The sequence below is a fragment of the Papilio machaon genome, chromosome 17 (genome assembly GCF_912999745.1).
Source record: "Papilio machaon chromosome 17, ilPapMach1.1, whole genome shotgun sequence".
NCBI lineage: Eukaryota > Metazoa > Arthropoda > Insecta > Lepidoptera > Papilionidae > Papilio > Papilio machaon.
The window spans coordinates 7672613-7744701 of NC_060002.1; the positions used below are offsets into that span (position 1 = coordinate 7672613).

Below are 72089 nucleotides of genomic sequence, written 5' to 3' on the forward strand. Positions count from 1 at the left end.
TTAAACGTGCTCTTTCAATTCCAGGTAAGGAAAACTTCACAAAATATTACCATCAATATTTATTCACTATAGAAAATATAAAACTAAAGATTAAAAAAATTAAAAATTTGAAATTCAGTTTAATACACGCAACTGTTGAAATATGAATTACATGTTGTGTTAATTACACTGTGTAATTATATGTTGTTCAACATTTACACGACAGAGTTATTTAGCGCGCGGCGTGACGGCGCGTAATTACTATCTGCGGTCGTTATAACTATTGATTAGTGAAAGGCTTACAATCGATGTGCTTGCAGCATGCACTTAATGCCCTAAATACCAACCTCTAGTTCTGAATTTGAAAATAAAAATCCACTAAGCCTTTCCATCCTTATTTCCTTTTAAGCATAAAATATTAATATAGTTAACAACATAAAAGGCCTATGATTATTTCTGATAACAAAAGGCACTGCGAGTCCCAAAAGACAAATTATAAGGACGAGTTTACAACGTGATGGCAGCGGCTCACAGGCGAGTAAGCTTCATTGAGGTGTGACGAAAAATCACAGCATTATGTTGGCTCCATGTTGCTGTAACATTACACAATTGTACAAATAAAGGCATACTTAGTAATTTGCACAAAAACCTCCCGATGTAGCACGTGATCGCTAAAGGAGACTCTTATTATATTAAAGTCATCAAACTCACATGATTAATCACTTTAGTGTATTGTTTAACAGTATCCTGTACAGATGTATATTGTTCTACTACTATTCCAAAGAAGCTTAAGATATTAGCTAGATCTTTTATCAAAGCATCTATTAATATTTAAACGAAAGCTTGCCCGCATCCTCGAGGTAATTTCTTGCTACGCCTATTTATCGATGTCATTGCAAAATATATCGCTGTTTTTGTGCAATGGACGAAAAGAGTCATGTCTTTGCAAGATTTTAATTTTAAAATTTCTCAAACAAATCAGAAGATATCTCAACCTCTGTCTCCCAATTAGGATTGGAGAAAGAGCGTATACCTTCCTTGAAGGCCGGCAACGCATCTGCGATTCCTCTGGCGTTGCGGATGTCCATGGGCGTCGGATCAAATAACTTTAGACGGTCCATTGCTCGTTTGCCCCCTTCTCCAATAAAAAAAAAAAACTGGCAGGCGGCCGGCCATAATATTTAAGTCAAAACATTATAGTTTAAAAAACCTCTGTTCGCTGACCCCATGTGAGTGATTTTTTCACTTTTTGTTTCTTTAAAAATAATTTAAATACTTAATGAATGTGAAATTATTTCGAAAGTTAACGCAGTCGTATTTCCTCATTTCCGTAATGTAATTCCAAATTTTGTTAACTTTAAATTGGAAATAAGTCCAAACAAGGTAATTAAAACTGTACCGGACCGCGCGCGCTGTCAGTACCATCTCACACAGACGGACCGCTTGTTTAAATATAATATTATTATCTATTTTTCATCTGTTTGCACATTTGTCTATGGTATTTTCAATTTTATACTATAAATATATTTAGATAAAGAATACCATGAAAAAGTCGCGCAATAATACTGGGCACTACTGCAATGCTCTTGTTTCTTACTTTGAATGTAAAACATTACAATGTAAGTAGTCAAGTCCGTTTCGTAGTGAAACGTTTTATAAATCTCCAAAAAATTTTTAATTTTTGCTTTCAATTTTGCAAAATGTAACTGTTAAAGAAAAAAATTATAATTTTACCTAAGATAAAATATTCCAAATCCAACGACAAAAATGTCAGAACACATCGCAGGCACTACGTCAGGCTAACAGAATGTATAAGGCGTTTTGAGTATCGATGCTCACACATGTGCTCAACCCAATGGGTACTTTACCAAAAAAAATTTCAGCAATCATCATCAGCTCACCGAGGGGCTCGAAGCCCACCCTAAGTTAGGGGTGACTAGGCCATAGTCAACCACGCTGGTCCAGGGCGGGTTGGTATTTCAGCGTTTCAGCATTCCTACTGTAAAATACAATCCAATGTAAACAACATTTCAAAATAGACAGGGAATTTTCTTATTTATTCCGTCATTTCGATATTAAATTCTACGACAGAATGAAAAGAGGCACGAGCTATCATGATATTTTCTAGCAATCGAGATGTAGCGAACAATACTACACGTACGAAATTATCAAATACATTTTTCATCCCCTATTCATATATTACAGTAAATTTCTTTAAATATACGCAAGTCTGGAGAACTTACAAGTAAATGTTTTGTGCCGAGTACGTGCAAATTATATACTTTTATTGTATTATCTACTGTTTGTTGAGATGCTCAGTTTGAAGTAAAAGGTTGCTGAATTATTTATCGACTTCTTTTTATAAGTTTTTCGCGTTTAATGTTCGGAAATATTATAAAACTTTACACGTCTATGTTTTCATGTTTTATTAAATTTAAACATGAAAAGAAATTCTTAGTTCGAATTATTCATTTAATTAAAATAGTATTTATATAGTTTTTAAAAAATTTTGGACATGTTCGACAAAATATGATAAATTCCCAAACTAATTAAAAAAACTTTTTTTTTTATTTGAAATGATGCCAAAATTCAGCGGCCTTTAAAATCAATTTTTTAAATGTGTATACTTTGTTACACTACATTTTTCTTCGTATCGCCTGTGTGTATTTCTTAACAGAGTTTACAAGCTATCTTATTAATTATTTTTATCTAAAACTGTTGAACGAGCACACGAACACACGAACACACGAGCACACATGCAATGTTTTACTTTCCTTTGAGATATAACACCTTTAGGATTTATCTCTCCTCAATGACTAAAAATAAAACTATTAAACAAAAGAAATGAACAACATAAGTATTGACAGTTATTATACTTATTTTGTTAAGAACTCTTAATAAATGCTGGTCATAAAATAATCTGAACAGGTCAGCGAATATGAAAGTCAAGTGAAATGTCTTTGACTGACTACAAAAAAACACAGCTGGAGTTTACTAACCATGAGTTTCAAAATAACCTAAAATAAAATTGTCAATTCCTATTGAAGTTTGTTGATATGTCTCACAAGAAGTCTTTGTTCCGCGCGACAGGGAACCTGAAATTTGAACGCAATCGTTTGGCCAAAATACAAAGCAATTAAAGCTTCCTATTGACTAGAAGCTCATATTCTATAGTGTGATACAATGAAATCAATATTAGTTTAATTTGAAAATATACATATCAATGCTATTGCTAACTTTCTATTTTTGGCTACAATTACAAATAAACCGCACCACAAGACAGGTTTATGCCATAAATCCTATATGATAGCCCTATTTTTAGTAAAATAACAAAATAAAAAAACATAATACATTAATGATGCAATTATTATTTTTCCTCCAAAAGACAAAGGCATATTGTGTAGCTGCACTTCACAGCTTTGCTGGAGGCTCGCCGCTCCTAGTAATGATGCATCTCATTAGATAGATCACAAGTGCTGGCTCAGGCTCATTAACTCGGTACATACAAAAGTACTTTTGATATAAGGAAAAGCTTTTTTAATTTATTTCCTTATTGCAAATATAACATATGATTTAACAGTAGTAGTAACAGTGCGGTGGAGCCAGCAACAACATTTATTACACGAATTAGTCGGCTCACCCGGTGAAATACCACGACCACACAGGAGACAGGTGTGAAGTGGAAATAATTCCGCGTTTCGACTGGAGAGTGTAGTGCTGGAGGCCTAATTGTAACCTCCTTCCCCTTCCCACCCTTTTCTTATAAGGGAAGGATGGAAAGTGGAAAGGAATTTGGAGGAGGAGGAGGAGGAAACGTTTGGAAAGGGAAATATTACCATTCTATGCGTCCCATCCTACATTGATTAAAGGTAGGCAACATTTGGAATTACGCTTGTCCATTCCGTGCCGCTTTCACGTTTTACAACTTATACTCGTACCATAAAACATCATTTGTGTCTTCTTACATAATCGTTGGTAAAACAAAATATTTTAAAAGTGAATCATAACATCCTGACCGACAGGCCCTAATGGATGGAGCCATCTAATGGTTGCAATTTAAAATAGAGCTTTAATTTTTTTTATTTAAACTAAATAAAATCTGATTATACATGAAGTACTTTTTTATTTAAAACATACTCAAAAACATTAAAAAATTGTTTTAGTGGTGTAAAAATGTAATGGATAATGAGATTAGAACTCGTTTTTCACTGTTTATAACCCTTATGGTATTCAGGGGAAGAATCTAATCTTACCTGTCTAAATCAGTTGAGTTGTTTAGAGTAAAGGTGATCACAACGTAACTAGTATACATACATAAAAACTTTCATACGTGTGTATCTTTAAAAATTATAGAGGGAAAATAGTTTGCAAACCAACTGTATACATTCAAAATGAATTTAACCTTCTGCAGCGTTTGATGTAGAATGAGCATAGAAATAGAACAAACGTCGATTCTAACGCGATAAAAATAGGAGTCGAATTTGAAATATTTGATAACAAAGAGCACTAACAGACCCACGCTTCGCTTTGTGACCAACGGGGCGGCGGGGGCGGCGGGGGCGGCGGGGGGACATTCCTAGTGCTCTGGTGATATTGCGACTGTCCCATACAATGCCACTACAATGCTACTGCCACTGCCACTGCACGCTCGACGACCTCACTCGACAAAAGCTGACGTCGCCAAACTTTGCCTCTAATTGCGTCGAGCTTCAAAATCGTTTGAAGCTCTAGTCATCTCGCCGATTGTTGACTTTAACACGTTTCATTCTATCTACCAACTAGTGCCCACTCGCCTACATAGGAGAATTGCTTTCAATATTTGCATCTCCTTACATCTTCACGAGCCATACTCATGGTTCTCGGCACTAATTCATGCATACTTCATTTTATTTCTACAGCAAGTCACAGGCGTTTCTATACTAGGCTATTCATATAAATGTGTTGTATTTTCCATTGTTATTAGAAAAGTTCCAAGAAAGCGCTCAGTTCACGCACCATGTTTTGTCCAGTTCAGGAGCCGACATTTATTTACACAAACGCGACGTTTTCCAGGGATGGCTACTTAATTTATTACTGCTTTTGTTAGATACAGAAAATGTTAACGCTGTTGCGGACTTTAGAAGCAGCTTTATTTGGAATACATTAATTTCACATTTAGCTCCTTACGTTTCATGTTTCCTCCCGTTTTTACGTCTCTTGCAAAATACAAAGACACATGCTCGAGAGCGTGTTTCTGTTTCTGTCCACTAACATTATATTCCTGTTGTCTAATCTTATCTCCTCTTTGCGCCAACACAATAATCAAAATATTATTTTTCACTTGTATTTTTTTATTTTAAAGTGGTAAACGAGCGAGCGGCCACCTGATTTGGCGAAATTGCGACATATGCTGCCTGTAGACATCCGCAATTGCAGATGCTTTGCGTACTTTTAATTGATGGAGGAAAAACAAAAGAACAAAGGCAACAGGTGTCGTTGTTGCTGGCGTCTTCCTCAGTTAAATCTCCTCTTTTATCTCCTCAACAACATTTACATCAACATTACTGTTCACAAGTGTAATTACCATAGACAAATGTTAGAATATCTTATAGTAAAGAAATCCAATTTTGATAATGATTTGATTTATGGTATTTCTCCGTTTCATTGTAATAGTTCCGCGTCTTAATTGAAGCTCGGCATAAAATTCTTTCGTATTCATCGTTGAAATTCCTCCGTTTATTTTGTGACTTCATTTAATTTCATTGTTCGGTGCGAAAGGAATTTGAATGACGGAATTATTCCAGCCTTAATTGGTTTCAACCGTTTTATTCAGCTCGGCCTTTTGTGTTTGGAAATAAAGAGTTTCATGTTCTACATTTAACTACACTTTTTTTTTAAATACCATATTTCGTTTGAGCCAGAAGTTTTTGTCCGATTGTTCCAATTTCATGTGTGTTCCGTACAGCCGGCTCAGATTATTGTATATTGTATTAATCAAACAACATGAAACGTGACGTTGTAGTTTTTCATACTGTGGGCCTATTATGAATATTTGTGACAATCGCCATCGTAACGTCATTGACAACATTTGTGTTAAAATTTGTGCAGCGCTCCCTATCGGGTATAAAGTGCACTAAAAAATCTCATTACTTTTGTCATAATTGATGATGACGATACGAAGGGAATTGTCACAAATATTGGCGCTAGGCCCTAGGCTAGGGCTTAGGCATTCGCCACATAGATGTTTAAAAGATTTATTAGAAACAATAAAAGGAGTGATTTTTCTTCTTCATATATTGTATATAATCTTGTTCGCATTTATTAAATTGTATCTTTTTATATTAAATTCATAGTGTAAATATCAGTTCATAGTGAAAATTTATTCAGTCCATTCCTACCACAGTCATTGGTCTCGGGGTTGCATCAACTCTCTCTTCCTCTCTCCTCCTCCTACTGTATTCATTCATTTTCTTTTTTCATATAATCTTAGAATTGGGAGCTTACAGTAATAATTGTAATGGACTAGAAATCATTTGTAACAATTCTTTTTGCTCAATTGTACAACAAAACACATCACAAAAGTATATAAATTCCTATATCTAAAACAAAAATTCTTTTACTATTCCTATGAAAAAGTGCAACATTTTTCAAATTGTCTGGAATGCGATATGCTTTGAAAAATCGCGGAGAATTTGTCATTTCACCTTTACCATTCAATACATTGTACAAGTGTTGTCTAAATATGGTTCATTTTGTCTGATTGTGAAGGTTCAAAATCGTGTGGCAAATGTTAGGGATAGAATACATCGCAGTATGCGGCGAGCGAACAAAATGAATATATTAGGCGTTTGAATATCGTTGCCGACATATGTTAGCTATCGAATGCAAACTACAAAAGATTTTGCATCAAATATATTCCTAGCATTTTATTTTCACCAAATAAATATTTAGATACACATTATTTTACATTTCTCACAAAACTTCTTTTTTATAAAGAACAGCAGAATTGTATTTATAAATTCTGCTGTTCTTACTTTAATTTACAAATAAATGTGATGAAATTCAATGAAATATTTTATTGTATTCGTACTTAATTTGAGGTTTCTCAGAGATAATGTCGTATTGAAGCCGCGCCGCCGCCGCCGAAGCCTCAACACTCGCGGGCGACATTCCTTGTATTGTTTGACTTTCATTATGTTCAAGTGAATAGATATTGTGTATTGGTTTGTGTTCAGAGATCTCCTATGAATAACTTGTTACCGCGCCACGAGTTTGGGACAAAGGAACCTAATATAATGAAGGTCAAGCGGACCTTACCACTAATTTATTACTTAGAACTAATAGCCTAAGTTAAACAATGCGAAGTCATTGCCTATTAAACTTCTGGATTAAATTGTAGAAGAGTTTTTTATCGAAGTAATGATTGCTTTGAATATATTATGAGTAGATGTTCTTTTAATGCACCTTTGAGAAGTTCGAACATTATAAAATTTGAGTTATAAAAGTAGATAATAAAAATTTAATCTACCGAAAGTGGATAAAATTTTAGTAAAAAGCTCTAAGAGAAATGTTTTTAAGCCAAGAATCAAATGTATGAGAGGAAAGGCGGCCAGCGCGCGCTCGCATTTCACCTTAATATTGGCGCGCCGGCGCCGCACCGCGCACTTACTTAGCACTTACATTCCCCCTTTCACTAAGCGAAAAGACGCACGACTGATAATTTATACGAAAGTTGTAGCAGCGTCAATGAAAATGGTATATTCGGTGATTTCATACTCAATTCTGTGAACGTTTTACGCTCATAGTTCAATTAGGTCAAAAACAACTCATACATTGTTTGTTACTATGAATTGTTTTTGACATATACATATACATTGTTCATAAAAATAGCAATCTCCTGCGGAAAACCGCGCATCTAGCCGCGCTAGTGGAAGAGGTTACTATTATGATTGGTATTAGCATAAAGCAAGTGCATAATATCCGGGCAGGTTTTGGCACTCGCCGCGTCGCGCTCCCGGCTTCGTAGTATGGTAACTATAGCCTCGCGCTGGCCGCGGTATGACAAACCACCACTCTTTAAATAACAATGGCAAAATATCACACCTTCAACGAATTTCCTCTACTATAGATTCACTTAACTTATTAATATTGTACAGTGCTACTATTTCACATAGATTTTAAGCAGGACTAAGGACGTTTGTCCACCGCACGCCCGTCGTCCGAACGTCGTCATCCCGGCCGACGATATTTGGCGTAGATCGGCACTACCGGTAGAACGGCGCCGAGATTATGATGGAACGATGTGCATGCAATACAAAACACGTGTGTACATGTCCACCTCGCCGGCGCCGTCACATCTTACGACGTATGTAGCGAAAATATAACACCGAGATCGTTGCTGTGGACTTATGACCACCGTCACGTCATTTTGATCTCGGTGAGAAATAAGCTCGTGACGGTGCCGGTGTCGTTGTTGGTGGACAAACGGTCTTTTGCCGTTTGAGCAACTAAATCAACAAAATCTTGCGCCATTTGAACACAATATTGAATGTTCGAAAAATGTGTTTTCTTTGATGTGTTTTAAAAATAAAATATTGCTAAGAACTTGGTATAAGAATTAGCAAGTCATAGTACATCACAAATGGCAGGAGCACTCCGACACGCGACGTTGATTGATAACACATGCGTTGCGCTGGTACCGTGGTGTTATCTCGCCGCACGCAACACCGCGCACAAAGGAGAGTGTGTCCCCGACATACACTGATATCTGATTGATGCTTGTCCTTACATATTTGATAGAGTGACAACAAATTAAGATAGAATCAGTTACTCCTTTGCAAACTATGAATACGAAAGTGTATTTCTATTTGATCCTATCTTTACAACTTAAAAAAAACAACAGCAAAATCTGCTGACGTAGTGTAATGTTGTACAAATGAAGTACTTTTAAATGAAAAGTTAGGTACCAAATATATTTTTTTTATTTTTTTTTTTTATTTTTATTTTATTAAGGTACTGAACAGCCATAATACAGAGAAGAAATAAAATAACATAATACACAAAAAGGCTTAAGAAGTACCATTAATTAATTACAAACTAATATAACTAACATAAGACAAATCTTAAAGTATTAAGTATTCTAAAACATGCGACGCAGCGCAACGCAATAAAAGAAACACAACATAGATGCAATGAACAACGCAATAAAAAATACACAATATTGACATAGACTTTAACATAACAAGTTATCAAAATTATGCTTACATCTTAACACTTTTCAGAATATTACGTACTTTAAATTTGTAGACCGCAAGTTTAAGTAAAAATATGTCAACCTCGGATAGAAATTTATTATAGAAATTACAGGTGCGGAGAAAAAAGGTGGACCTGAAGTGGTTTGTTCGAGAGAATGTGATGTGAAATGTGTCTCTGGATCTTGTATTGAAATATGGAACTTTAAAGGAAATTTGTTCAAGAAGAGGGGGACAGTCGATATATTTGTTAATAATTTTGTAAAGAAACATTGAATCGAGATAATTTCTTCTAGTTTTTAGTGATTCTAGATTTATATTTGAGTTGCTATTGAGTTCCAATCCGGTTATTATCCGAGATCTATAGTTTAAATGTCTTAGGAATATGTTTTGTATTTTTTCTATCCTAGCTGAGTGTACTTCATACCGTGGATTCCAGACCACACTAGCGAACTCCAAAATGCTACGGACATATGAGCAATATAGAATTTTAAGTGTTTCCAATTTTTTAAAAGGTTTTCCTAAACGCAAGATTAAGCCTAGTTTTTTATAAGCAATAGGAACTACAGAGTCTATGTGACTATTATATGTTAATTTAGAATCTAACGTGACTCCTAAGTCCCGGATACAATTGACACGAGATATGATGTTGTTACCAATACAGTAGTCATAGGTTAAAGGGTTGCGTTTGCGTGTGAAAGAGATTATATTACATTTTTCACTGTTAAGGAATAATTGATTTGAATTACAGTATTGGCTGAAAGTTACTAAATCGTTTTGTAATATGTAGCAATCTTCTACTGATTTGATAATTTTGAAAATTTTAGTGTCATCAGCATAAAGTAAATGAGATGAATCGCTAAAACATGAACCAATATCATTTATGTAAAGGGTAAAAAGGAAAGGGCCAAGGTGAGAGCCTTGAGGAATGCCAGAAGGAACAGGTAGAAATTTCGAACGGTAACCTTTTATAACTACTGCTTGACTTCGGTTTCTTATATATGACTCAATCCATCTTAGCAGGTCTCCGTGTATACCGAACATCTTTAGTTTTTGTAATAGTATTGAGTGATTTATTTTATCAAATGCTTTAGAGAAGTCAGTATACACAGCATCCACCTGGTGGCCATCATCGAGGGCTTTGGCAATAAAGCTGGTGTAAAGCACGAGATTAGTGTCAACGCTACGGCCACGGTAGAATCCATGCTGCTGCGTTGAAATATGATTGCAGAATTGAGTAGTTAATTCAGTAGTGATAATTTTTTCAAAGAGCTTTGCGAAGATACAAAGTTTAGAAATTGGTCTATAATGCTTGACAATTTGTTTGTTCCCACCTTTATGTATTGGAGTGATTAAGGCCATTTTCCAGGTGTTGGGAAAACATCCCTCTGAGAGGGATTTCCTGAAAATAATAGCGAGAGGAGTAGCTAATTCCTTTGCTAGTTTAGAAACTAAAATAGGATGGATATTATCGTAACCGGAACCTTTATTGATATCTACTGTCTTCAACAGCTTATGAACCGTGTTATCAGATATGCTAATGGAGTTGATATTCAAAGGAGAGGAAACGCCAGCGTCAGTCAGGTTTGGGATGTTGTCGTCTCGGCTAGCTACAAAAACCGAATTAAAATATTCATTAAATAAATTGGATATTTCTTCGGGGTCAGATGAACTACGGTCGTCATATGTCATATGTACAGGAATGTTGTTAGGGGAGAATTTAGATTTTATAAAAGACCAAAAATATTTAGGAGAATTGGTTATTTTATCTTCTACAAATGAGATGTAATTGCGATAACATTCTGATTCTAGTGACTTTACCCTTTTGCGTAAGAACTTAAATTCTTCTAAATCTAAATAATTCTTGTAAAGCTTCCACTTCCTATGGATCCTTGACTTTTCGCGCATAAGTTTTAAAAGAGGTCGAGAATACCATTGTGGATATTTATTATTATTATTATACGGTTTTTTAGGTACAAATGATTCTATTAACTCATACAATACACAATAAAAATAGGAAACTGCATCATCCGTATTTAAATTCTGAAGATCATGAGCCCAATCAATGTCTTTTAAGCCCTTTCTTAATCCTTCAAAATCAGCAGAGTGATATAAGTATTTAAAACGATCAATGTCCTTTATATGAATAGGGTTGGAAAGGTTTAGTTCTATTTCTAAAGACTTATGATGGGGGTCCTCCGGGGTGAGGGGCGAGGTGCACGCAGAGACACTAACATCGTGGTCGCTCAAGACGAGGTCGAGGATGCGCCCGTTAGAGTTATGACAACCGTTATATTGTGACATATGGCAAAGATTCATAAAATCACTCAGAAGTGCAACTTTATTACAATTGTTAACATTGATTAAACTAATTTGTGAATACTCGTTTATAGACCAAGATATATCTGAAATAGAACTTTGATTTGGCAAGTATTATTTGGCAGAATGCTATTAATCCGTATAGACTTGATACATCGGAAAATCCTTGAATTACTATTCAATTACTGTGACAATCTTTAACAGTATATTCGCGTAAAGTTAATTGTGTCCAATGTTTATTTGACGAAGGCTCTTGACTTTGTCAATTCCAACAAAGTTGTAAAGTTAGATGTGGCAGAGACGGTAGAACGACAAACAGCGCTTGCCAAAGCGCTCTCACTTCCGACCGTCCTTTGTCCACAAACTGACACAGCTTTCTTCTGTCTGTGTATAAGTGTTTGGCAAATTAAATAACGTTATTATAATAATAATAATAATAATAATAATTCATTTATTGCAAATTATTCATTTATTCATGACTTAGTTACAGAATTGCCGAGTTTTTTGTTTTAAGTATCTTTAGGAAAGGTTAAGTGGTACACGTCAAAATTCCATCGTCAAAAAAACATTTAATCGCTATTTTGTGACATGAAATGTGTACTAAAGTTAGTTTGTTTATATTCCTGTGATAGGAGCAGCAGGCCGCGAGTTTGAAGAGGAACTACTCCGAATGTTTGTGCAGCAATTAGCGAGGGACGCAGGCTGGGGCGGGAGCTGGGGCGGGAGCTGGGGCGGGAGCGGAGGCGGGCGCTTTAAGTTCCGCATAAGTCTAGTGTTGACTGTAGCTAATGCCGGCTGCGAGCCGCGCATCAGCAAGGTAGCTGATTGTTTGACTTGCGACATACGGGCTCGTCTCTCACCATCTTATCTGTTTTCTTATGAGGGCTCATGTGTTTGTTCAATTTGTTCGCAGATTAATATTTTTAAACTAAATTTTAACTATTGAAAAGTTTCGTACTAAACTTTTGGTAAACTATGTTCAACGTTTGCTACAAATGTCTAAAATGTTTTACAATATTATGACATACTTTAGTATTTTAAAACACGCTTTGAGCTGTTAATCTAAATATTTTTGTTCGTACAATACGAGTATGATGTCAAACCTATTCTTGTTGTTTCGACACGTTAAAGGAATTAGATACATTTGAGCAGAACAACAGCTTTCTCCATTCAATTACTTTTAGGTTAGTTATGATACAACGAAATTGTTCAAACAAGGTAATAACGTTTAAGATTTTTTTTAAGTATTTTATATCCGATACCCTTACATCTATATATATATAAAAGAAAGTTGTGTTAGTTACACCATTTATAACTCAGGAACGGCTGAATCGATTTGACTGAAAATTGGTGGGCTATTAGGTAGCTTAGAACCAGGAAACGGACTGTTCGGTACAGTTGCACTGTAGTTCGCTACTTTTGAATTTGGCGGTTTTAATTGTTAGAGAAGGTAGGTCGACTCATTTTTATTCTCCCGCACAAGCGGGTAGTTGAAAATCCCTCTCCGCTACGGACGGGCGCGGGGCCTGCGGGGGGCTTGTGCGGGGAAGGAGTGAGTAGACAGAGCGCATCGTGGCAGCATAGAAAGTGGTCGGCAGTTGGATAGCACATCGGACGTGTCTTATATTTAGCGTACAGGGTCGCTAAGTTTACGGTTCCGCGTTCGGTTCGGTAAAGGACGCGTCTATAGGGCACTTACGGGAAGCGGTGCATCGGGTGCATCAGGAGTGCAGCATTGCTGGCGCCTTTAGACTGTATGACAGTGACTTACTTGACTCGACTGACACCGACAGAGTGACCAGGCACCTGCAGGCGGTGAACGGGGCATCGAGTAGGTGAGTGCCACTTCATATATTTACATTATTTACGCCAGGCCTTGTGATACGTAGTCTAAGGCAGGTTGTGCCGCGGGACCCGAACCCGTCGTGTACGGCACAATTCGATGGTAGCAGAGCGTGGTTAGGTTAACACGTAGGTTATAACCGCGTGGTTATATTCGGGTTACGTGTTTTTCGGGTACGTATTTTCATTGCTTGGCGAAATATTGTAACGTCCTTCTCGCGCGGAATATAACGGAATATAACGGAATACAACGGAATACAGAATATTATAACATATTACGTCGTACAATATTAGGTTTGTAATCGGGTCGTTTACGTTAAATTTTTAATTGTACGATTGCTACGTAATATTTAATTATACGGCGGCTTTTAGGGTTCCGTTTATTGATTTCGTATAGTTTAGATTATTTCATTTAGGGTTCTTTCATAATAGTTTTATATTTGAGTAATTTCACGGGTTTTTCTAGTATATTTAAATTAGGGCTTTTTTACGTAACGGTTTTTTTGTAGTTTATGTTACGGTGCATAATATAATTTGGTGATTTTTTAATTTGTTTTTTTTTATATTACGGTTAATAATTTAATTTAGTATTTTTTTTCGTTTGGTAGTTTTTATGTTACCGTCGATAATTTAAGTTGGTCGGTTTTCATTACGGTTGTTTTTTTTTTTGTTTTGTTTTTTTTATTATGTAATTCTTTGTAACGGGTTTCATACATTTGGTTAAGGCGAGAATTATCCACCCACCATTTAGATTTTTCTTTATCGACTATTTGTAGTAAGCAGTTTCTGGAAGCGTCGATAATTTTCTACCTTCAATTTTATTTATTAATAAAATTTTGAACTTTATTAATTATGGCCGGCAAATATACCGCTAGGATATCAGGCGTGCTGAGATGGCTCGGCTCAGCGGTTTTGAATATTTCTAGGCCGGACCGTGCGCAGGCCCTTATGGCTAGATACCAGGTTTTAGACGATCAAATGGCGGATCTATATGCGGCGTACCGTGGCATTCTAGAGTTAGGTTTAGAAGCGGATGCCATGGCGAAGATTAATGCTGACATCGATCAGGCCGACGACCTGGCTGATCAAATTATTCAGGCTGTAGGTTGCCTTAAGGGGTCAAGCGCTGCTGACGCGCGCGTTACTGCGGAGTCGGAGGCGTCACCAGCGCTCATGAGTAGATTGCCGCTGCTCGATTTGCCACAATTTAACGGTGACTTGGATCAGTGGGTCGCATTTAATAATTTATTTGAAAGCATTGTTCACAGTCGTAGGGATTTGACCCCTGCTCAGAAGCTTGCCTATTTGTTGGCGTTGTTAACGGGAGAGGCCAAGGGCCTTGTCCAACATTTAGGTCTTGTTGACGGTAATTATGAAATCGCCCGGGACTTACTCAATCGTAGGTATCAGAATGTTCGGCGATTAGCGGATAGTCACGTTGCTGCTATCCTAGGCCTACCTAGGATTTCGGTTACGCAGTCGTTGCGCACACGACTTCTAAATCCTTTGTTAATAGCGGTCAACGGTCTCAAGGGTTTGGATTTACCTGTGTCCACGTGGTCGTTTTTATTATTACATATAATTCTTTCCAAATTACCTCACGAATTACGAAATAGGTTCGAATTAGAATACGGTGGTGATTCCGCCACTCACCTCCCCACGTTCGACGAGTTAATTTTGTACTTAGAAGATGAGTGTCGTCGATCGGAGAATGTTCCCCCTCCCCCTTCGGGGCCTCCCGTAGTTGCTCCTAGAGCGAGGCCCGCGGGTAACGAACACCGTCCACCGGTTTGGGCGCATAGTAGGCCACGGATGTTTAACGCAGCGGTACGACAGGCACAGGACATTCACTGCAATTATTGTCGGGATACAGGACACGGTGTTACGGGTTGCCCCAAGTTCCGGGAACTACGTTGGCAAGCTCGACGCGGTATTGCTCGCCAACGGTTTTGGTGTTATTGCTGCTTGGGGAACCACCTTGTCTCGCACTGCCAGTCAACTCGTGCGTGCGGCCAGTGTGGAGGTAGGCATCATCTCCTGCTGTGCGGAAACCGCAACGGCTCGCACTCGCCAACCACTCGGGGACTTGTAACTTCCCCTGTTCGTAGTAAAAATGCGGGGGAACAGTGGTCTGGAACTATGCAGCGGACATCAGGTCGCCGTGATGTTAGGTCTCCACCACGGCTTAGGGCACACCACGGACGGCAACGTGTTCAGGGTTCACCAGTGAGCACGGGCGGGGGGCCGCGTGATTCTTGTAGCGCCCCTCAAGCTGCGGCAAAGGAGCCTGGTGCGGCCGGCGCTCGCTCGCCACTCCACTTCTTGGACTGGCCTCGGTTGGAGCGTCGCCGACCGTGTCGATCGGATCATCAGGTGATAAGTGATCAGGATCGCCCTTCCTCCACACCACATATAAACAAATCTTCACAGGAACGATAAGTCGTTCCACTTTTCCATCGCAATGCATCTCCTCGCTTAGTACGGTTTCACTGTCCACCGCTCAGGTTCGCCTCGGTTCTCTTCGGAGTAAATAGGTAACCACGCGCGCGGTTTTGGACTCGGGTTCATAGGGATGCATTGTTTAAATACGGTCGGTGGATCATTTACGGTCGCGGATCGACCGGGTACGGATTACGGATTTATTCGCGGAACAGGTAAAGCGAATTGGATGGTCACATAGATTTTATTAGGCCACTTGGTGGTTAAGCGAGCAGTGGCAACTCTCCCCCAGCTCGTTTAATTTTGGGTTTCGAATTACGGTTTTAGACGCAGCCAGATATCGTCTGGCTGGGGCGGGGGACTGTTCGGTACAGTTGCACTGTAGTTCGCTACTTTTGAATTTGGCGGTTTTAATTGTTAGAGAAGGTAGGTCGACTCATTTTTATTCTCCCGCACAAGCGGGTAGTTGAAAATCCCTCTCCGCTACGGACGGGCGCGGGGCCTGCGGGGGGCTTGTGCGGGGAAGGAGTGAGTAGACAGAGCGCATCGTGGCAGCATAGAAAGTGGTCGGCAGTTGGATAGCACATCGGACGTGTCTTATATTTAGCGTACAGGGTCGCTAAGTTTACGGTTCCGCGTTCGGTTCGGTAAAGGACGCGTCTATAGGGCGCTTACGGGAAGCGGTGCATCGGGTGCATCAGGAGTGCAGCATTGCTGGCGCCTTTAGACTGTATGACAGTGACTTACTTGACTCGACTGACACCGACAGAGTGACCAGGCACCTGCAGGCGGTGAACGGGGCATCGAGTAGGTGAGTGCCACTTCATATATTTACATTATTTACGCCAGGCCTTGTGATACGTAGTCTAAGGCAGGTTGTGCCGCGGGACCCGAACCCGTCGTGTACGGCACACGGACATAGGATAATTTTTACCCCGTTTTCTATTTTTTTTTATTCCGCGCGGACGGAGTCGCGGGTAAAAGCTAGTATAATATAAACGGGGAAATATACACGAAGGTTAGTTAGAGTCTTAATAGAGCGGTCACTTACATCCATCACAAGTGGCGGTGCGTTAAGATAACGTGGATATAAATGGAGACCGCTTTGTACTGACTCAACACCCGAGTCACGACACGTGAGGTAGTTACAACGAAATCATATACAGACCTGACATTAGAAACATTTTTTACAAATATTTTATGCAACAAACCATTTAAACGTAATGGCCAGTATCACAGACGTCAGCAGCAAATGTCACTTCTCATTGGGACGTGTCAAACTATACGTGTTACGTAGTGGTGACAAGTCGTGAATTTAGTCCAAGGTCCTTCTTCTTCCTCTTCATTCTTGAAGGTTGACTGGGAACTTTTATAATTTATTCCGGTCTCATTTAATTCTAAATAATAAATATTAATTTAATTGTAAATATATAATCTATAAACTTCGTATTTTAATGGTTGTAAAACAAATGAAGCGCCAGTAGGTAACAATGGTTAAGGGTACGGATTAACAATCTAACGGTCGTGGGATTCTAGCCTCTTAACTAAGTATTGTCGTGAACCATATTATTCTAGATCAAGCTTAGCTGTAATTGTTAAAAGATAATGAATGAAAATGCGCCATCAAATTAATCAAATATCAGGCTAATATTTGTGAGGGAAATAAACGTTCGGGTAAACTTTGGACCGAATAATTCGTCTGTTATAACTATTGAAACTGTTCCTTAGAACAAATTAAAGTGGACCTGCGACAACTTGAGCGAATAATTTCCTCGGGAAGAAACTTCCTTTATAAAACTTTGGAGCTGCGGCTTTGCGATCGCTAAGGACACCTCTTACCAATTATTGAATCACTGTTATTAATTTAGCATTTCATCATTATTTACTGCTTCGAAGGAAAAGGAGGTCATGAAATTATATTTACTAATGATTATTTCTGATAACTTCCTTCGAATATCATTATCTATAAGAAAATTTGAAATATTGATTATTATGTCATGTACGTGTATGTACCTATTTCTTGGCAAAATTTCGCAACTTATTCATAATATCCGACCAGATCAATACGTATGTATTACTATACGATGCGCATATATTTGTTTGTTACTCATTTTATTGTGAGGAAGCGGCGGTAGAGGCGGTCGACAAGGTCACATAAATCGCGACCGTGTCAGCTCTCGGGCCTACTTTATGTTGGGCTAATCTCCCGCAGCGGAGAGTTACGGCACTGCTGGCTTACAGGCGCATAGTTACAGTCGCAAATGGTTAACTAGAAATACTAACACATAGTAAAGGAAAAATTTGAGAATATAAAGGTAATTCGTGTTATAAAGACGTTTTAATTTCCCATTAAATATATAGAAAAGGTGTCTTTAAAGCTAGAGTTCCCAATGTATGTTGTAGGAGTTACATTTCCAGCAATGTTAATGTCGTAAGCACAACAATGCTGGAGGAATCTGTGAAGTATCAAAGCGAAGCTCCACTCCGCTGAGACGGCAATTTATTCCCGGCACGTAGTGGACTCGAAGCGGTTCGAAATAAACTGATAAAATGCAAAAAACTAAAGCGGAGGCGGACAAACGTTCTGAGTGATCCTCTTACATCTCGTTACAAACATTTTTAAATTGCTTATAGTGGATGATTTGCACGAGGAAACTGTTTAACTGGATAATTCAAATATATTTGATATGTGAAATTTCCAAAATACACTTTTTATATTCATGAAATTCGTCTTAAAATATCGTCTTAAGATTATTCAGTTCACAGTTGGAATCATCACGTATTTCAACGAGATCAGTAATCATTTTGTTTACATAATTAGTTCATAATTAGTTAAATAACTTATTTTTTGATTCATAGAAATGTTAATAAAGTTCAAGAAGTGAGTTGTGCGCGATGTCTGCACGCGTGCGCAGCGCTGCGGTCGCGGCGTCATGCGGGACTACTGCACATAATATTAAAGTTTTATTTCCCCGGAGCAGGTGAACCACGACCGACGACTTACGAGGAAATGTTTATACTTACTGCAAACCTAATGGAATTTTTGAACTGAAAGACTAGCTTATATCACATCTTAATTGTACTTCATGTATTTAAGTCGCACTTATTTATTTCACTTGTATTATAGTCGTTGTTAAAAAAATACATCATGTTCCAGAGCAAAAGAGAGAGCGATTTTTAAATGTCGATCTCTGGAACAAATTTAAACCAGTGGTATGTTCAATAAACGAAGCTTGTTAACTCCAGAATTCAGTGGTCATCGGTTTATCTTATAATTGAATATTGTTTGAAGTTTTGTGTACTCTTTCATAATTTACTTGGGGTTCCACTAAGAGCGGTGACGGTTCCCAGCGCTCCCAACGGTCGCCGGTCTCTTTCACTATTGTTTATTGTTTACACACCAGCATATATTTTATTTACTATTTTGATTTATTGCAAACGAGTACAATTTCCTTAAGAGTTATTGAAACGTTTCTTTTACATCATGATTTTCCTTTCTTCGAACTGTTTGTCAATATACATATTCTAACTATTTGTTAACTTATATAGGAACGGCTAAAACACTCACGTATATATATCCGGTGACGGCACCGACTAGTTTCGAGCCCATCGAGGCCCTTCATCAGGGTAAGTGAGCGACTTGCCGCGCCCGCGAAATAATACCAGTCCCACTCACCCCGATGAAGGGCCCCCTATGGGCTAGAAACTAGTCGGTGCCGACACCGGATATATATAAATGAGTGTTTTAGCCGTTCCTATATAAGTTAATGATAATGTCTCACGAAAGTGAATATTTTTTCTAACTATTTGGTTGTCTATTAACTCAGTAAATGCTTTCGTCAGATATTTAAATATGTTTTATTTGAATCAATTAAAATTAGATATTGTTGTGTATGCGTTTGCACAGCGCATGTTTCTGAACTGGCGGCTACGCCCGCCGTCAATGTGACAACATTTTGAATAAACAGTCTGCGCTAAGCAAGCAATCGTTTCATTACTCCAAATACGTAACAGTGGCGACGAGTGAGCGAAATACCCACTTTTGAAAAAAAAAAAAACCCAAAATGTTAGTAACACATTTTGGTGTTTTATCGTGCTTTGATCATAGTGAGCAAATGTGGAAGACGTATAAAAATCGCATAACGCAGTGGTTTATCGCGAACGACGTGAATCATTTTACCGATGCGACGGGAGTTAAACGACGAGCTATACTGCTTAGTGCGCTCTCCGAGGGGACATACAAGTTGGCAGCAGACCTAGCACTACCCAAAGAACTCAACGAGGTGCCCTACGAAGATATTCTAGGACTCCTAGATGCATATTTCACTCCGAAACGCGTCGGCTTCGGCGAGCGGTACAATTTTTACGCTGCAGTTCAGCAACCCGCGGAGTCGTTTTTACAATGGGCGGCTCGTCTAAGGGGTCTCACGGCTAATTGTGGCTTCAGCAACCTAGAAGAAGTTCTCCGAGACCGCTTCATCATGGGGATGCTGCCGGGGCTCGAGAAAGAAGAAATCTTTGGCAAGGATCTGAGTGGCCTGACCCTGGCTAGAGTGGTGGAGCTGGCCGAGAACATACGATGCGCGCGAGCGGGAGCCGCCTGCGCAGCCGCTGCGACCAGCGTCGTCGTCGCCGCGCCTACAGAAGTATTGTGTAAAACAGGACAGCCGAATAAAAGTGAACTAAGCGTGAGTGAGAATAGGTCGGAAAAAGTACAATGTGCCGTGTGTGGATATTTTAACCACAGGACGTCAGAGTGTCGTTTTGTTAATTATACGTGCAAAAAGTGTAAACAAACAGGGCACCTCCGACGTATGTGCAAGAAGGTGAACCTGGTGACGTCAGCCGTGACGAGGGGAACGGACGAGAACGATGACGATGGTGAGTTGTATCATATCCGTTCTTTTAGGGGCGAACCTATGGTGGAGTGCGTTAGGTTAAACGGGGTAACTTTAAAATTTGAAATTGACAGCGGGTCCGCTGTAACGGTCATCTCCGATATTACATGGAGACGGCATTTTCATAAGGTGTCTTTATCTCCGTCAAATAAAAAGTTAATGGGGTACACGGGCGAAAGAATACATTGTTTAGGTGTTATGCGCGATTCAAAAATGTTATTCGGTGGGGTTAACCGCGCTATAGACGTATATGTAGTACGTGGTGGTGGCCCGGCACTTCTCGGCAGGGATTTTATCTCAAAATTTAATTTAGAACTAGCGCCGGTGAAATATTGTGATTCATCGCTTTCAATAGAACAGCTTCAGGCTCGTTTTTCCAAAACGTTCGCGGACACTTTAGGTTCTTTCAAGAAATATAAAATAACATTATTTTTGAAAGAAAATTCGAAGCCAATTTTCTTTAAGGCGCGACCTATTGCATTCGCTCTAAGGGAAAAAGTTACCGATGAGCGAAATAGGTTAGTCGATCTAGGTGTCCTAAAACCGGTCGACTATTCCGAGTATGCGTCCCCTATAGTGCCAGTTTTAAAAAGAAACGGCTCCGTGAGAATATGCGCCGACTACTCGGTTAGTATCAACAAACAGTTAGTAGTCGAGCAATTTCCCCTACCGACGGTGCATGAGCTGTTTTCGAAGCTACACGGCGGCGAACAGTTTACAAAACTGGACTTGTCGAGCGCATATAATCAGCTGTGTCTCGATGAGGAGTCACAGAAGTTGACGTGCATAAACACGCACCGGGGGCTGTATCAGTATACGCGACTCGTATTCGGTTTGTCCTCGGCCCCGGCGATATTCCAGCGCGCCATGGAAACCGTGTTGGCGGGTTTAGACGGGGTGTTGTGTCTCCTCGATGATATCTTAATTACAGGTAGTAATAGGGAGGAACACTTGACGCGTCTTAGTAGCGTATTGCAGAGGCTCGAGGAAGCGGGGCTAACATTACAAAAAGAAAAGTGCGAATTTTTTAAAGACGAAATTAATTATTTAGGCTACGTGATAAATAAGAACGGTCTTAAAAAATCACCGGAAAAAATTAAAGCGATAATAGATGCACCTAGACCAAGTAATGTTAGTCAGTTACAATCATTTTTAGGGCTGGCTAATTACTATAGGAATTTTGTACCCGGTGCATCAATGATGTTAAGTCCATTGTACGAGCTACTGAAAAAGAATACTAAATGGAAGTGGACGAAGATTCACTCGGATGCCTTCTTAGCTATAAAGAAATGTCTAGCGTCGGATTCGGTTTTGGCTCATTTTAACCAAAAGGCCAAACTTATCTTAACGGTCGACGCGTCCCCCACCGGCCTCGGGGCAATATTGTCGCAAGTGGGGGACGACGGCGTCGAGAGACCTGTCTCTTTTGCGTCGCGCACGCTAACGCCCGCTGAACATAGGTATTCACAAATACAGAAAGAGGCGACGGCGATCATATTCGGAGTGCGTCGGTTTCACCAATACTTGTATGGTCGAGCGGATCCATTTGTCTTACGAACCGACCACAAACCGCTAATTACTATCTTTGGTCCGCATAAGGGTATCCCGGAAGTGTCGGCAAATAGGCTGCAACGTTATGCAATGTTTTTAAGCGCATATAACTATGTAATAGAATATGTTCGCAGCGCCGATAATACCGCAGATTATCTGTCGCGCGCGAGTCTGCCGGGGGCGGGGGAGCGCGGCGCGAGAACCACAGAGGCGGGGCGCGCGTCGTGCGCAGACGCCGCCGCGGCGCTGTGCGATAGGGCCGCATACGTCTGTTTCGTCGTGGACGGAACGTTGCCTATGACCGTCAGCGAATTACGTCACGAAACAGCTAAAGATGTTATTTTGTCCCGTGTCATGAATCATGTTTTAAACGGCTGGCCGAACAAAGTAGTCGATTTAAAGTTGAAGCCGTATTTTTTGTGTCGAAATCAATTATCGGTAGAAAACGGCTGCTTAATGAGAGGGCACAAGGTTATTATTCCAAGCTCACTACGTAAAAGAGTAATGGACGAATTACATACGTCCCATTTAGGTGTAGTAAAAACCAAGGCCGATGCGAGGTCGAGATTTTGGTTCCCGGGCGTCGATGAAGCGATTGAAAACTTTATCGGGTCGTGCGAGGTGTGCACCCGGCTGAGACCGTCACCGCCGCGGGCGAAGCTGGTGCCGTGGAGGTTCCCTCCTCAGCCATTTTACAGAGTGCACATCGACTTTTTAGGACCCTTGAACGGTCGTACGTATTTGGTCGTCGTAGACTCGTACACCAAATGGGTCGAGGTATACGACATGAATGCGAACACAACGTCGTGTGCAGTAGTTGAGCGGTTGTACGAGTACATTGCGCGTTATGGGTTACCGAAGACGATAGTGAGCGACAACGGGCCCTCCTTTGCCTCGCAAGAATTTTCAAGGTTTTGCGCAGGCAATGGGATCAGTCATCTTACTACACCGGCGTACCATCCGGCTAGCAACGGCCAGGCAGAAAGTTCGGTAAAGGTTGTAAAAAAGGGTATTAGAAGCAGCATCATGTCTAGTCGTACAGCGAAGGAATGTAAGTTACGTCTCCTAAAGTTCTTGTTCGATTATCGGAACTCGATTCATTCCACCACAGGTTTCTCCCCGGCTGAACTTGTATACGGATGTAAACTCAGGTCGAGGTTGGATTTAATTAATCCCAAAGAGCCGTCGTCCTCGTTCAGCGCCCTTGCCGATGTTGTGCATGATAGGCAGCAGGCACAGATCGTAGCCCATGGTGGGAAAAATAAAATTTCCTTTTCCCCAGGTGAACAGGTATTTTATAAAAAGTTTAGTGGTAATAATAAATTCACCTGGCATAAAGGTACGGTGTTACGGCGACTGGGAAAAGTGTTATATGTTATATAGGATAATGCTACTTTAGTTACCACTAAAAAACACAAAAATCAATTGTGGTTATGCAAAGCCGACGTTACTGCTACTAATGTAAACTCGCGGGATGTTGACGATGATAATGATGATGAAATTGTAGTGAGTATCCCAACATCGCCAACATCCTCCGGACAGCCAGGAGTCGCACAGGGCATTAGTGATGGAGAACAGCCTGAGGGGGAAGGTGAGGAGGCGTGCTCGCCGCCGCACACACCGCTTATCAACCATCCTAATGTCACAGTAGCTAGGGGTGTTAGGCGCCCTGCGCAGTCCGAAGAGGATGATTGTTTAGGCTAGCTTAGAAATTAAATTTGTTATATGTGTCATAAGCTCTGCATGTCAGTATTGTGTAATTGTATTGTTATTTTCTTGTTAATTTGTTGTTGTTTATTTGTTTATTGTTTATTCTTTATTTTGATTTTTAATTATTTATAAGGTCACATCTAAAGGGGGAGGGATGTTGTGTATGCGTTTGCACAGCGCATGTTTCTGAACTGGCGGCTACGCCCGCCGTCAATGTGACAACATTTTGAATAAACAGTCTGCGCTAAGCAAGCAATCGTTTCATTACTCCAAATACGTAACAGATATAGTTTATATTCTGTATGCTACAAAACGGATCAAATTCAATATAAACGAAAGAGAAAGTCCTTCATTTCATCAATCTTCAAACGTATCATAAGGTTGGCTTACATTTGTTGTAGCCCAATAAATATTTATAAGGTAAAGTTGAAGGGTGGCAGGTCGCACGGGCACTAAACAAGCACTCGACGTGTCGACATCAGTAAATGATATATGTACACTGTATCTAATACATATCATGTTACTTTATTTACAAACTCCATGTTTACATTTACACAAAACAACACAAATGGTCTTATAAAAACGAAATAGAATTTTACCAGAATTGAACTTACATTTTCTTACTATGCCGTCAGTTTTTATTTTATCCAGCATAAGCTGTCTGCAAAGTGTTTGTCGAACTAAAACAAAGTGTGCCGACAATTCATGATAATAATCAAAATCATTAACTATCTGAATATTTCTGATTCTAATCAGAAGCGTACTTCTATACAAACTGTGATTGTGTAGAACTTGCAGTAGTTTGTAAACTTTTCAAATGTAACTAGTATTGCTACAGTAGCTGCAATTGTAAGTAAACAGTAAGGAAACAGGAACGCAAACATGGAATCCTCAGGGTGCATTAGCAGTAATGCAGTTAGGACGGGGGGCGGGCACGTGTGAGCCGCAAATTGCCTACGTGACGCTCCCGTACTACCCAATACCACAAATACAATTGCTTACCTTCTGATCAAGCTTATACTTACACTTATGTTATTACAAACCTTAATATTTGAGTAAAAAAAGACCGAACTCATCTTCACAAAGGAAGAAATATAAAATTTGGTAAAACGATTTAGTTTACAGCATTCCTGAGGTGCTCTATAATAATACCAGTACTTCATTAAGATACCTCAGTATAATCTCACTTATATCGTAGCCTTTACCTTTATGTATGATGTTTTATATGTATGAATAAAATTCACATTAAACATAAATTAAACCAGTTATTATTGTAACTGTCAATATTTGTATGTGTAGCGACGTTTCATGAAAATAATAGGTGGTACAAAGCAGAGTCGAGCCGAGCTGAGCTGTCGTACCGAAAGTGAAGCGAATGTCCATTGCGGGAGTGGAACATAAGTAATTTGATTTACCTTCACCCCCCGCCTTTGTCCAGACTAACTTTGTTTATCCACCTCTATGTGCGACTCTTCAAACAAATTGAAATGTGTTCGCGCGGCTGCCTTTCACAATATTCCTCAACCTGAGCAAATTTACTAGAATTATTTTCAAGGGAATCGCCCAGTTTTTGACTGGTCAATTTTAAATCTATATCTAATCGAAACCATCATGGTCAATATTTACGAAGTAATAATAAAAAACATTTGAATGCCTATATAGGTTCCTAAGTCTCTTTGGATGCATATGATGTAATAAGTCTTTCTAGGTACATCTGATAATGGCCTGGTAAAACTATTACCAATTCTAATAGGTTCACTCAGTGCTATTTGCAGTATAGTTTTATTGTCAGTGCGTTATTCTGCACAGAGGCGGTAGAGGGCGCAGCTGCTCGGACGCGATGTCAACCTTTGTACCGGAGAAATCTATTTCACGCCGACTGCACCGTCTCAAGCGTTCACTTCTCGTCATCTCTCGTTTGCATGTACTGTCGATGGTTCAACTCAAGTGTTGCGAGAATGTATTAAAGGTACCAGGAATACATATGTTTGCACCACATGGAGTGTTATAATCACAATAACACTTCGCTAGCCTAACATTATTAAAATTAGGTGCAGATAAATTTTCGAAGAACGTAATTCATTTATTCAAGTCAAAGTTGATGTTATTTCATATCTCCAAAGGCGGGCACAGTTAATCGAAAAGTTAACTTCGTTAATCGTTAATTCGTTAATTAAAAAATTAACTTCGTTAATCGTTAAAGCGTTAAATTCTCGAAAATTTAACGCATGTTAAAGTTAATCGTTAACAGTTAACCATACCAAAATTATACATACTAATTTCACACTTATGTGGCGACACTTGTTTAAAATAGTAATTTGACTATACATATACATTTATAGAATGTACACATTAGTATTAGAGATAAGTATGAATGCATTATAGTATATTTCATTACGAATGCGGAAAGCCTGACATTGCAGAGTTCCGACAAATCTCTACCCGAGCCGCGGCACAGCCGAAGGTTTTGACAGTTGGAACAAGTTGTAATGACAGTTTCGCACGTGTACTAAACAACTATTTTTGATACAGTAGCGAAAAAATGAAGCAATTTAATAAAATAATAAAAACACAATAAACTAAACTAACTAAAATGTTTGGAAAAAGGCGCCAACAGTAAAATAAAAAAAAAACCACCCAGTAGATTATTTTTATTGATATGAAATGAAAATGAAATTTAATGAGATGAAAACTAACCTATTTCATTGAATCAAATCATTAAATCTGATATTGTAACAAATTAGGAGATTCTTTTTAGAAATATTTGCATGAATCCTAAAAACTTCAATGATTTTTTTTGTAAAAACTTCGTGGTTGGTTTTTCTTTTTAACAGACATTATTATGACAGTTGGGAAAGATAACGCACGAGTTTGGAAAAGCTAAAGAAAAAGCACCGAAATTCTTTTTATTTTGAAGCATTCGAACCTTCTTTTTATTTTATCCAGTTGGTCACGTCTTTCCCGGACGCTCTGATGCATCACACTTGCACGCGAACTTCACATATATCAATTATCAACTCTTTCGTTCACCATTCGAGTCGCCGACAGTCGCCCAACATAGCTGAACATACCAGCGTGGCGTGACACATAATTTAAACAAAATTACAGCACGTCACCAAGTTTCTAATTTAACGATTAACGGACTTTTATTAACGGAAGTTGAGTTTAACGGAAGTTAACAAAAGCGTTAACACTTTTTGAAGTTAACTTAAAAGTTAATCCGTTAAGCAAAATGTTAACTTCGTTAATTAACGATTAACGGATTAACGAGTTAACGCCCAGCTCTGCATATCTCTTTGATGTTCATAATATCATCGACAAACCTATTAAGTTTAATTTGTTAAAACTTAAGCTTTTTGTATCTCTAGACATAGTCTGTCTCAGACAGATTAAAAAAACCTAATCTCTGCGAAATTTTAATTTTTGGCTTCAAATAATCAATCTATTTAAAACAAAACACAATATAGATATTTAAAATAACATATTTCATAAATAAGATTTTTTTTACTGCGACAAAGAAGATGATAAAAACTCGATATATAAAGATGAAAAGACAATATTATGTTTCTTTAAACGTAGTTGAGTCTAGTGAATCGATTACTCTACATGTCGGTTGGCGACTGTAGCGTCGCGATACAAGTTAACGCCCCTGAGCACGAGGCCGCGCGCGGGCTGCGCGCGCTCCCCCGCCGTGGGCACGTCGTGCGCGTCCGCGTACTGCACGAGCAGCATGCGGCGCGCGCGCGCAGACAGATTGGCCGGACTGCCGTGCACCAGCAGGTAACTGAAGATCACCACGTCCCCGCGGCGCGCCATCACAGGGGTCGACTTCTCTATGGGAAATTTGCTCTGAAACGCGAAAACTCTTATAATAAACACAGCTGCAGACGAATTGAACATCCTCCTTTTGGATTTGGGTTAAAAATAAATTGATATAGTCTGTTTGTTAGAAAGATGTTGAATGTGTCAATGCAATAAAGTCATAGTCACAAAAACTATAGTCTTTTATAATTAAAAAAATACATATGTAATTTATTTGGAAATCATAATATGAATTAAAACACTTTGTAGAAGATTTATGAATAAAAATGTTTGTTTCTTATCAAACTTCTCGATTGCTTGTCTTCAGGGTGTTTACTGTAAAAATAATGCGTACGTCTAACCTGGTCAACATAATGGAAGTGCGAGTTATCACGCACGCCCACGTCTTCCAGCGGTCCCAGCTTGTGCGAGCCCGGGAACACGCACAGCCCTCCGTTCTCCGGCGACGCGTCGTCCAAGTGGATGAACGCTGCCACCATGGAGTCGTTCTTGTACGGGAAGTAATGGTAGTCCTGACAGGCAATGATAAAATAACGTCTGCCAAAGAGTTCCAAAGAAATGTATCAATAACTGCCATGTATAATACTAACCTGGTGCATTGGATATGAGGCCCCCTTTTCCGGCGGCTTGTAATGAGCTTTAGTGTGATGAAGAACGATGTTCTTTGTCTCCATGACGTCCTCTAGCGCGTCCAACAACTTATCGTGGTAGAGCAGTTTGCCAAACACCGCGTGATGCATCTGCAAATTGTGTATACCCTTCACCTGCAACATAAAAAAACAATTTAATGTACCCTAAAAAGACGATAGACCTATGAGGCATAAACTTAACATTCGATTGGTATCAGAGTAAACTCAAACTTCAAGTTTATCAATAACATAACCTAGCAAACATTTGTGTTTAGTTTAAGTTGAGAAAACATAACATTATAATTTTAAGTCCAAGTAAACACAGAAACATCTTTGATATAACTCAACATTCTACTACTGACCGTGTATGGACTGTCACTTTTCCTATTTGTCTCGTCGCTGCCGACCCACGAGCTCTCGGTCTTGGCCTCGTTCTTCCGGCGGAACAGGTCGTCGTACTCTGTAGACAGCTCCTCCAACTCCTGGGCGGTGAAGGGGTTTCGGATGAGGATGTAGCCGTTATCCTTGTAGAACTGCTTTTCTTCAGCCGTCAGTATGCCCATCTTGCTAATTCTGATGATATTTGTATATTCATTGATCAGTAAATTAAAATATGTTTCATTTATGACTCATATAATTAAAGAAACACTTTGTAAGTATATAACAATATCCACTTTATTAAGTCGAAGTAGAAAATTGAAAAAGTTGATTCAATTTAAAATCAGTCTACATGTTGTCATAAATGTGTCAAGATCAAGTGTTATTGGATTGAGAGTAAACTTGATATGTTTTGACACGTGAATGTGATGAAGTTACTGCTTGTACTTGTACTTACCAGATTCTAACAATCTCACATCAAAACTAAATCAGTAATGCTGCTGCAGACACTTGATCGTTATATTTATACAAACATACATTAACTAATTTATTGTTTAAATTTGGTTTTAATGTAATCACAGTTTGTTTTACTTGACGGAGTGATTAGTTTGTGCGCTATCATTGTTATTGATGTTCTCTGACACGTTACATAAGTGTTATAAATTGACTGATTGATAAAGATTTATATAACAAGAAAATATTTACGATCTCTGCTCAGATGTGATCAGATCCAGCTTGTCTTTTCAACCCTGTTGTAGATATATACTTTTATATTGTCTACGGTCGAGTGTATCTTAATGCTTCTTTATTTATTTATATTTAAAATATTATGAAAAGTGATGCTTTTTTAACATTTTATTTTTGTATTTAAATATCTGCCGCCCTTTACTTGTTCCAGTAACGTCGCAGCCGGCATTGCTTTGAATTTTAAATCACCACAAAATAATTCAACCGCGTTACAAGTGGCCATTATTTTAAATATATTTCTTTTACATCGGTGTCGTGGACTTTTGATAATGTGTAGTTAAGATAAAAAGATTTTTGTGTTCATGAAGAATTACAGAATAAATAAAGTATTTTCATAACGCTTTACAATTACGTTATTCCGAAACGCCTTACATCGGCAAAAATGAGATAAATTCATACGAAGAACGTCCTAAATCACTTAAAGCCGTTGTTACAAATAACGACAGTTATAGCAGTTATAAGTTCATTAATAACTGAACGCTCTAATAACGTTAAATAAATTAACGTATTATCGTAATCTATTGTATTTCGCGTTCACTTCAGAGCGACAAGAAGCAGCAACGAGCAGCGCAATAACTTACGCAAATTGCTTACATTTCTCAAGTTATTGTATTTACTAATTACCTTATTATTTATTTGGATAGATGTTTACCTCATTATAGCAACAAATATTAATAAAAATACTGCAACTAACACAACAAAGAAATCAAAAGCGGAAGCCGAGTGCGTAAAGTTATTTTTAACAGAAATAAAAACTAAGTATTTCCGGCATTCCTAAATATTTAAAAAGCGTTCTTTACATTGCTTTGAAGTAATAAAATATTTTTGAAATAAAACAAAGTTTCTTTTCTCAAGGAATGTTAAAAGAGGATTACAGAGATGCGGGATTCAGGGGGCGGAGACTCGACGCCGATGGTACAAGGTGACATGAGAGGTGCTGGGAAAGTGTTACTTTCACTTAAGAAGCTTATCCATACCGCCAGGTACTACAACATCCATAATACACGATTGCAGTGAAGCGATTGTAGTCAGAAGAACACATTTCACAACATCTATAACATAATAAAATTAAAACAACTAAACATTTAAATGTTAAGATAAACTGTAATATAAATCTCGCTAATCAACGTCAATCTCTTCCTGATCTATCTGATCAAGAGATTAGATCTAAACAAGTGATTGTTGCCATGTTTTTGTTTTATGTCTACAGAAATAATACGACCTCTCGGTGCCTTATTGTTACTAAATTTCCCAAGAAGTGCTTAAATAATCCCGGATTAACATCCTTCCAGCAAACAGGTAAGAAAATAAGCTTGCTTTTTATTTCTACTAAGAAATTCTCCTATTTAATATTGTTAATAACCTCTCGGCATCCACCTGTCGGCAACAAATTGTTTATCAACTTAATAAAGCTGCTAAAGATTTCCTCCAAGTTGTTACCATAAGGAAAAATTATAAATCAGATCATTGTTTTGGAGATTCTTTTAAAAAATATACTTTGTTATTTTCACATGTTTTTGAGGGGAAACTTTTGCAGAAAGCTTCCCTTAATACGGACGTTTGGTGCGCTCGCTGTGCGGGCACTCGATCGGTGAAAATTACTACAGCTACCCGTTACCCGTACGTAATATCTATAGTAATATTATAAAAAGGAACTATGTATTCGGTAGTTTATTTGTTTGCATTGAATATTCTCCGAAATTACCCTAACCGATTCCATAAAAGGACATTCCGGGTGACATAGGCTTTTTTGTTACTAGACTCTTTTTAATTCCGAGTGGATGAAGTCGCGGGCAACTGCTAGTATTACATATACAGATATTATTGGTATAAAGTATTAAATATACCAATAATAGTTGGAGTCTGCGGGACGAAAGAGGATGCGGGGGGGGGGGGACAACAGACAGAAATGTAAACATTTTATTCGACACAATCATCGAATAAGTCAAAGTATCAAACCACGACGTGATTACAGTGTCGTGACGTCACGTGTCACGGTTTTTCGAGAAATAAATCTTTTTTTTTATTTTGGTAATCCGTTTTACGAATAGAGGTCTCTAATGAGCAGTGTCTCTCAAAAATACGGGAAGAAAAAGTTCCATCGCGAAGGATGTTAATCCGGGATTACAGCTCGCGAGGCCTCGCGCACATAATGAGGTGTAAATTTAAGAAGCGCTTAAAGCCGGCGTTCTGTGCGACTGTAGCGCTGTACCTACAGCGCTTAAAGCGACGTATTACCTGAACGTAAGCAGATTTACTTTCGTACTCATTGTTGTAACGCGCTTGAATATTTTATACGATAGATGTCGCCGCTTACAAAGTTCACACACACTCCCGCACCCGCGCCGCGCCGCACCTCGTGTCGGAATTTCTTGAATTTGTACAACACACGAACTACACAAGAAGCTATTATTAAACTGTGTTATCTCTCAGTACTACTTTTGCTTACTATAATCATTTATTATGCATATATGAAATTTATAAAGCTGAAAGCTTGGAATAACCCGATTTTACTCCTAAATTCATTTCTTAGAAGCATTAACGTATTGTAAAAAGGAACAGGTTTATAAAGCAGACTTAAGATACACATTTTATATATGTTTACAAATGAAATATCAAAATAATTTCTTGTAACCGTCCCAAATAAGCTCAAAGCTCGTGCTAAGACAACCACCACTAAAAATTCAGCGGTCCGAAACCTTGACCATTTGATTATTGTCGCTTGGTTATATAATATGTGACATGAAGTAGAAGTTGTTATGCTCATACAGAAATATATCGGGGGGCGATGTTATCTACTTAAATTAGATAAGCCAATAGACACAAATTTATTTACCATTTGATATTTTTTTATCAACCTCGATGTCTCATAAAAAAATTTCAGTATATTCACTAAACATAAACTGAGAGAAAAAAAACTGTCAGTGTATTCAGTAATTATATTCTCACTAATGTTTACCTCAAACATAACTGTATCAACTCTCGAAGAAATCGAGAAAGAGAGCAAACAGCCGACACAACAGTAAACAACAATCTCCCTAATAAATAGTGCAAACCGCGCAACATTACATAACTCACTTTTATTCACTCGAATAACCAAATGCCTCGTATCGAGCATAAATCAAAATCTATGCACATAAAACAACTAGTGTTTGCAAAAAAAGTAAAATAAAAAACATTCAAATTTAACCTTTATTCCTTAGGTCACATGATCTCTACACTCGTGAGCCGATGGCAAAGCTATTCTTGTATATCTTAAGAATTTGTTCAGAGAATAAGATGATCCGCAATTCACTTTGTGTAATGGGGTCAGCGGGGTCTCCGGTCGGTGGGGGCTCGCGCCTGATCATGAATAAATGACACGCTTTAGAAGGAATCAATTGCCCGAGCGTCAGCAAATCTCTTTGAACTTCATTCTATGGTGAAATTATAAAGCGCTTTATTCTTTTAAAAGCATGCAAGCTTCATGCAACTCGTCTCATTACTCTCGGGGCAAGACAATTCAGTTGTAACAAAGTAGATATCAAGCTTTTTTACCCACAGTATAATTGTTAAATTTTCAAAAAAGGAGGCGGAAGTGCTTTAAGCTGACTTTACCAACGTCCCTGTTGACCTCCAACGTTTTGGCTTGGCAAATGGTACGAACATTATCATACAATTAACGTTATTAACTGACTGACTGATGTTGTTAATTAACTGGTGTTATTTAAGCAGTATAAGTATTCAGTGTACAGTGCACAATACAAGGGCGCAACGCCGCGGCCGGTGTTGACTTAAATTGCATTTAATACGATAGCTAGAATTGTCTCTCGCGTGGAAAACAATATCCTAACGAAATTGCAGAGAAGATAAATAACATAATGATATTGTGTTATTTCAAACCATATTATAATTTAAATAACATTATATTATAGTAAAAACTAAATTTCTCTACAAAGTTATGTCGTACAAAATTCATAATAAACAACTATATTATGAAGTTTTAGGCCTTTGTATTATCGCAAGGTATCTAATGCTGGACTAAAAATCGTCTTCATCGCGGTGCACGCTTGGAGACTAGATTAACCATAAATATATGTATATTATCATCAATATAACTTACATATAGTACTCCACTACTACGTCAATAAAAAGGTACTCTTATATGTAAAGAAACCTGTTGCATATCTTAGATAACATTATGACAATCCATCGTTATAGTCTACCTGCGCATATCTGCGAAGAAACTCAAAGAAATGTGTAAAGTAAACCGACCCGCACTGGGCCAGCGTGGTTCACTATGGTCTAGTCATCCCTTACTTAGGGTAGGCTTCGAAGCCCCTCAGTGGGGACGTATAGTGAGCTGATGATGATGATCGTAATAGTCTGATTCTGATTAGTAATTGCCTGGACTTCTCAGTGAACAAATAAGATAATATTGTTTTGACTTGAGGATGTTTTATATAATTAATATGTTGCCGTCTGACGAGCTCTCCTCATACTTTATGCTACGTCACAATACTGTGACTGGGATATTTCAACGTCTACAATCACACCGGATAAACCTACGCACTGAACAATAAAGGAAACTATTCAAATGAATTGTTATAAGTTAACTTATTGTTGCATAAAAGTCACTTATTTTTAAAGCGATTTATAAGTTCAATATTAAGTTTCAATAAGAATACTTAAAACGAGAAATCAACGTAAGAAAATTCATATTTTAAATATTTTTATTGTGTTTCCTTTTTTGTTTAAATTTATTTTGAATTCCGTTGAATGTTCATCTGTAAAAACATAATGAGGTAGTGTGCGGTGTGAGGGGCGGCCGTTCATAAAGACATCACTCGAGTGACAAATGACGCTGGCTGCCTCAACGTCACTCTAATTATGTTGTCCCATTTTTCTAGACTTTAACGAAGTGGAGCTCAAATAATCTATTCATATAATTATGATATTTACTTCTTAAATCGGTTAAAAACACTATAATTATGTGATATCATATGGAAAGCAAAAGTTTAAGCAAACTTCACCTACATAACTGTACAAAGCCACTAGTTTACAAAGATTAGTTATGACGGGATCTAGTTACCTATGCTATACAGACCTTGCGTGACAAGTGACAGGAACTAGAAAAATAAACAGCGACGCAAAAACAAAAGGGACATTCTTATTTACATTTAGGAATCTATTAGAGTAAAAGGGTTCTTGTATCATACATTAATCAATACGAAACCTCTCTGATATTATGTACACTATTAAATAAGTCAACAGTGTAAAATTACTCTTATCTATTTTTTGTTTAGGTTCAATATTCTTTACCGCAATCGTATCAAGATATGGATGGATATAATTTTTTATACGGCAGATATCGTTCCTTGTGATTTTATTTTTTTATAAGATGTTGCGCGCTGAAATATGATACAATATATGATCAAACATTAAATATGATGGAAACTATTAAAGTATACTTTCAACTTCAATTCACAAGAAATTATTTACTACTTAGAACTACAATACTTGTCCGCAGCAACGTGAGTTCACCTCACATTGTATCCCTACAAAACAAGGCCAGATTATATATTAGTTTTAATACAAAAATAGAAAAATTGCGAAGTAAAAGGTTAGCGTAGTATGGGCGTGTTATGAGGAGGGAAGAATCGCATGTGGCAAAGAGAACGTTAAGTATAAGTGCCTAGGAAGAAATGGATGGATTGCGTGAAAGGTGACATGATCAAGAAGGGGGTGACAATGGAGATGACGGCAGACAGATTGATTTGGAATACGGAAACCTGGTGCACCGACGCTACGTATAAGTGGGACAAGGTCAAGGAAATGATGGTGATGACAAAAATAAAAACATCTCCAGCGATGTTTGAAATTAATATTATCATTATAAGCTACGTAATATAAACATAACTTTGATAAATGAATCATAAATTAACAGTGCCTGTAATAAATTTAAATAAAGACATAGGAAACATTGTTACTCGTAGATTATATAACAATTTTATTTATTACTTGTTTTAAATGTAATTCTAAATATAGTATAGTATTCTAATATAGTATACATAAATATCAACTCGACTTAGTTGCAATCTAACAGCGGATGTAAAAATACGTACATTGAATGTTACACTTGTCAATTTATATTTACACATAGCTTCAGTTGCTGCAATCGCATTCACAATGCACTTCTGCTCTCCATTCCCGTTTCCCGCACACAACTCCGCAACATGCTGTACTACTGTTACTGCTCTACGCGCAAGCTACGCTACGACCGTTACGCTACGTCAACAGTGATAGACCACATAGTGCTTAGACTATTTATTATTTAAAAAAAATACAATGTTTTAATGTTACTGCAAATAATAATATTTTATAGATATTACACATGCACTTTACATGTCTTCGCATACAGCAACTTTTTTATTTCTAAAATTCTAAAGCAATCCGATGCTATTCGTATGATAGGATTATTCGTTTTTTTATATGGAAAGTCAATCAATTTTTGAAAATAGTTCTCGAAACTTTTGGGTTGCGGGAAAATTGTTCTATTTTATTTCTACACTGCCAATGTGAAAATGGTCAGTTCTTACAATGTTTGCGTATTTTGCTAGCGTTACAAAGAAGATGTGAAGCTTTTATGATATTGATATTTTAATTGTATCCCATAATCTACCTAAACTGTTGAACCTTAACTAATTCATTCCTAGGCCTAATTTAAATCATGTTCTATACGGTCTACTATAGAGACACAACCAAATACTTTGTAGAAACTGCTAAAATTACGGTAGTGTGTAATTTAAGAGTTAAATTTTTAATTAAATTCATAAAACTTTTCTATTTTCTCATTTGAAATAAAACTTCTAAGCCTTTCGTCTCGCTCGCCGTAAGTACTTTAATGTGTCAAAGTGACGTATACAGATGGCGGCCATTGCAGCCGCTCCCCGCCACCCGCGAGCCCAGCTACATGCACCCTGCACACTGGTCCGCTCTCGTTAAATATTAACACGCTGGTTCAAGACCTACCCAATATTTAAGAGGATCAACATTTATTTTCGCAAAACTAACATCAACGTTCGTGATTGGTGTCATACGATGCCGTCAAAGTGTATATCCGATCACAGAATTAAAGAAAAATTGTACAGAAAATTTGTTACATATTCAACATTGTTCATTTTTCTCGTTATTACATTGTTTACATTGTAATAATTGAGATTATGAAGTTATTGTTTGTCAGTTTATTGAGATCCTACACGTGCATTACTGTCACTTAGTCAATTAGCACCAACATTGCTGTGTCTATGTCGCAGAGAGACCGACGCTAAAGGACTGTCTCCCATCCTAACTGCATTACTGCTTATTTACTCAACGTAAATATTTCACACTTCAAACAATGAAAGCAAACTTTGTATGTATCGTAGAACGTTAATTATATCCAAGTATATAAAAAAATAATAATTTATTCTGGTCGCAGAATTAAATTAAAACAAAATAACAAGTGAAATATTTTCTTTCTAGTGTCGCCACCCATTGTAACGATCATAGCTATGAATGCCTGATCGATACCCTAACTTGGATTTGCTTCAGCGAAGAATCTTTTGTAATTTGTCTTCGGCGGCAAATAGTCGGTTTAAACATTTTGATTCATCGCTGAATTCAAATTCAACTAAGACAAATGGCGCGAGCGAGACCGCGAGCGCACTCACTCAGACGTCAATAATATTGAGGACACGGACACACTTACAATAGTTCTTCCTACTTTTTCTAGCTTACATAGGCTTTGACTTTAACTCGAAAACAAACAGGACGTATGCCTTTTCATTTTTTTTAATTAAACGGAACATTTACAAACATCACCAGTCTTCAGGCGACTTTTACGTCAATGTAATATTCTAAAAGTATATAATTAAGGATTCACAAAACGTTGGAGGAGAAAAAAACAAAAGGTGCAGAGTTGGTGGCGCGGCGCGGCGGCTGCAGCCATGACGCGCTTTGTGTCGCCAAGCACTGCGCACACTTCACCGCGCAACACTTCATAATAATTATTATTACATTTCAGAGGTAACGTTCCCTGCGTACAATACCACTGCTCCTGCCAAGTTGAGGTGCACCTTTTGTACTATTTAAGTATACTTTTGTATACATTTATGCAGAATATCATTTGAAATGCAGTTGTATGAAAACATAAGTTTTTTCTAGCGGTGTCGAGCTTGTACAGAGACAATTCTCACTACTTATTTCATACCTCAATTAATGAACTTATCCTTCATTTGTTCATTTCCTTTTGTAACCTCTCGGATAATCTTACTGATATTATAAATGCGAATGTTTGGATGGATATTTGTTACAAGGTATCTCCGGAACGGCTAAATGGATCTCGATGAAATTTGGTATAGATTAGAACACAGTGTGGAAGAACACATAGGCTACTAATATAAGAGTACTAATAAGTTTTTTTTAAACCCATGTGGACGAAGTTGCGGGCGACATAATATATACACCAACATATTTTCACTTTGTAATACCGTAACCACCACTTTTTCAACTTCTAATAAAAGCGGTCAATCATGAATCACTTCTCGTGAATCTAGGCAATAATAAATAAACGTGAAAAAGTACAACCAAGAAAATGTTAATCTTTGCTTAGATCGCATACATTATTTTATGCGAGCAACAAATATGATATACAACAGGATTGAGAGAAATGGGATACACTATCGCTAACACTTATCATGTCACTGCTCACTGTACGAGCCTCGGGCCTTCGTATTAGTGGAACAGAAAATATTTGCGGAAAAATATTTATGTATTGTCATAAATCGGATCGTACAATCAAATGAATCGCCGAGCGGGAAACAATAAACCTGCCGCGAGTCGCGATTTGTTACTCGCGACGACACCACGAGACACGACAGTCATATTCATGAATTTCTCGTACGCGTATGTAGTAAAAATCACATCGCATGTAATGTTTCTACTTTTTTCACATGAGTTTATCAAAGATTGGGTAGAGTAAGTTACAGTTATAGTCACTACAATGCTTTATATAACGAGAACATAGGCATAAAGAAAGGACAACTTCAGAAAACTCCTTTCATTCTCAACATGATAAAAAATTTAACATATTTAACAAAACAAAATTATTTTATAAACTTAGCAAAGTAAAAATAAATTAAGCTTAATAATTCTATAGAGGTAATAAATTAAGCGATGGTAAATTACTCCCGTCAAAATTATTCGAGTATAAATCATAAAAAAATTTCGTAAAGTCCATTTGTCAAGGCGATGTGACAGCGCTGGCTGCGTCGCTTCGGTCACAGTTATTATCTGTGGCCGGTGACAGTGGCGCCGCGGATTAATGCGAGATGACAGCTGACGCCCGCCTAATTGACGCGCTCGAGTATACAAAGCACTTTAGCAAAAAATGCTAAAAAATAATTCAAATTGTATAATAACAAAATAATAACGTGTGGTAAATTCAACTATATCAATAAATTTCAGTTAATAAAGAAACTTACAATGTTGAACCTGTTTTGATAATCTGATATAGTAAAATTTTAATGCAGCTGGAACATAGGCTATCGCCGAAATATGTTCTCGTTGGGAAAATGGCCTACGAAAAAAATCTTTTAGCCTCTAACCGACAAAAGTCCTATTCACATACCCAGTTGCCCGATAAAAAAACAAGGATTCAACGAATTAACATAAATTGAGTCAGTATTCCATTGATAGCGTTATTTAAACCTTGTTAGCTTTAGTTAAACAGAGCCAGGAGCTCGTTAAATTGCATCGGAAATTAACTTAAGCGCGGAAGTTCCGGAAATAATAATGGAATCAGAAGCCGGATCACAGCGCGCTCGATTTCGTACCGATGCCGCGCATAAGGATATACACAGACCATACCAGAGTATATGTCACTTTAAGATATTTTTTTATATCGCTTCTAAGCTAGCAATATTATAATATAGATATACTAGCTGTCGCCCGCGACTTCGTCCGCGCGGATAAAAAATCTTAATTAGTAGCCTATGTGTTTTTCAACTATGTTCCACACCTTTGCCAAATTTCATTAAGATCCGTTGAGCCGTTATGGAGATACCTTCAAAGAAATATTCATCCATCTATCCATCCCCATTTTTTTGACTTGGCACTGGCTAATCGATTTCCCGTTATAAATAAATCAGTGAACTGAACAGGTATTGTTACATTTTGTGAAGCGTTCACAACAAACGAGCCTTTCACTAATGTTATAATATATTAAATAACATGTTTTCTCAACATCAAATACTTCATAAATATTAAAGCAAGGGTATGTTCTATTATGAAGGAACAAAGTGAGGCATAATGTTTAACCTCGCAGAGGATAAGAGGTTGTAGATAAGTAGCGCTCGTCCGCTGCGGATTGGACGAGCGCGGGGCGGCGCGGTGCGGTGCGGGGAACGTTTTACTTTTATCAATAAAATAATCCGATTAAACAGGCAAACCTTTGAATTATAAATGGATCCGGTCTTGTACATGTAATGACGATTAGTAATCTGCTGTCTCCATACATTGTCTCTCTCTCTCTCTCTCTCTTTGTTCTCTATACGTACTTTATTATTCAAGGCACTAAGACGGAAATCAACAAAAACTGGTCACTATTTTGACGCCATTTATTAAAACAATGACTAAATGTTTATACTCATGAAACATTAAACGTTGAAAATATTTATTGATGAAAACTTTATTGTGAAGTCTAGCTAATTACTATTTATATGCGGAGAGGAACCAAGACGACAGAATGTTTCACGACACGGACTTCTTCTCTAAAAAGCTTAAGGTCTTCATAACTTTACTATTACGAGTCGCAGAATTTTTAATAGCATGGAATAGTTTTTCTATAGTTTGAAATATGTCAGCACATCTTTTGCCAGGAGCCACCATTCAGCACTGTCCTTTTTACGGCCCCACTCCGTGCTGACCGCAAAACATTTATGGCCCTCCACATAAACGACGAAGGTAAAGCCCCCCCCTCGTCTCAGGTAACGCTCGCCGCATACTTTATAATAAAATAAAGCTCTCAATTTTTGCGAAAGAATCCATAAAACATGACATTATAGGTGGCGCGAGCCCCGGGATCAATTCCTGATATTAAATGCGTTTTGGAGCAGTAAAAGTTTTATGTCCGCGGAACAGGTGAGCGCCGGATATGAAGAGATGTTTACGACGCCGCCGCCAGGGGGCTCTGCTCACCTCGAGCTTTGATTAACAGCTCCTTCGATAATTTTAAAAGCAAAACTTAGCTTATTAAATAACGTTACACAAAGATTTAATCGCTAAGCCTTACGACTAGATTAGCGGAATCTAATTGAATAATTCATCCAAAAAAAACGCTTCTCAAAAAAGACAGATATTAAAGTAAAATAATATGAAATGATGTGGCGAGGTCGGTATACGATATGCAGTAATTAGACGCATCAATCAAACTTAGTCTCTCTGCGGGGAATGATAACACGTAAAAAAATTAAACGCCGGGGACTGAAGCCGCTTACGTCCTCCGCCCTGACAGACTAAATTATTGGCCTGATGATAGCTTTTGAGTTTTCACTTTAGATCCGCAAATACATGTAAAAAATATGGTAAGTTTAAATAAAATAATATGAAACTCAGAATATTACGCAAGTGTACAAAGTCAACGCAGATCGCGCGGAATGCTGGACTGCGGACCTTAAAATATTACCGTCGTTCCATATTAGTTTTGGCTGCCCCCAGATTTCCCTATAAGCAATCACTTTAACTGTAATAATTTTTCACACAAAAGCACCGGCGTTAGGGTTGGGCGCGGTTGGGCGACCGCCCAGGACACTAGACAGGAAAGAGCGCTACAGGTTTGCGAATTACATAGACTCACATAACTCTATTAAATATCTTATATAATTACATAATCTATAGATCCAATCAGTAGCGGCGATACGGTAGAGCCAGGCTCTATCTCTGGAAGATTTTCTCCGACACCAAAAAAAGGGACCCAGGGCGCCGGAACTGCTAAAACTAGTCCTACGTCCAGATTCGATTTCGATTTACGAAATTCATTTGGACATTTATCTGAATTTCTTACACAAAAGAAAAACGTCGTGATGAAATCTGCACCTTAGCTGTAGGTCGTGAGATAATGATGAAGTAATATAGTCAAATTATTTTGACAGGCCTGAAAAAAAAAGATAATTTGCTCGTTATTTAATAATGCGTGATTTATACTGCGGCCTTTGATCCCAATAATTTATGTCGCGAAGCACCGCAACCTATGCCGACGACGTAAATCTCAATAAAACGTCGAGGGCTCGAGGGAGGTGGCGAGTACACAAGGCCAATCAACAAACAATAACTTAATTTCTCATAATTTAACGCTAAAACTCTTAGAGCCCCTACAAATAAAGGTACGTCAGCCGTAATTGAAAATATTTTATGAAAAATTTCACACTGAAAACTATCCATTGGACTGCTGCACTAAGAGTGCAGTACAACAATGCACTGTGTTGTACATGCATAACCTATTTCTGAAATATTCTTGTGACAACGTAACGATCCACTTTATTACTAAGACAGCATATTATTTGAAGTATTTCATTTAAATGATCCTTTGTAACATTAATAAAAATATTTACTCATTTATTTCAAAGGCGTTGGAACAATGAAAAATCTTGGGCCCCGTGTAGCAATGGACTGTTGGATGAGAATTCGAACCTTGGAACAATGGTGTCAACATTTGCACTGAGCTGTTGCAAGAAGCTACAACAATGTACCAGCGGTCAGAGCATAATAAACTCTACGTAACTCTGGCTCATTCCAAATACTTAGGAAGTTGCAATCGCATCGCTCCGGCACAGTTTAAACATTTTAATTTTAATATCATGTTACACAGTGTCGGTGACGCCGAAGTCGAGACTTCAATTCCATTTTATTTCCCCAGAGCGACCTGAGCGCAGACGTAAGAACTGCTTGCTGCTGCACAGGGCTCACACTTAATTTATAAAGTTGTAAATATGTTGTTAATAAAGTTTATTTACTAATATAATATATAAATATGTTAAAAATGCTTGTGAGATCGACACATTTAATTTGATAAGAAACAAAATTCATTTTAGTATTTTAAAATTCACAAAGCCTACTCCATATCGCGATATCTCGTATTCATTGCACAAATGAGTTTTAAAATAATAAAAATATATTGCGATATGAAACATATTGAACGCATTCAAAGCAGTGACAACCCTAGGACGTCGCAGCGCAGTAATAGAACTTAACTGGCTTGGGCTCGAGGTGAAATGGAATCCTATTAGGTTTACATTCACACGTGCTTATTCTTTGTTTGAACATCATAATTGACATTCTACGTTCCGTTCCACCCAATATCATGCGGACATTTTGAATCTCAATTTTTTTTTTTTTAAATGAAGACCAGATTTCACGTGATATGCGTGCAAACTAAAAATGCCCCTATCCATATATGAGAGAAATAACGTACTACTGAGAGCTTTTTACATATTCCAACGTTAGACAATTTGCAAAGTTTTTCCTTATACGAACACTTTTCTGTTTATTTCATTGCTGATTGAGAACTATCAGTTGATTCTAAATCAAAAATTTTAAAAAGGCGACAAACATTCGTACTCATCCTTCAGGTGACGGAGGCGAGGGGAGGGGACAGTGGGGAGTGGGGGCAACGACACATTGCACTCCAGTGTACAGCAATCAGCTCGCACTGCCCCGCTCACCTGCTGACTGACACGATGACACACGATTTATGAATACCATTCTCTCACAACGAAACTTTGATCGAACAAGTTTCACAAACAAACGTGTTATTAGGAACATATAGTTAGTACTCACTAAACATCCTCTCTTTATGGTATGGGCAGCTGTAAGAGAAATCTCATCAGTACGTCACCGCATTATATTGTGAACAAAGGTTAAATAAATACGATTTTAATCGATATTTTTGTTTTCATTACATCTCAGTAGAACTATATTTTTGAAGCTCAGCAAAAAATTTTTTTTCTGCCGGGAGTTAAATCTTATGATTAAATACCTATGCAACTATAGTTTAATCTATTTTGTATAGTGTTCATAAACCGTACGTACATTTACAAATCTTAAACAGTAAAGTTTCTTTATTTTTGATTCCGTTACACGTAAAAAATTGTGAACAATTCCTACATTCATGACTAAATTTAGTTATTCGAAGTTTCTGACATTATATTCTGTCTAAATTGGTGTCCTTTATTATAGCTTCAGCATTTTTTATGTTGCATTATTACCAATTTCTGAACATTGCTGCTGTGTCCTTTTAGTTGCTGTTTATTAAGAACAAAGTCTACTAAACACTAGACTTTTAACTGTAAATGTTTTGTATTGTTCGAAAAAATACGCGAATAGTGAGATTTTACCATAATCAGAAAAGCACTAAAAGTTTTGTAATGTTGTAAAAATCAAACGAAAACCATATTTTGATCGTGAGGCAATCAAACACTTTGACAGACAGTCCTAGGTACTTTTTCTGTGTCCGGCGAGCGCCTGACACTGACAGACGTCGCCCGACTCTCACCCCCCCCCCCATTCCCATTGCCCCCACTCTCGCAGACATTATTTCCGCTGTACTATAAAGGAATATGGTTATTTTGACTAAAAGTCATGACACTAGTATTAGAAGCCTAAATGTTTACTTGAATAAATTACTATGTTTAATATGTTTTTTACGAAGACCAAAAATAATTTCCTTCTGTTCTGTATTGTGAGAGCATCAGAAGCATCAGAATTAATTATTATTTTATACTTTGCCTCGTTGTATTTCAACATGGCTCCAGATTGTAAAGCTGTGTCGTAACATTTAGTCCCAGTGGTGAAATAAAAAGCCTGTTAGAGTACAGTAATGTTGTATTTATTAGCAGGTAGGCGGAGCAGCGGGCGTGGCCGTGGGCGTGGCAGCGGGCGTGTCAGTGGGCGTGGCAGCGGGCGTGTCAGTGGGCGTGGTCAGCGCGCCGTGTTGACTGTGCGCTGCACGGTGGACATGCCGTCCACGAAGCGCGTGCGGAACAGCACGTTGGCGTTGTTGAACATGCCGTCCTTCAGCGACACTATGATGAACTGCGCACACACACGGCATTAGCCGGGGCGGGGGCGGGGGCGGGGGCTGGTTGTGGGGCGGGGGCGGGGCTCACCTGCGAGTGCTTGAAGTGCTCCTTGAGCATCTGGCCGATGTTCTGCGTGTGGGAGAGATCGAGCGCGGCGTCCACCTCGTCCAGGATGTAGAGCGGCGCCGGCTTGAACAGCAACATGGCCAGCACCAGCGACAGCGCCACCAGCGACCGCTGCCCGCCCGACAGCTCGCCCAGCGACTCCTTCCACACGCGGTTGAACCCCACCTTCACCTGCACACACGCGCACGCGCACACGCAGTCAGCCGCCGACCTCCCCTCCCCTCCCCTCCCCTCCCCTCCCCTGTCTGTGTCCGGCACCTACCTCCAGCCCCTCGAGCACCGTGAGTCCGGGCGGCGGCGTGAGGCGCGCCTGGGCGCCCGGCAGCAGCGAGCTGAAGATGGACCCGAAGTCGCGATTCACCTGCACACATATACACTAGTAGACAGATGTATCTCACGGTGACAGCAGCGGGGAGGAGCTCGCCTCGTACCTGCTCACAGGCGGCGATGAGCGTGAGCTTCTTCTTCTCGTCGAGCTCGGCCATCACCTGCACCAGCTTGGCGCGGTCAGCCTCCACGATCTTCTTCTTGCGCATCACGTCCTGGTACTGCAAGCAGACGACACTGTTGTAGTGGGTGTGGGTGCGGGTGCGGGTGCGGGTGGGGGTGGGGGTGGGGGAGCCAGCACGCGACCTGCTCCTCCTCCTTGCCGAGCAGCGTGTGCGCGCGCGCATTAAGTCCGCGGGCCAGCTTGTCGCGGCGCTCCCGCAGCTGCGCCAGGCGCTCGGCCGCCGCGCCCGCGCCGCGCCCCGCGAAGTCGTACATCCCGCCCGCGGCGCCGAAGTACTCCCGCTCCGACGATATCCACGAGTTGCTCTCCTCCAAACTCTTTATCTGAATTTGCAAAGTTCAAATTTTTCATGTACTCGATGACTTAAAAACGAAAAGTTATATCGGAGCGAGGGAGAGGTCGATACCTTTTTCTGGCAGGTGGCGGCCTCCGCCTGCAGCTCCTTGGCGCTGAACTCCAGCCGCTTGATGGCCAGCTCGAGGTCTCCGTTGGTGCGCACCAGCACGTCCACCTTGCTCGCCAGCCGCGCCACGTCCGCGTTCTTGCTCGCTATCTCCGCTTTCTTTTGCTTTATTTTCGTTTGTAGACCTTTCACCTTTTCCTAAATCAAAATTATTTCTCATTTATACCACGAGAACCGAATCGCGTTCTGGAATTCTTTAACGTCGTTATATTTTTGTACAATTGTAGCATACCGCGGCTTCCTTGTGTGTGTCGGTGGCGTGGAGCAGCGCCTGCTGCAGGTCTGCTGCGAGGCGCTCCCCCTCGGCCAGCTGCAGCTCGCCGGCCGCCGCCGCCTGCCGCAGCTCCGCCACCTCCAGCTTCAGCGTCTCGAACTCCTGCTCGCGACGCTTCCACGACGCGCTGTCGCTCTCCGCGTCCAGCTTGGCCTTTCTCAGCGCCTCTTCCGCCTTCTTGAACTCTCTGTCCACAGATAGAATGTAGTCGTGAACCAATTTCACGCCAAGGAATTCTTTCTAAACTGGAGATATCGAAGCTCATAAATGAGAGAATGCGTACCTCTCCCTGTGTCCCTTGATGTCCCGCACCTTGGCCTCGAGGTCTGCGGCGCGCGCGGCCGCCTCGCGCTGCGTGCGCTGGTCCCTCTCCAGCGCCGCGCCCAGCTCCTCCACCTGACACACCGCACACCACACTTCACTTTATTACGTTTACACAAGAAACATTGCAGTCGGTGACATATAGGACTAAGCGACCTGTTTCTGCAGCGCGTCGATCTCGTCGTGCAGCTGCGCGTGCGCGGTGGCGGCCACGCGCGCGCGCAGCACCTGCAGCGCGTGCGACGACACCTCCACCCTGAGCACGGGTGTAAGTTAAACGAGTATCACTGCACAATGTGACAGGCTATGTGTCGCAGCGTACAGAACACTTCGGGCCGTTTTCAACAAACGAAAAGGTTTGTAAAATTTAAAAATGTCACGAAACCATCCTGCGGAAGGCGCGCGGAAGTGTGGGAAGATCACCTTCCAGCAAGAAGCGGGAAGCAGACGAAGGCCGATAATGAGAGACGTACTTCTGTTTGAGAGCGTTGTGTTTGTCGGCGAGCAGCTGCAAGTTAGCGAGGTCTGCGGTGCAGGCGGCCAGCTCCTCCTCCGCCGCGCGCGCCGCCGCCTCCAGCTGCTTCAGCTCCTGCAGCTGCAGCAGCACCGACCCGCCCTGAACAACAAACGTGCTAGCGTACAGCGACCGCCCCCAGCGAGTGGGGGCGTGTCGGGGGGCGGGGGGCGGGGCTACCTTGATGCGCGCGCCGCCGGAGAGCGTGCCGGCGGGGTCGACGACGTCGCCGTCGAGCGTGACGCAGCGACAGCGCACACGCGGGTGGAAGGTGGGGGCGTGTCGGGGGGCGGGGGGCGGGGCTACCTTGATGCGCGCGCCGCCGGAGAGCGTGCCGGCGGGGTCGACGACGTCGCCGTCGAGCGTGACGCAGCGACAGCGCACACGCGGGTGGAAGGTGGGGGCGTGTCGGGGGGCGGGGCTACCTTGATGCGCGCGCCGCCGGAGAGCGTGCCGGCGGGGTCGACGACGTCGCCGTCGAGCGTGACGCAGCGACAGCGCACACGCGGGTGGAAGGTGGGGGCGTGTCGGGGGGCGGGGCTACCTTGATGCGCGCGCCGCCGGAGAGCGTGCCGGCGGGGTCGACGACGTCGCCGTCGAGCGTGACGCAGCGACAGCGCACACGCGGGTGGAAGGTGACGCGCCGCGCAGTGTCGAGGTCAGCGCACACCAGCGCGCCGCCGAACACCCAGCTCATGGCCGCGCGCACCCGCTCCGGGAACGACACCAGGTCCAGCGCCAGCTGCACCTTGTCCGCGCCGCCGCCCTGACCACATCGCGGTACACGTCTCGTGCATCATTCAAAACATCATCTAATACATTTTTTCTCATCGGACTGATCGAAACGACGACATCGGTTAAGTTTATACATCCAATCTTACCATCCGGATGAGACGAGAGCGCCGGAGTGAGGGCGTGTACTTACCACCTCCCGGGCAACTCGCAGAGTGTCGCGGTCGATGACGCGCGCCGAGATCTTGTTGAGAGGAATGATGGTGGTGCGCGTCTGCAGCTGGCCGCGCTCCAGCAGCAGCTTGCTGGTCACCTCCGTGTCCACCACCACGTTGTACAGCTGCGCCGACACCGCAACAAGTCAATAATTAAATCGCATACTTGAATATTCGTTTTAAGTTGTATTTAATAAATTAGTATAATTAATACTAGTTAAATGAGCAATCAAATGGAGCGAGGCGACTCACCCGTCCGCCGGCGGCGGTCTCGAGCGCGGTGCAGTATTTGGGGTCCTTCACGTCCACCAGCCGGCACACCGTGCCTGACAACAAGTTCATATCGTTTTAGAGAGTCGGGACTACACGGGGCTTTCGGAAAATAATGAGTCACAGTGTCATCTCTTTGTCCACATTAAATGTATGTGCGCGCTCACCGGCGACGCGGCCGTGGTCGAAGTTGGTCTGCGGCGGCTGGTAGCGGAAGTCGCAGCGCTGCAGCCGCGCCCCCAGCGCCTCCGCCGCCTCGCGCCGCGCCCGCGTCTCCCCCGCCAGCGAGCGCGACCTCCGCACCAGCGTCTCGCAGCGCTCCTCATCGAACCCCAGCCGCGACATCTCCTCCTGCACACACACGCTGACATTGTACACTGCGCGTATCCCCGGCGAGGGCGAGGGCGAGGGCGAGGGCACTGCGCAGCACCTGCAGCCGGTCCAGCTGCGCCTGGTGCTCGGCGATGTCGCGCTGGTCCCGCGCGTGCTGCGCCCCGCTGGCGCCCGCCTCCCGCTGCAGCGCGCGCAGCCTGCCCTGGGCGTGCTCCTGCTGCATGCGGCTCTGCGCCATACGCGTCGCCGCCTCCGACGCCTCCTGCTTCGCCGCTGACGCACCGGTACGTTAGAACATTACTGTCTCGGGTCCATGTACGTAAACGTGAAACAGTAATCGTCGCAAGGAAAGAGTTACCCATGAGCTGGTCCTGCAGGGACTCGGAGCCGCCCTCGAGGCCGGTGCTGACGGCCAGGAAGCGCGCCTGCGCCTCCGCCAGCGCCGCCGCGCTCGCCTCGCTGGCGCTCTTCAGGCTCTCGAACCGCGACGACACCTGAACCACATCATCACCTCGCCGGTTTACACACAAACGACACCCACACACGAAGTATACAGATATATGTATGTCTAACGGCGAGCAGCTCCTCCTCCTTGGTGCGCAGCGCGGCGGTGTCGTCGTGCAGCGCGCGCGCGAGCAGGCGGGCGCGCGCCGCGTGCGCCGCCTCCGCCTCGCGCGCGCCCCGCACCTCCGCCGCGCACGCCGCCTCCGCGCGCTCCGCCCCGCCCAGCGCCTCCTGCAGCCCGCCCGGCCCGCCCAGTGCGCATGAAGTGACCTCCTCCAGGCGGCGGTTGAGCGCGGCCATCTGCTCCTCCAGCTGCAGGACGCCGGCGCAGTTGGCGGCGATTTCCTCCCGCTTGTTGGTGATGTCGCGCTGCGCCTGCGCCGCTCTCTCCGCGGCCTCCTCCGCCGCCTGCTGCGCCTGCACGTACCTGCACCACCACACCGCACATCTCTCACTCTCACACGACTCTCACCACACAAATGTATCACCTGACCGCATTAGTTACTTACGTCCACGCGGTGCACAGCCTGCTCAAGTTCTCCACCTCGCGCACCACCTTCTGGTACTCCTGGAACTGGTACCGCTCGTCTTGCAGCTTCTGCAGCTTGGGCGCTATGTCCTCCTTGATTATCTGCAACATTGGTTTACAATTATTTGTACATTTGCATCCTCTTTAAGTAAAAAATTTCAAAAGTATAAAAAATGACTTAGAAATGTATTCAAAGAATTTACAAATGTAACTTTCCAATCCCATGGAATGCTAAAAATGGTCTTTTCTTACCACATTTCAATCTGGCTCATGAAGATCACAGATTTGAATCCTCAAAAGTATAATGAAATAAATAGCTTACATCATTCAACTCCCGCAGCTTGGCATCCTTCTTCTCTATAGTTTTCTGTGCGGCTTGCTTCTTGGCCTCGTACATTCTGGTCCCCGCGGCTTCCTCCACCATGGACAAGATCTGTACGACATACATCATTTTATCCTGCTCAATTTATTCCCAAATGATGAAGTGCTCCCGACAAAATTTAAAATAATTTAATGGATTAAACCCATGTAAAGTTTATGTAACTTTAACCGACCTCCGGTGGCTTCATGTTGAGAACCTTGGTGATGCGGCCCTGCATGATGAGGAAGTGAGGGTTGTTGACATTGAGCTGCACGGAGCAGAACATGTCATTGACGCGCTTGTTCTGCACATTGATGCCGTTTATCAGATATTTGTTCTTGCCGCCCATCACCACCTACAACACATGGATACTATATTCATTATAACATTTTATCTTAATAAGTACAATTATCTAGTACTGAATACCAGGTATATATCTAATTAATAATCCATAGTAAACATATGTTTTCTTACTATAAGTGTTTACCTGTTACTTAATTATTTTTTGGTTGAATTAAGTTAAATGTACCTGTCGTGTAACAGTTATCTCATCATGGTTCTCGTAACCGACAGGACACTGGCGCTTGTCACGGTTGTCGAATGTGATGCTGACCGTTGCCTTGATGATGCCCGCCTGCCCATGCTTGTAGATCAGCTCCTGTAGACTGCCCGCTCGCACCTGCAAGTATCGTCACATTGCTGCTGCTTAACTTCACTTACAAATTCATCATTTGAGTCCAATGTGATAAATGAAAACAGTTTATTGACATAAGTTAATCATTTTAAAAATACATTATAAGTATTCCGCAGAAGGAAGCAAGAAAATTGGCGGGAAAGGTTTTATACAATAATTATCACAACTTACATTAGACAAATTTGTAATCCCCAGAACAAAGCATATAGAGTCGAGAATGTTTGATTTTCCAGTACCATTAAGACCTGTGATTGCATTAAATTCAGGATCAAAACCGGTCACCTCCACACGATTACCATATGATTTGAATCCATCGAGCACAATTGACTTTATGTACATGTTGAAATATTGTTAATAATAGTTCTGAGATGTAAGAAAAGGCACTGCACCCACAAATATTATGTTGGTTGATAGTTTTAGCTACAATAAAATTGAAAAAGACCGTTAACATTTGCTTGTTTTGTTTTGTACTTGACATAACAATGACAATGAATGACATTTTCGATACCAATCACCAATGACATTTATTCTCAATTTTGGGTGTGTTCCGATATGCACTGCGACCACTGTAGAGTGTGACGTCAATTCAGTATACTGTGAAGCCGTTCCTTTATAGCCAGTTATACTGGTTACGATTTAAAACGGAACGCAATCTCGTATACTGTCAGCCGCAATTTTTTGACGCGACATTCAAATGAGTGTATTCAAGTTTTCTAGTACATTAAAAAAAAACTGTTTTGGAGTACTGTCAAGTTAAAATTTTTTTAATTAATATTAATTACAAATTGAATTTATAATGTAATGAAAATAAAAAAAAGAATTCTCTTCTTTCTTTTTCATAAAAAAGAATATGTTTTTCATTATCAACACAGTCTAATAAGGTTAATTTTTGCAATTCTTCGATTGTTTTATTTATTAATCCAAACTAATTACAGAACATTAACATTTTCTGATTAAACTGTAGCTTTGTTTATAAGATGTCAGGCACTCGGGTGGTTTTGACTGATCACGTGATCAAAGTACTGCGAGTACCTTACCTCGAAAACGCCAGTGCTCACAGTAGAATATGGCGGCGATTTATGACGTCATATATTTCCCTAGGGTACTGCGGCAGTATACTGGCAGTCCATAACGGAACGAATTTTTCTACAGTGATAGCACTGTGCAGTGCTCGCAGTGTATATCGGAACATACCCTTTTGTGTTGCCCACGTAAATTGCGTAAAAAGCACATGGTGCAGAAAATATGTCACTTTTACGATGTTTAATACTCTGCCTCACTAAGTCACTGTCAATTTATCAAATGTCAACTGTCAAACTAATAGTCAAAAGCAAATGCTATATTAACGGTCGTTTGTTAGAATTTTAGAAACAAAAACTAAAATATTCATATTGTCTGCAGTTTTAATTATAAATAACCAAAATGGATTTCAACAGTACAGGCGGGATTAGAAGTCCATTTTCACCTAGGGTTAAACAATCCATTACAGGAAGAAGACCAATTGGATTGTCGTCTGCCAAAAAATCACAAAGGTGCTATTTTACTTAACCTTTAAAAATTCATTATAATGATCTATCCTTGGTAATAGTAATGTTTAGCATACCGGTTACATCTAATGTTCGTGTTTATACATAACGTTTTCTAAGGTTAAATATACAAAAAAGAGTATACCACCGGCTGCGGAATCCCATGACTCAACAAAAACAAGCAACAAGTGGTGAGGGCTACAGAGACAGGAACCTCCTCATTATGCGCGCGATTTCTACTCGTAAAATAACTGCCTTTTGTATTAGTACCTTAATCCAACTGTTTAGCGAGAGCTTCATAAGATGTTGGTTGAAGTTCTTCGCTATCAGTGCATTCACCGATACGACTATCGGAGTAATAATAAGTAGTCGATTTTATACTCCACATGGCGGTTTTTAGCATGTTAGCAATTTTAAGTTTTCAGCTTTCACAAGATTCTCGTCATGTAGAATAGTGACATCAACTAACTTTACACAACCATCCGATCAGTCTATTATTACTATATCGGGTCTATAAGCAGTAATAGTCCTATCCATAATAATAGATCAATCCCAGTAGAGCATGATATAGCTATTTTCCAGAACAGGTGAAGGTTGGTATTGATAATATAGTACCTCAGTATCCACAAGAGCTTATTTGATAATCTTGGCCACTTGGTTGTGTCTATGCAAGTATACATCGTCCACAAGTCGAGAACAACCGGAAACAATATGTCTAATAGACTCACCAGGACGACGACATGCCCGACAAATGTCAATCGTACCATCCTTTAGAATATGTTGTTGGTAGTTGTTCGTTACCATCACTTCGTCCAAGATTGCAAAGCCAAAACCTTCAGTTTCCCCCAAGAGGTTGCTGAAGCGCAGCCAAGCCATGGAGGATAATTGGTCCACATCAGGCCCGATTAAGGCGCGATGGAATCTATATGTATAAATATTATTATATTTGGTTTTTACCTCGCTTCTGAGTTAGTGCAGATAGCCGGCTCCAATAAATAATGATGAAGTAAAAATTTTAATTATTTCACTTTAAATTAAAATAAAAAAATTAAAATAAATTGGCAATTAAGTTAGGACACTCTCATAAAATATTATAATATCTTACTTTACCTATTTTGTGTAGTAACTACATGCAGTCTCCGGGAGCACAGAAGTCAGGAGATGTGATCTACAAGACACCGCTGATCACATTAGAGACCTATGGACTGCCTCTGCCTGTCATGGTCACAGAAGCTCTCACTTTTGGTATTTAATTCACTGTTTTGTCTTCATAAATAAATACTAATGCACTTTTATGAACATAATGATAAATGTTTTATTCAGGGTCAACATGAAACAAATAAATCATTACATTGATGAGTGAAATGAAAACATACCCCCTTTTAAGGAAATTGTACAAACAAACAAATTTAAAAATTGACACAGTTTAAGTAAATATGGAGTAGAAGTATATAAAGCATTTTTATCTAAGTTCAAACAAAAAAAAAAAGGATTATGATGATGATATAATGAAAATCAAAGGATTATCTTGATTGATTGTTAATGTTTTCATATTGTCTTAACTAGTCATTCTCTGTAGGTGACTTTGTGATAACTTTAAGGAAATTCATCCATTTATGCAGAGAAGTCCAATTTCCAAAAAGCAAATTAACAAAGCTACTATTGAATATCCATGCAAACTGCAAGACTTTTTAAGCAGTAAAACAAGCAAAAATTACAAAGTTCAAACCTATTGCCAAAACATACCTTCATAGAAATGTATTTTGTAATCATCTAAATATATAATTAAACTTGTACTACTACTACTATATACTACTACTGCTACTACTAGTACTATTACATTAAATTTTGGAACATAACACCTGTTATTGGGAGAGTACATAAAAAAAAACCCTTAGCTAGATGATTGCATGTATCAAGCCTTTTATTTATCAAATGTTAAAGATCAGTTGAATCAGAAATTAGCATTGCAGCAAGTGGCGAGGTGAGCGCGCGCATGTCTACCTGCGGCTGGTGCTGGGTGGTGGCGGGCAGACGAGTGTTGGCCTGGCCCAATAGGCCCGAGCTGGCCGCCGCCGCGCGGGACCTCACGCTGCCACAGACCGACCTCGCGCACAAGGCCGATCTTGTTGTACTCTTCTACGAAGATGATGCACAGGTACAAGTTTTTCGGTCTCATATTGATATGTGTATATTCTTTTCAAATATCCTGACGGACCAATGCGATGTGCGCGCTGCTTAGTGCCTGTACATCCTAAATCGGCCCCGGGTAGTGGACTGACTGCGGATATACAGAACGACTCGCACGGGAGGTGCACCGGCAATAATCAACGGTGCACCCCCAATGCGGAGCACGGGGAAGTAAAACTACCTATTGCTGGTAAAAGGGAAGAGATTTATTTGATATGTATTTCGCCTTATATTAGGTCCTTACATATGAAATTGGCGTTTTGTATGGGAGGAACAAAAAGTCGAATATTTTTTAATATAATATATTTAATTAATCAAAGTATGAACCATTATTTTCTATGCACTTTTGCCATCTCATAGGTAGTTCATTGATCCCTTTACTAAAAAAACCAGTCGGACGGGAATCAATAAAATCTTTGAAGGGGATTTGGACTGCCCCATCGGAGTTGAATTTTTTCCCTTGCAAGAAGTTATCCAAATTTCGAAAAAAATGGTAATCTGTTGGAGCAAGGTCCGGGGAGTACGGAGGATGTCTTAGACTTTCCAATTGAAGCTCTTCTAATTTAGTAGCCGTCTGTTGCGCAGTGTGTGGTCTAGCGTTGTCGTGAAGCAGCAGTGGCGTGGAGCGATTGACCAGCCTAGGTTGTTTAGCCGCTAGCTTTTCCATCATGGTTTGCAATTGCTGACAATAGACATCAGCCGTAATAGTCTGGCCAGATTTGAGAAAACTGTAATGAACAATACCGGCACTAGTCCACCAAACGCTTACAAGTAACTTTTTTGGGGTTAATTTTCGCTTGGGGCAGGATTTGGCTGGCTGGCCAGGATCCAACCATTGCGCTGAGCGCTTCCGATTATCGTAAAGAACCCATTTTTCATCACAGGTAATGATTCGGTTTAAAATACCTTCATTATTGTGCCGGTTTAGTAATGTAACGCAACAGTCGACGCGCGTTTGCCGGTTTGCTTCAGTCAATTCGTGAGGTACCCACCTTTCAAGCTTTTTAATCTTCCCAATTTGCTTCAAGTGAATTAAAACAGTTTTATCACTAACATCGCAGCCTGCAGCTAACTCGGACGTGGTTTGCGATGGATCCGCTTCCACAATAGCCTTCAACTCTTCATTATCAACTTGAGTCTCAGGCCGTCCACGGGGCTCGTTCTGCAGATCGATATTTCCAGAACGAAAACGTTGGAACCAAAAACGAACTGTGTTTTCTCTTGCAACACGACCGCCATACACATCATTCACCCTTCGAGTCGTTTCCGCAGCACTAGTGCCACGGCGGAACTCGTACTCATAAATAATGCGATATTTTAAGTTTTCCATTTTGTAAAATGAGTGACGCAAACAGAAAAAAACAGAAGAAAAAAAACAAATGAATGACGGTCATCGAACCACAAATACATGAGTCTATAGCTGTACAAATTTGAATTTGGAATTCCTTACCAAAGAGGAGAAATTCGTGATTAAAGTGGCCAGTACGAAAAACGCCAATTTCATACGTAAGGACCTAATATATGTCCTTAAATGCTTGACCAAGCATGAGCATTTACACTATTTACATAGGTGTGTGTGTGTTACGTTCGCCCCCAATCTTTTAGACTTCCAGCCACATATCACGTATACCCTACATATTTTTATTGTGGCTCTGCTCTAGCCATGGTCGTTGATACGAACAGTGCCCTCCCTCGCATTCCGCTACGCCCCAAAACAGTTAAAATTGTGTTCTGCATAGTGACTCGTGCCAAGTTAAGAGTCATCATTTCGCAATACAATGGCCCGCGCCTTGTCGAACCTCACGTGATAAATAGATCATATAACCTTCTATTTCAGCTGCCATCTTGTATAGGGGTGTCACCGGAGGGAGTGATCCGGTACTGGCCCAGCGTGGGCCAGGAGGGCGTGTACGTGGACGTGTCGGCCGAGCTGGCGGGGCAGGAGTGCGACCAGCTCGGGGAGCCGACGAGGAGCGGCTTGGTCCTCGCCACCACTACCTGCACTGTGGTCCTGCTCACACCTACCATGTTGGGTGAGTAGTATAGTTTAGCAACAATGTAAAATAAATGTTATAAAGTTTTGTGCTGTATGAAATATTGACTGTTTGCAGAGGGCCGTCCGACGGTGACGTGTCGCACACTGCGCCCGCCGAGCGGCTGGCTGGGGGGCATCGGCCGCCGCGTCTCGCTGCTTTTCTTCGGCTCCATGCCGGCCAACGCCGACACTGTTAGTTGTACCTTGAGCCACATCTTTTCTTATTTTAATACATATTGGTCCGGGAGCCAGCGACAGATTTTCATGACCAATCCCCTCCCAATCGAAAATTCGTAAAATGCATAAAGGACTTATACTATGAATACTCGCGACCGTCAGCTGCGACTCCGTGGGTGGGGTGGGCAGTGGCAACCTCCCAAACATGAAGAAAAAAAAAACAGCATCTATGACCCACTGAAACTTATCAGCTGACGACTTTTCCCTTTACTTACAGCTAGCTGATTTTTTTTATTATTTACTAGAGTATTTTAACAATTCTCTGATAAATTTTCATCCGGGAGGAAATAACGTTTCTTAAGTATATTGTATATACTAGCGCGGATATTGTGACGACACACTTTACATTACACTAGCACAGCCAGCTGACGTATAATCCACCGTGTTATGGTCAGCTGACTATGTTTTTCTTTCAAAATACAACATATACTATACTCTGATAAATTTTCAAATGAGAGGACTGCCCACCCCACCCACCTAGTCGCAGCTGACGGTCGCGAGTATTCATAGTATAAGTCCCTTATGCAATTTACGAAGTTTCGCTCGAGAGGAAATAATTGACAAAAAAATGCACCTGGCTCCCGGACCACATGGTCCATTTGAACTCATTTTGGATGGAATATGTTTTTTAATATGCACTCGTTACCGGCGTAGAAGCTGGTGGGCGTGGTGGTGCTGAGCGGGGGCGGGGCGGAGGGCGGGGGCGCGGCCGAGGGCGAGGCGGGGGCGGGGGCGGAGGGCGAGGCGGGGGCGGAGGTCGGGGCGGAGGAGTGCGTGGCGCTGGTGGCGAGCGGGCCGCAGCTGCAGCTGTGGCGCGGCGCGGAGCTGCACGAGCACCACCTGCACCGCGCGCTCGCCGACGCCACGCTGCGCGCGCACCAGGGACACCTGCCGCACCAAGGTACCCACAGTCTGCTCTAGAATTATCTATACGACATGTGTGACTCGTGCGAGTAACAAGGTGCACACGCTTCCATCGCAGTGGACCTGAGCGGGCTGGAGGTGACGGCGCTGGACGTGCACGCGTGCGGGCCGCACTCGCTGCTGCTGCTCGTGGCCGCCGTCGGCGTTGCGCGCTCGCCCGACAGGCGCTACGCAATCGGTCTGTCACATCTCGCACCTCGTGTTCGTCCCGCGAACTTAGCACACTGTGTTCTGAGATATACCTGAGATGTACTGTCGTGTGTCAGTGGAGCTGGACGTGTCGCAGCCGCAGCGCGTGCGCGTGCGCTCGGCGCGGGCGCTGCGGCCGCCGCGCGAGGACGTCCGCCCGCCGCGCTGTCTGCCCGCGCCCGCCTGCCCGCTGCTCTACGCGCCCGCATACCTCGCCGTCCTCACCGGTACGTCTGCCGGCTGCCGTCTGCCGTCTGCCGGCTGCCGTCTGCTATACGCGCCTGACGCACCGCTCATTGTGTGCAGGCTCGGGCTCCAGCGAGAAGATGGAGTGCATCGAGGTATCTGCGGAGGGGGACCGCGTGCTGGGCGGCGCGCTGTGCGCCGGCGTGCCGCTGATCTTCACCCGCCAGCACGGCGTGCTCGCGCTGCGCTCGCCGCGCGCCCGGCACCTGTCAGTGCACACATACACCACTCTGTCCACCTGCCCTCGCCCGTCATCTAACTTGTACCATGTCCTCCAGGTCCGTGTGCGACAGCCCGCTCGGCTCACCCGCCGCCGCAGACCTCTACGACGGTAACCTCTCCATGTACGAGATAGATCCCAACGAGGTGAGAGCGCGCGGTTCCTGCGTACGATCTCTCAAGTTGTCTTTTATTATATGAAGTGTAAAATGGAAGACAGACAAGTTTTCTACTGTATGTGATATGTAAGAAAAAACTTTATGTAACTAACAGATCAACGCCCTGGCCACGGATCCTCGCAGCAAATTGAAATCCGCCTTCCTCTTTCACCTGCGCCGGGAGCCGGCGGCTGCGCGCATCCTCGCCGAGGAGTTCCCTGTGCGGGGCGGGGGCGGGGCCGGGGGCGGGGACACAGTGGACGCCCCGCTGGACGCCGCGGTGGCGGGCGCTGCGCGAGAGCTGCTGGACGACGCGCCCGCCGGAGACCCGCGCTGGCGCCGCGCCGCGCCCCGCTCGGTCGCCGCGCTCGGCGCCTCCGCCGCGCTGCAGCTGGCCGCGCAGCTCCGGGACAAGGCGCGGGCCTACGCGCTCTTCCTCGACTTCCTGCGCGCCCACGGCCTGTGGCGTCGCCTCGCCAACGTCACCAGAGGTACTTTGTCTCCGTTTAATATTAACGATTGCTCCTTGTCGATTATAAAAATTGTAACTCTTCCCAACATTATTGTGACGCAGAGTGCGGCGACGGCGCTATCGGCACGCAGCAGCTGCTGGGCGCGTACGGCGAGCGCCTGGCGGCCGCGCGCGCCCTGCGCCGCCTGCAGGAGGAGGGCGCTCACATCGTGGACGCGGCCGTGCACCAGGTGGCGCAGGGGGCGGAGGGCGAGGAGGAGGAGGAGGCGGCGGCGCTGCTCGCCGGCGCGCTGTCGCCCGACGACGTGGCGTTCCGGCGCGTGTCCTGCGCACACCGCCTGCTGCGCGCCGCCGCTCGTCTGCCGCCCAGTGCGGGGGACGCGCGCGCTGACGCCGCAGCCGCCACCGCCGCGATGCGTCTCGTCGCCGTGAGTACTCTCCGCCGAGCTGGCGCTGCTGCCGCTGCAGACGTCCGCTCTCTGACTGCGACACGTGCACACTGCAGGGCGTGCTGAGCGAGGTGCAGACGTGGCGCACGCAGTGGGTGTCGGCCGGCGGCCCCGCGCCCCCCGCGCGTCCCGCAGACCCCGCGCTGCGCCCCGCCCTGCTGCAGCTGCACACGCGCGCCACCACGTACGTCACATCCTCCTATTAGATGACGGTTTACGTTGTTTGCTAACGATTTGTGAAGTAACGCTGTGTGTGTTGTGTCGGGAGCAGCGAGGTGCTGCGCGCCTGCCCCGAGGCGGGTCTGCGCGGCGAGCTGCTGGAGGCGAGCGCGGCGCTGGCGGACCTGCTGCTGGCGGACGCGCTGGCGCACGCGCAGGCGCACGCTCACGATCCCGCCTTCCACGCGCTGCGCCGCGACCTCATCGCGCCCTATGGTAAGAATTGGACGCTCGTAATTAACAAACGCCTCGGTCGATTCGCGATCATAAGATGTAGTAACGTTATGTTGTGGCGTGTGATGTCCGCGCAGTGGAGGCGGGGCAGACGCAGCGCGCGGCCGCGCTGGCGGAGAAGTTCCAGGACTTGGAGCTGCTGGTGCAGCTGTGCGTGCAGGACGGCGACCTGCCGCGTCTGCACAACTACATGGACAAGTACGCGGAGCAGGTCTGTCCATACACAGCATTACTGCCAATCGAGACAAAAATAACCACGAGAGCTCCGCAAACGCCTGGGTCGAAACGCAAAACATACCCCATGCTGCCAGGGTTTTATAATTTATACCCTCTTTAAATCTTGTACGGAACAAGCGTGTTACAAAGTGTTTTTAAATGTAGATTTAGTTTTTACTCGTCATCAAGTTAAAAGGTTAAGTCGACAAGACAATAATCAATAAGATTGTGCAGGGCGTGGCTGAGATAGCGTTCGCGTGGCTGGCCTCGGGCGGAGGTCCGCGACGTGCGCTGCTGCTGCGCGAGCTGGGCGCCAGAGACCCCGAGCGCCTCGCGCGCTGGCTGGCCGCGCGCCCGGAGCGGGCACAGCTGCGCGCGCTGCATCTGCTGGCACGTCGCCGCCCCGCGCCCGCAGCCGCCGCACTGCTGCAGCTGCTCACCCCCGCCACCACCACCACCTCCCCCGCCCCCGACAACACACACACAGTCAACCGCACCACGGTACCTTCGCATACACTATTTTGCTATAAACTCCATTTCCTTCGTTAAAAGAGTATTTACGATTACTGCTTTTTTAAGTGAAATAATATTCCACTTACTGTTTATTATTGAAGTGAGCTAAAATATTAGGTCCTTACATATGAAATTGGCGTTTTGTATGGGAGGAACAAAAAGTCGAATATTTTTTAATATAATATATTTAATTAATCAAAGTATGAACCATTATTTTCTATGCACTTTTGCCATCTCATAGGTAGTTCATTGATCCCTTTACTAAAAAAACCAGTCGGACGGGAATCAATAAAATCTTTGAAGGCGATTTGGACTGCCCCATCGGAGTTGAATTTTTTCCCTTGCAAGAAGTTATCCAAATTTCGAAAAAAATGGTAATCTGTTGGAGCAAGGTCCGGGGAGTACGGAGGATGTCTTAGACTTTCCAATTGAAGCTCTTCTAATTTAGTAGCCGTCTGTTGCGCAGTGTGTGGTCTAGCGTTGTCGTGAAGCAGCAGTGGCGTGGAGCGATTGACCAGCCTAGGTTGTTTAGCCGCTAGCTTTTCCATCATGGTTTGCAATTGCTGACAATAGACATCAGCCGTAATAGTCTGGCCAGATTTGAGAAAACTGTAATGAACAATACCGGCACTAGTCCACCGAACGCTTACAAGTAACTTTTTTGGGGTTAATTTTCGCTTGGGGCAGGATTTGGCTGGTTGGCCAGGATCCAACCATTGCGCTGAGCGCTTCCAATTATCGTAAAGAACCCATTTTTCATCACAGGTAATGATTCGGTTTAAAATACCTTCATTATTGTGCCGGTTTAGTAATGTAACGCAACAGTCGACGCGCGTTTGCCGGTTTGCTTCAGTCAATTCGTGAGGTACCCACCTTTCAATCCACCTTTTAATCTTCCCAATTTGCTTCAAGTGAATTAAAACAGTTTTATCACTAACATCGCAGCCTGCAGCTAACTCGGACGTGGTTTGCGATGGATCCGCTTCCACAATAGCCTTCAACTCTTCATTATCAACTTGAGTCTCAGGCCGTCCACGGGGCTCGTTCTGCAGATCGAAATTTCCAGAACGAAAACGTTGGAACCAAAAACGAACTGTGTTTTCTTTTGCAACACGACCGCCATACACATCATTCACCCTTCGAGTCGTTTCCATAGCACTAGTGCCACGGCGGAACTCGTACTCGTAAATAATGCGATATTTTAAGTTTTCCATTTTGTAAAATGAGTGACGCAAACAGAAAAAAACAGAAGAAAAAAACAAATGAATGACGGTCATCGAACCACAAATACATGAGTCTATAGCTGTACAAATTTGAATTTGGAATTCCTTACCAAAGAGGAGAAATTCGTGATAAAGTGGCCAGTACGAAAAACGCCAATTTCATATGTAAGGACCTAATATTTCTATAAGCTGCAAATGTTGTGTATAGTTTAGTCAACGAGCAAGTTGTTGCGTTTGTGTGTCAGACGATCGCGTCACTGGCCAAGCTGTGTCTGCTGGCGTCCGAGGAGGAGGGCCCCGAGACACGCGGAGCCCTACAGGAGGCGGAGGCGCAGCTCAGCCTGTGCGAGCACCACCGCGCTCTGCCAGCAGCCCTGCGCCCGCCCGCGTCCACCGGGGACACCGACTGGCCGCTGCTCGGCGCCCAGCGCCTGCTGCAGGTGAGTCTCCTCCCGCCCGCGTCCACCGGGGACACCGACTGGCCGCTGCTCGGCGCCCAGCGCCTGCTGCAGGTGAGTCTCCTCCCGCCCGCGTCCACCGGGGACACCGACTGGCCGCTGCTCGGCGCCCAGCGCCTGCTGCAGGTGAGTCTCCGCCCTGCGCCCGCCCGCGTCCACCGGGGACACCGACTGGCCGCTGCTCGGCGCCCAGCGCCTGCTGCAGGTGAGTCTCCTCCCGCCCGCGTCCACCGGGGACACCGACTGGCCGCTGCTCGGCGCCCAGCGCCTGCTGCAGGTGAGTCTCCGCCCTGCGCCCGCCCGCGTCCACCGGGGACACCGACTGGCCGCTGCTCGGCGCCCAGCGCCTGCTGCAGGTGAGTCTCCTCCCGCCCGCGTCCACCGGGGACACCGACTGGCCGCTGCTCGGCGCCCAGCGCCTGCTGCAGGTGAGTCTCCTCCCGCCCGCGTCCACCGGGGACACCGACTGGCCGCTGCTCGGCGCCCAGCGCCCGCTGCAGGTGAGTCTCCGCCCTGCGCCCGCCCGCGTCCACCGGGGACACCGACTGGCCGCTGCTCGGCGCCCAGCGCCTGCTGCAGGTGAGTCTCCGCCCTGCGCCCGCCCGCGTCCACCGGGGACACCGACTGGCCGCTGCTCGGCGCCCAGCGCCTGCTGCAGGTGAGTCTCCGCCCTGCGCCCGCCCGCGTCCACCGGGGACACCGACTGGCCGCTGCTCGGCGCCCAGCGCCTGCTGCAGGTGAGTCTCCTCCCGCCCGCGTCCACCGGGGACACCGACTGGCCGCTGCTCGGCGCCCAGCGCCTGCTGCAGGTGAGTCTCCTCCCGCCCGCGTCCACCGGGGACACCGACTGGCCGCTGCTCGGCGCCCAGCGCCTGCTGCAGGTGAGTCTCCTCCCGCCCGCGTCCACCGGGGACACCGACTGGCCGCTGCTCGGCGCCCAGCGCCTGCTGCAGGTGAGTCTCCTCCCGCCCGCGTCCACCGGGGACACCGACTGGCCGCTGCTCGGCGCCCAGCGCCTGCTGCAGGTGAGTCTCCGCCCTGCGCCCGCCCGCGTCCACCGGGGACACCGACTGGCCGCTGCTCGGCGCCCAGCGCCTGCTGCAGGTGAGTCTCCTCCCGCCCGCGTCCACCGGGGACACCGACTGGCCGCTGCTCGGCGCCCAGCGCCTGCTGCAGGTGAGTCTCCTCCCGCCCGCGTCCACCGGGGACACCGACTGGCCGCTGCTCGGCGCCCAGCGCCTGCTGCAGGTGAGTCTCCGCCCTGCGCCCGCCCGCGTCCACCGGGGACACCGACTGGCCGCTGCTCGGCGCCCAGCGCCTGCTGCAGGTGAGTCTCCTCCCGCCCGCGTCCACCGGGGACACCGACTGGCCGCTGCTCGGCGCCCAGCGCCTGCTGCAGGTGAGTCTCCGCCCTGCGCCCGCCCGCGTCCACCGGGGACACCGACTGGCCGCTGCTCGGCGCCCAGCGCCTGCTGCAGGTGAGTCTCCTCCCGCCCGCGTCCACCGGGGACACCGACTGGCCGCTGCTCGGCGCCCAGCGCCTGCTGCAGGTGAGTCTCCTCCCGCCCGCGTCCACCGGGGACACCGACTGGCCGCTGCTCGGCGCCCAGCGCCTGCTGCAGGTGAGTCTCCTCCCGCCCGCGTCCACCGGGGACACCGACTTGCCGCTGCTCGGCGCCCAGCGCCTGCTGCAGGTGAGTCTCCGCCCTGCGCCCGCCCGCGTCCACCGGGGACACCGACTGGCCGCTGCTCGGCGCCCAGCGCCTGCTGCAGGTGAGTCTCCGCCCTGCGCCCGCCCGCGTCCACCGGGGACACCGACTGGCCGCTGCTCGGCGCCCAGCGCCTGCTGCAGGTGAGTCTCCGCCCTGCGCCCGCCCGCGTCCACCGGGGACACCGACTGGCCGCTGCTCGGCGCCCAGCGCCTGCTGCAGGTGAGTCTCCTCCCGCCCGCGTCCACCGGGGACACCGACTGGCCGCTGCTCGGCGCCCAGCGCCTGCTGCAGGTGAGTCTCCTCCCGCCCGCGTCCACCGGGGACACCGACTGGCCGCTGCTCGGCGCCCAGCGCCTGCTGCAGGTGAGTCTCCGCCCGCCCGCGTCCACCGGGGACACCGACTGGCCGCTGCTCGGCGCCCAGCGCCTGCTGCAGGTGAGTCTCCGCCCTGCGCCCGCCCGCGTCCACCGGGGACACCGACTGGCCGCTGCTCGGCGCCCAGCGCCTGCTGCAGGTGAGTCTCCTCCCGCCCGCGTCCACCGGGGACACCGACTGGCCGCTGCTCGGCGCCCAGCGCCTGCTGCAGGTGAGTCTCCGCCCTGCGCCCGCCCGCGTCCACCGGGGACACCGACTGGCCGCTGCTCGGCGCCCAGCGCCTGCTGCAGGTGAGTCTCCTCCCGCCCGCGTCCACCGGGGACACCGACTGGCCGCTGCTCGGCGCCCAGCGCCTGCTGCAGGTGAGTCTCCGCCCTGCGCCCGCCCGCGTCCACCGGGGACACCGACTGGCCGCTGCTCGGCGCCCAGCGCCTGCTGCAGGTGAGTCTCCTCCCGCCCGCGTCCACCGGGGACACCGACTGGCCGCTGCTCGGCGCCCAGCGCCTGCTGCAGGTGAGTCTCCGCCCTGCGCCCGCCCGCGTCCACCGGGGACACCGACTGGCCGCTGCTCGGCGCCCAGCGCCTGCTGCAGGTGAGTCTCCTCCCGCCCGCGTCCACCGGGGACACCGACTGGCCGCTGCTCGGCGCCCAGCGCCTGCTGCAGGTGAGTCTCCTCCCGCCCGCGTCCACCGGGGACACCGACTGGCCGCTGCTCGGCGCCCAGCGCCTGCTGCAGGTGAGTCTCCGCCCTGCGCCCGCCCGCGTCCACCGGGGACACCGACTGGCCGCTGCTCGGCGCCCAGCGCCTGCTGCAGGTGAGTCTCCGCCCTGCGCCCGCCCGCGTCCACCGGGGACACCGACTGGCCGCTGCTCGGCGCCCAGCGCCTGCTGCAGGTGAGTCTCCTCCCGCCCGCGTCCACCGGGGACACTGACTGATGTGTTAATGTAACATTATGTTTTGTCCTCAGCTGTACATCGAGTCTGAGAGCGAGGCGCTGACGGAGTACGACTACAAGAAGGCTCTCGACCTCACCGACTTCATTGAGGAGCCGGAGCTGCGCGAGGAGCTCAGGCTGCAGGTGAGCCGGCAGTGGGCCCGTGCTGAGGTGTGCTGATGTGTGCTGACATGTGCTGACGTGCGCTGAGGTGTGCTGACGTGAGCTGACGTGCGCCGTGTGTGCAGGTGTGGTGCGCGTGCGCAGTGCGGGCGCGCTGGGAGGAGCTGGGCTCGGAGGCGGCGGCGGGCGCGCTGCGGGACACCGCACTCTACCGCCTCGCCGACCTCGTGCATCTCATGGGTATGCTTCGTGTAGAAGAGGCTTTTTTTATTAGTTCATTGGATGATTATATAATGATGTACACCGTGTGAGGTGCAGGCGGCGACGTGCGGGCGAGCCTACCGCCGCTGGGCGCTCTGCTGGGCGCGCCGCGACTGGCCGCCCGCGCCCACGACCCGCGCTTCCACTTCGCGCTCAAGCTGGCCTACGAGTACATACTGGAGGACCACCCCGCCCCCCGAGACACGCCCCCCACCACACCCCCCACTACACCCCCCGCACCCCCCGCCATACACTCCTACTGAAACTGTCCACATCCTGTCAACGGTATTCAATGTCGTCCGATGTAAATATATTGTGATGCTTTTGCCGACAATGCCGCCAACATGGGGGTCCTTTACGACATTAAGCTAAAGCCAAGTTGGAATAAATAATAAAAAAAGTAAACTTAACTACCATAGAACCAAGTAGCTGTAAGACAAAAGTTAAATTGTGTAAGTTTAAAATTGTGTTATGTGTAACTATTCTATGTATAAAAATAATTAAGTTGCAATGTGACGTTGTCCTGGACACAGCTCACTAAGAAGTTAGTCCAACTATAACCACTAAGGTAATGAATGTCCAACTGATCTCCCAATTAAAAATGTAACATTCTGTATAATGTCAACTCAGTGTCATCTGTACTATCTGAAATATGACAAAAAACTCACAATAGTGTTTTTCTTTGTCTATTAAGTAAAATTTGTAACATTAGATATATGATGTGATTACGAGATGGGTGTTACTAGCATTACGAGAAACGACATTACTGTTTGTGAGACAGTTTAACAAAATATTTAATAAAACGTCGAAATTATATCACATCAATTCGTGAATAGATCCGTTCAACGTTTGCCGGACAAACTAAAAACGGACGGTGTACACGATTTGCCGGATTTATACAATTAAATATTTTTGGATGACTTTTTTTAATAATGTATCAATTAACAAAATCTTTTATACTGTATTTGTAACTTGTCAAATTTACCTTTGAAATAAACACAAATGAAATAAATAACGATATTTTTATTACATTTAGTATATAAGAGTTACATACAAGTATATAATACATTCTACAATACAGACTTTTATGTTTGACGTCAGTTTTGAACAAAATTACATTATTGTTTATGTTATACAGTACTATTAGAACTTCGTCTCTGAATAATTTTATAGTCGAAATACTGCTACAAGTAAGAATAATAAAATCTTTACATGTTACGAGTATTTATAATGTATGTATTACGTAGTCATTATACCGCCAATCTACGTAAACTACGATTTAACTCAAAAACGAAAAATATAATGTATATTAATACTAGCTGTCGCCCGCGACTCCGTCCGCGCGCATTTTAAAAAAATAATATTAATAATAAAATGAAAAATAGATGTTGGCCGATTCTCAGACCTACTGAATATGCTCACAAAATTTCATGAGAATCGGTCAAGTCGTTTCGGAGGAGTACGGGAACGAACATTGTGACACGAGAATTTTATATATTAGATTTGTATGGAAATTAAAAGAAACACCGAAGCAAAGGTGACCTTTGACTAACATTTCCTATTAAGTAAGGATGGGACTCCTCTCCCGCAGCCTTTCCTTATTGAATTGTGGACAAGGACCATTTCATTGTAGCGACACCCAGTGGCCGCTAGCTTATGATAAATGATAGAGTAAGTGAGGCGAAAGCGCGCGCAACCGTTATTTAATTGTTGTAAGAGGGCGCGGCGCGGCGCGGTGCGGCGCTAGTGTGCCGGGCGCCGGGTCCGCGCACGCTCGCGGCGCGGTGCGGCGCTAGTGTGCCGGGCGCCGGGTCCGCGCACGCTCGCGGCGCGGTGCGGCGCTAGTGTGCCGGGCGCCGGGTCCGCGCACGCTCGCGGCGCGGTGCGGCGCTAGTGTGCCGGGCGCCGGGTCCGCGCACGCTCGCGGCGCGGTGCGGCGCTAGTGTGCCGGGCGCCGGGTCCGCGCACGCTCGCGGCGCGGTGCGGCGCTAGTGTGCCGGGCGCCGGGTCCGCGCACGCTCGCGGCGCGGTGCGGCGCTAGTGTGCCGGGCGCCGGGTCCGCGCACGCTCGCGGCGCGGTGCGGCGCTAGTGTGCCGGGCGCCGGGTCCGCGCACGCTCGCGGCGCGGTGCGGCGCTAGTGTGCCGGGCGCCGGGTCCGCGCACGCTCGCGGCGCGGTGCGGCGCTAGTGTGCCGGGCGCCGGGTCCGCGCACGCGCGTTACAGCTCGCGATCATTTATTTCACCCTTTGTTTACATGTACGAAACTCGTTCGACTCGATCGTTCAACAGTATTAAATCGTCAATACTTTGCTATCAAAAATTATGTGAACGTAATTATAACAAGATTGCAAAGCCTATGGATTTGACATTTAGTGCTTTGTGCCCGGGATTACGGTGAAATCTGGAATATTGATGTAAGTTCGATTCTGAATTTATTACTTTTAACAATAAGATAGTTAAACTGTCAGTTAAGTAAAGGGGGTTAATTTTTTACTGCAGTAATGAAAATTTTAATTTCTAATTAATTTACTTTTCGGCCGAATGTGTGACCGAAGTCTAAAAAATATATATAAACAGTGCGTAAAATAATAATAAAAGATTTTTAATAAATTAAAATGAGTAAATGATAAAAGAGCGAATGGCTCTTTGTCAAGTGTCCGGCTCATAAATTTTCAGGTCGGGATTCATGTTTCGTGTGCAAATTAATTACTGAATTGTATAAAGTTGACTGCATCCTTTTCCAGAAATGTTAAGCCATTTAATCTTTAAAGTTACCTCATAATACTGAGTAGGATCATTCAGATCAAAAATACATACATACATTTTAATTGGATATCTAGAAAGTTTGACAATCCTTAAGTGTTCGCACTTTTAACTAATTATTATTCTTACGTTGCGCATCAGTCACACACGACACGAGACAACACACACTGTTACAATATTGATGACGTCACGATAAGTATTCATGAAAAATTATTTAGACTAAATAATATACATGTCGCTCCTTCTTCAGCACGTAAACCGAGAGGTCAGTCCTTGAGGTGCTCAGGAACAAGATAACAGGACACCTATCCATATGTAGCTTTTAGAAGCTTCAAACATGCTAGACACATGTTGCAAAACATGTTGCATAACTATAAAAATATTTATAACTTCAATTTCAAAGATGATAGTTGTAGTAACTAGCATTTTTCAGGCACGTCGACGTCAGGAACACGAGTACTTACTGCACATTTCCAAAGCTGGGCATTAACTCGTTAATCCGTTAATCGTTAATTAACGAAGTTAACATTTTGCTTAACGGATTAACTTTTAAGTTAACTTCAAAAAGTGTTAACGCTTTTGTAACTTCCGTTAAACTCAACTTCCGTTAATAAAAGTCCGTTAATCGTTAAATTAGAAACTTGGAGACGTGCTGTCATTTTGTTTAATTACGCACCACGCCACGCTCGTAAGTTCAAGTATGTTGGGCGACTGTCGGCGACTCGAATGGTGAACGAACGAGTTGATAATTGATATATGTGAAGTTCGCGTGCTACTGTGATGCATCAGAGCGTCCGGAAAGACGTGAACAACAGGACAAAATCAAAAGAAGGTTCGAAATAGTATATTTCATAACGAGTATATAAAAGCACGAGTATGTAACAGCCCACATTCCGAACGCTCTTCGTCCCTGCAATACGCCATTTTTTGAGCAACTGTATTAAAAACACTTTTTTACTCGTGCTTTTTCTTTAGCTTTTCCAAACTCGTGCGTTCTCTTTCCCAACTGTCAAAATAAAGTCTTTTAAAAAGAAAAAACCAACCACGAAGTTTTAAAAAAAAAAAAAAACATTGAATTTTTTATGATTCATGCAAATATTTCTAAAAAGAAGCTCCTAATTTGTTACAATATCAGATTTAATGATTGGATTCAATGAATTATGTTGGTTTCATTTTATTTCATCTCATTAAATTTCATTTTCATTTCATATCAATAAAAATAATCTACTGAAGACTTGGCTGTTTGGGCCTACCCAGGATGGGTGAAGAAAACAAAAAATCTCTGTTTGTATTCTTTTACGGTTGGCACTATTTTCCAAACATTTTAGTTAGTCGAGTTTATTGTGTTTTTATTATTACCTATATTAAATTGCTTCATTTTTCGCAACTGTATTAAAAAATAGTTGTTTAGTACATGGGCGGAACTGTCTTTACAATTTGTGCTAACTGTCCCTCACCTTCGGCTGCGCCTCGGGTCGGGTAGACATTTGTCGGATCTCTTTGCAATGTCAGGCTTTCCACACTCGTAATAAAATATACTTGTCTCTAATACTAATATTTTATAGAATTAAGATTAATTTTTATTAATTGTTACATTAATAAAAAATAATTTTATATTTATAAAAATTAATTTTTATAATTAAAATAATCAAATTAATATTTTAAACAAGTGTCGCCACAGTAAGTGTGAAATTAGTATGTATAATTTTGTATAAGTTAACTGTTAACGATTAACTTTAACTTGCGTTAAATTTTCGAGAATTTAACGATTAACGAAGTTACATTTTTAATTAACGAATTAACGATTAACGAAGTTAACTTTTCGATTAACTGTGCCCACCTGTGCACATTTCATTATTAACAAAATTGTAACTGTTGAAACACAATTGGATTGGATTTAAGACTTGCTTCATTCAAGTCCGACCTCGGACCAATGATTACAAGGTCTGCTCATTTATAAATAACTTTGCAATTATATTTTCAAAGTAATCATCATTTAATTAAAATAACACAATCGTTTTAAAAACAATGGGAAACGGTAAAAGTACTTACATAAAACACACCTGCACAAGTATAATGTACTTATACGATCTGCCGTTTCTGAAAATATATACGCTTCAGTAGAAAAAGTGCAGAAACAACGATGTAGTTGTGTGTAGATCAACCTACTATAGGTACCCTCAGGGCCGTATTAGACATGGTGGTGGTATCCCGGATACGAAAATCTCCGGCAACCCTAAAAGTGGTACTTCTAATGACTGAACATTCTCGACTTCGATTTCGTAAATACCACTAATTCCTTTGAACCAATTTGTCTTCCAAGTTTTGGCGTCGCCGCGTTAACCATGCGTGGGCAAATTGTCTTAATTGGATGATAAGCCGAGCTGTTGAGCTGCGCAGCGGAGTAATTGCGAGGAAACGCGCATAATGACGCCTCAGTCCGTTGCGGTTGCGGCGCCTCCCTCCTGCAAGTCTCCCTTGATACTAGCTATAGTACCTAGATAGAGTACTGTAGTATCATTAATACCACTAACGAAGACAACACGCGCTGCGGTGACGTCACGGCATCCTTGCTGCCTTGCCGCCACGAAATAGAGCTTGCCTTGAACATATGTAAAATATTCGGACACCAAATTAGATTAACACGAAAAATAGCTACAATTTAAAAGTAAGCTTTAAAACAATATTTGACATAACTAAATATTATTAAGAACTATCGTTTTAATGAGTGGAATCGCAGAAAAAATGAAAAAATACCGTATTATTGTGTATAATTGGTAAGTGCAGAATACGTGGCAGGCAGACAGCCGTTACGAGGATCGCCCGCAAGAAATTGCAGTTATTTAAGATGGTTATTAGATTAATTTTAATTAACTCGTAAGAGTTATAAGGTTGGCACGAGTCGGAGGAGATTAAAAACTTTCATAATTTATATTAATTTTAAAATAAAATAAAAACAGATATAGGTCATAATTTTGTTGAAAAATATATTGCTGGCTATATGTTTTTATATAAGTATTTGGACAGTGAAACCCACAGCAGTGTGCATGTTTACATCCTACACATTCTGCACACAGATTTATGTCTCAATATTTAAAAAGAAGATAATACATACATGATATTTAAAGTGAATTCACTATACAACTGTACATGTGAAATCTCAGGAATTGAGCTCACTTTTATATTTAGTGTAATTACAACATTACTTAGTTTTTTCTTCGAATAATGCTTAGTATAATTAATCATTGCACTTCTTATGTACTTATTTCCGTTGATACTTTCCAACTGTTGTGTCTTTTTCTTATACTTTGAAATATATTGTATTTTTGTGAATACGTTGCAGAAAAGAATATATTCTCGTATGTTTTAAATATCACATAGCTTCAAGAAAGCGAAGACCTATAAGATATTGTACTGTTCTTATGTACGCAGCATACTCGAGTACGCCAGTCAAGTATGGAACCCGCGATATAATATATACATCTCCCGCATTGAAAATATTCAAAAAAAGTTTATTAAATATTTATGCTTCCGGTTAAATTACAATTATCGTTCACAAGATTATCTAAATTTATGTAGTAAATTTCATATTCTCCCTCTTGTTGTTCGACGCGAAGTAGCAGACATAACCTTCATGGTAAACATTATAAATGGTAGTATTGACTGTCCCTCTCTTCTCACCGATGTATCATTCATTGTACCAAAGAAATCAGCACGTCACCACACTCCTATCCATCTCCCTATGGCATCTTCTAACTATCGTCAAAATTCATTTATGTGGCGCGCTGGCTTTCTTATTAACAGTTACTCTAAAAGTTCTAGTTTAGATATTTTTAATTCCACAACTAATTCTGTAAAACAGGCATTCTATCGAAACTTTTTCATTAAGAACAAACTGTAAACTATAATAATTAAACTAGATCAA

The 72089-nt window shown here is 43.1% G+C and overlaps 3 protein-coding genes and 1 pseudogene across 3 annotated transcripts; 2 read left to right on the plus strand and 2 right to left on the minus strand.

Annotated features, from left to right (window-relative positions):
* Positions 1 to 19743: 19743 nt before the first annotated feature.
* On the plus strand, positions 19744 to 23962 carry LOC123721910 (annotated as a pseudogene).
* A 3519-nt stretch (positions 23963 to 27481) lies between these two features.
* On the minus strand, positions 27482 to 31829 carry LOC106707936 (phytanoyl-CoA dioxygenase, peroxisomal). The gene is made up of 5 exons (XM_045681918.1): positions 31783 to 31829; positions 28782 to 28992; positions 28381 to 28554; positions 28132 to 28302; positions 27482 to 27817 (listed from the first exon to the last, which is right to left on the minus strand). The coding sequence occupies exons 1-5, from the start codon at positions 31812 to 31814 to the stop codon at positions 27566 to 27568; spliced, it is 840 nt and encodes a 279-aa protein (XP_045537874.1). The 5' UTR covers positions 31815 to 31829; the 3' UTR covers positions 27482 to 27565.
* A 12659-nt stretch (positions 31830 to 44488) lies between these two features.
* LOC106707901 (structural maintenance of chromosomes protein 2) lies at positions 44489 to 50949 on the minus strand. Its single transcript, XM_045681776.1, has 22 exons — positions 50658 to 50949; positions 50322 to 50471; positions 49986 to 50147; positions 49754 to 49864; positions 49412 to 49533; positions 48972 to 49329; positions 48757 to 48892; positions 48496 to 48671; positions 48233 to 48416; positions 48048 to 48121; positions 47774 to 47920; positions 47393 to 47614; positions 46808 to 46950; positions 46491 to 46590; positions 46297 to 46409; positions 45972 to 46200; positions 45683 to 45877; positions 45399 to 45599; positions 45197 to 45313; positions 45028 to 45126; positions 44727 to 44936; positions 44489 to 44652 (listed from the first exon to the last, which is right to left on the minus strand). Exons 1-22 carry the CDS (start codon positions 50823 to 50825, stop codon positions 44539 to 44541), a joined length of 3531 nt encoding a protein of 1176 aa, XP_045537732.1. The 5' UTR covers positions 50826 to 50949; the 3' UTR covers positions 44489 to 44538.
* An 860-nt stretch (positions 50950 to 51809) lies between these two features.
* Positions 51810 to 65663, plus strand: LOC106707899 (nuclear pore complex protein Nup133). The gene is made up of 21 exons (XM_045682022.1): positions 51810 to 52018; positions 53136 to 53257; positions 53986 to 54170; positions 56040 to 56235; positions 56314 to 56429; positions 57129 to 57143; positions 57231 to 57384; positions 57457 to 57576; positions 57665 to 57814; positions 57894 to 58041; positions 58112 to 58199; positions 58326 to 58701; positions 58785 to 59110; positions 59188 to 59315; positions 59403 to 59566; positions 59662 to 59795; positions 60035 to 60301; positions 61782 to 61976; positions 65050 to 65160; positions 65265 to 65379; positions 65458 to 65663. Exons 1-21 carry the CDS (start codon positions 51909 to 51911, stop codon positions 65661 to 65663), a joined length of 3426 nt encoding a protein of 1141 aa, XP_045537978.1. The 5' UTR covers positions 51810 to 51908.
* The last annotated feature ends 6426 nt before the right edge of the window (positions 65664 to 72089 follow it).

Excerpts from the sequence above, each read along its gene's own strand:
- LOC106707901 (XM_045681776.1), bottom strand. The coding sequence starts at position 50,825 with ATGTACATAAAGTCAATTGTGCTCGATGGATTCAAATCATATGGTAAT. Across the intron at positions 49,534-49,753 it reads AGCTGCGGGAGTTGAATGAT|ATAATCAAGGAGGACATAGC; the intron begins GTAAGCTATTTA and ends CCAATGTTGCAG. Across the intron at positions 48,417-48,495 it reads CGCAGCTGGACCGGCTGCAG|GAGGAGATGTCGCGGCTGGG; the intron begins GTGCTGCGCAGT and ends GTGTGTGTGCAG.
- LOC106707936 (XM_045681918.1), bottom strand. The coding sequence starts at position 31,814 with ATGAGTACGAAAGTAAATCTGCTTACGTTCAG. Across the intron at positions 28,303-28,380 it reads CCTCATATCCAATGCACCAG|GACTACCATTACTTCCCGTA; the intron begins GTTAGTATTATA and ends ATTGCCTGTCAG. Across the intron at positions 27,818-28,131 it reads ACTTCCATTATGTTGACCAG|AGCAAATTTCCCATAGAGAA; the intron begins GTTAGACGTACG and ends TTCGCGTTTCAG.
- LOC106707899 (XM_045682022.1), top strand. The coding sequence starts at position 51,909 with ATGGATTTCAACAGTACAGGCGGGATTAGAAGTCCATTTTCACCTAGG. Across the intron at positions 54,171-56,039 it reads TCTACGAAGATGATGCACAG|CTGCCATCTTGTATAGGGGT; the intron begins GTACAAGTTTTT and ends CTTCTATTTCAG. Across the intron at positions 58,042-58,111 it reads TCGCCGCGCGCCCGGCACCT|GTCCGTGTGCGACAGCCCGC; the intron begins GTCAGTGCACAC and ends CATGTCCTCCAG.